The following is a 60,948-nucleotide window of genomic DNA, read 5'->3' on the forward strand; positions in this document are numbered from 1 at the left end:
GGGTATCGGAGACAGTGAGAGCTCTGGGTATTGTAGACAGTGAGAGTACTGGGTATTGGAGACAGTGAGAGCGCTGGTTATTTGAGACAGTGAGAGCGCTGGGCTTTGGAGACAGTGAGGGATCTGGGCATCGGAGACAGTTAAGGGTCCAGTTTTTGGAGGCAGTGAGGGCTCTAGGTAACAGAGTCAGTGAGGGCTCTGCGTATTGGAGGCAGTGAGGGCTTGGGTTTCAGAGACAGTGGCAGCTCTGGGTATTGGAGGCATTGAAGGATCAGGTTATTGGTGACAGTGTGGGCTCTGGATATTGTAGATAGTGAGAGCTCAGGGTATTGGGGATTGTGAGGTCCCCGGGCATCGAGTGATGTCCCCGGATTTGGAGACAGTGAGATCTCTGGGCATTTGAGACAGTGAGGGCTCTGGGCATGAGAGACAGTGAAGACTGCGGATATTGGAGACAGTGAGCGCACTGGTTATTGGAGACAGTGATGACTCTGGGTATAGGAGACAGTGAGAGCTCTGGGTATCGGAGACAGTGAGAGCTCTGGGTATCGGAGACAGTGAGCGCACTGGGTACTGGAGACAGTGAGAGCTCTGGGTATTGGAAAATGTGAGTACTCTGGTTATTGTAGACAGTGAGGACTCTGGGTATCGGAGACAGTGAGAGCTCTGGGTATTGTAGACAGTGAGGACTCTGGGTATTGGAGACAGTGAGAGCTATGGCTATCCGAGACAGTGAGGGTCTGGGCATCGGAGACAGTGAGGGATCTGGGCATCGGAGACAGTTAAGGGTCCAGTTTTTGGAGGCAGTGAGGGCTCTAGGTAACAGAGTCAGTGAGGGCTCTGCGTATTGGAGGCAGTGAGGGCTTGGGTTTCAGAGACAGTGGCAGCTCTGGGTATTGGAGGCATTGAAGGATCAGGTTATTGGTGACAGTGTGGGCTCTGGATATTGTAGATAGTGAGAGCTCAGGGTATCGGGGATTGTGAGGTCCCCGGGCATCGAGTGATGTCCCCGGATTTGGAGACAGTGAGATCTCTGGGCATTTGAGACAGTGAGGGCTCTGGGCATGAGAGACAGTGAAGACTGCGGATATTGGAGACAGTGAGCGCACTGGTTATTGGAGACAGTGATGACTCTGGGTATAGGAGACAGTGAGAGCTCTGGGTATCGGAGACAGTGAGAGCTCTGGGTATCGGAGACAGTGAGCGCACTGGGTACTGGAGACAGTGAGAGCTCTGGGTATTGGAAAATGTGAGTACTCTGGTTATTGTAGACAGTGAGGACTCTGGATATCGGAGACAGTGAGAGCTCTGGGTATTGTAGACAGTGAGGACTCTGGGTATTGGAGACAGTGAGAGCTATGGCTATCCGAGACAGTGAGGGTCTGGACATCGGAGACAGTGAGAGCTCCGGGTATCAGAGACAGCAAGAGATCTCGGTATTGGACACAGTGAGGACACTGGGTATCGGAGACAATGTGGGCTCTGAGTATTGTAGACAATGAGGACTCCGGGTATTGGAGACAGTGAGGGCGCTGGGCTTTGGAGACAGTGAGGGATCTGGGCATCGGTTACAGTTAAGGGTCCAGTTATTGGAGGCATTGAGGGCTCTAGGTAGCAGAGTCAGTGAGGGCTCTGGGTATTGGAGGCAGTGAAGGATCAGGTTATTGGTGACAGTGTGGGCTCTGGATATTGTAGATAGTGAGAGCTCAGGGTATTGGGGACTGTGAGGGCCCTGGGCATCGAGTGATGTCCCCGGGTTTGGAGATAGTGAGAACTCTGGGCATCTGAGACAGTGAAGGCTCCGGATATTGGAGAAAGTGAGCACACTGGTTATCAGAGACAGTGAGAGCTTTGTGTATCGGACACCATGAGGGCTCCGGGTATCGGAGACAGTGAGAGCTCTGGGTATTGTAGACAGTGAGGATTCTGGGCATTGGAGACAGTGAAGGCTCCGGATATTGGAGACAGTGAGCGCACTGGGTATCGGAGACAGTGAGAGCTCTGGGTATTGGAGACAGTGAGAGCTCCGGGTATCGGAGTCATTGAGAGCTCCAGGTAGCGGAGAGAGTGAGGATTCTGGGTGCTGGAGACAGTGGGGGCTCCAGATATTGAATGAGCGCACTGGGTACTGTAGACAGTGAGGACTCTGGGTATCGGAGACATTGAGAGCTCTGGGTATTGGAGACAGTGAGGGTCTGGGCATCAGAGACAGTGAGGGCTCCGGATATCAGAGACAGCAAGAGATCTCGGAATCGGAGACAGTGAGGACACTGGGTATCGGCGACAATGAGGGCTCTGAGTATTGTAGACAATGAGGACTCCAGGTATCGGAGACAGTGAGAGCACTGGGTATTGGAGACAGTGAGGGCTCACGGTATCGGAGACAGTGAGAGAACTGGGTATTCGAGACAGTGAGAGCACTGGTTATTGGAAACAGTGAGAGCACTGGGTATTGGAGACAGTGAGAGCATTCGGTATTGGAGACAGTGAGGGCTCAGCGTATAGGAGACAGTGAGGGCTCTGGGTATTGGAGACAGTGACAGTTCCTGGTATTGGAGACAGTGGGAGCTCCGGGTACTAAGTGAGGGCTCCGGGTATCAGAGACAGTGAGAGCTCTGGGATTTGGAGACAGTGAGGTGTCCAGTTATTGGAGGCAATGAGGGCTCTAGGTATCGGAGGGAGTGAGGATGCTGCGTATTGGAGACAGTGAGGGCTCTGGGTATTGATTCAGTGAGACCTTTGGGCATCAGAGACAGTGAGGGTCTGGGTATTGGAGACAGTGAGGGCTCTCGGTAACAGAGTCAGTGAGGGCTCTGCCTATCGGGGGCAGTGAGTACTCTGGGTATCGGAGAGAGTGAGGATTCTGGTTGCTGGAAACAGTGAGGGCACCAGATATCAAGTGAGGGCTCTGGGTATCGGAGAGTGTGAGGGATCTGGGAATTGGAGACAATGGCAGCTCTGGGTATTGGACGCAGTGAATAATCAGTTTGTGATGACAGTGTGGGCTCTGGATATTGTAGATAGTGAGGTCTCTGGGTATCAGAGACAGTGAAGGCTCTGGGCATGAGAGACAGTTAGGGATATGGGTATCGGAGACATTTAGAGCTTCATGTATCAGACAGTGAGAGCATTGTGTATTGGAGGCTGTGAGAGCTCTGGGTATTGGAGACAGTGAGAGAACTGGGCATCAGAGACAGTGAGGGCTCTGGTTATCAGAGACAGTGAGGGTTCTGGGTATTGGTGACAGTGAGGGATATGGGTATCTGGGAAATTGCGGGTTCCAGGTATCGGAGATGTTTTGGGCTCCGGTATCGGAGGCAGAGAGAGCACTGGGTATTGGGGACAGTGAGATCACTGGGTAGTGGTGACAGTGGGAGCACTGTGTATTGGAGACAGTGAGAGCACTGGGTATTGGAGACAGAGAGAGCTCAGGGTATCGGAGAAAGTGAGGGCTCTGGGCATTGGAGACAGTGAGTGCTCTGCATATCAGAGACAGTGAGGGCTCCGGGTTTCGGAGACAGCGAGGGCTCTGGGTATTGGAGACAGTGAGAGCACTGGGCATCGGAGACATTGAGGGCTCTGGGTATCAGAGACAGTGAGGTTTCTCGGTATCGGAGACAGTGAGGGCTCCGTGTATCGGAGACAGTGAGGGCTCTGGGTATTGAGACAGTGAGAGCACTGGGCATCGGAGACATTGAGGGCTCTGTGTATCAGAGACAGTGAGGTTTCTCGGTATCGGAGACAGTGAGGGCTCTGGGTATCGGAGACAGTGAGGGCTCCGGGTTTTGGAGACAGTGAAGTCTCTGGGCAACAGAGAAAGTGAGTGCTCCGCATATCGGAGACAGTGAGGGATCTGAGTATCGGAGACAGTGAGAGCTCTGGGTATTGGAGACAGTGAGAGCACTGGGTATTGGAAACAGTGAGAGCACTGGGCATCGGAGACATTGAGGGCTCTGGGTATCAGAGACAGTGAGGGTTCTGAGTATTAGCAACAGTGAGGGATATGGGTATCTGGGAAAGTGCGGGTTCCAGGTATCAGAGGCAGAGAGGGCACTGGGTATCGGGGACAGTGAGAGCACTGGGTATTGGAGACAGTGAGGGCTCCGGGTATATGAGACAGTGAGGGCTCTGTGTATAGGAGACAGTGAGGGCTCCGGGTATTGGAGACTGTGAAGGCTCTGGGCAGCAGAGAAAGTGAGTGCTCTGGGCATTGGAAACAGTTAGGGCTTCGGGTATCGGAGACAGTGAAGGCTCTGGGCAACAGAGAAAGTGAGTGCTCTGGGCATTGGAGACAGTTTGGACTCCAGGTATCAGAGACAATGAGGGCTCTGGGTATTGGAGACAGTGAGGGCTCCGAGTATTGGAGACAGTGAGGGCTCTGGGTATTGGAGACAGTGAGGTCTCTGGGTATCAGAGACAGTGCGGACTCTGGATATTGGAGACAGTGAGAGCACGGGGCATTGGAGACAGTGAGGACTCTGGATTCTGGCGACAGTGAGGGATATGGGTATCTGGGACAGTGCGTGTTCCAGGTATCGGAGATGTTGAGGGCTCCGGTATCAGAGGCAGAGAGAGCACTGGGTTTTGGAGACAGTGAGAGCGCTGGGTATTGGAGACAATGATGGATCTGGGCATCAGGAAGAGTGAGGTCTCTGTGTATTGGAGACAGTGAGGGCTCTGGGTATCGGAGACTGTGAGGTCTCTGAGAATTGGAGATAGTGGCAGCTCTGGGTATTGGAGGCAGTGAAGGATCAGGTTATTGGTGACAGTGTGGGCTCTGGATAATGTAGATAGTGAACACTCTGGATATTGGAGACTGTGAGTGCCCCGGGCATCAAGTGATATCCCCTGGTTTGGAGACAGTGAGAGCACTGGGCATCAGAGACAGTGAGAGCTCCAGCAATGTAGACAGTGAGCGCACTGGTTATCGGAGACAGTGAGAGCTCTGGGCATGAGAGACAGTTAGGGATCTGGGTAATGGAGCCATGTAGAGCTTCAGGTATCAGAGACAGTGAGAGAACTGTGTATTGGAGACAGTGAGAGAATTGGGCATCGGAGACAGTGAGGGCTCTGGTTATCAGAGACAGTGAGGGTTCTGGGTATTGGTGACAGTGAGGGATATGGGTATCTGGGAATGTGCGGGTTCCAGGTATCGGAGATGTTTTGAGCTCCGGTATCGGAGGCAGAGAGAGCACTGGGTATCGGGGACAGTGAGAGCACTGGGTATTGGAGACAGTGAGAGCACTGAATATTGGCGAGAGTGAGAGCACTGGGTATTGGAGACAGTGAGAGCACTGGGTATTGGCGAGAGTGAGAGCACTGGGTATTGGAGACAGAGAGAGTTCTGGGTATCAGAGACAGTGAGAGCACTGGGTATTGGCGAGAGTGAGAGCACTGGGTATTGGAGACAGTGAGAGCACTGGGTATTGGCGAGAGTGAGAGCACTGGGTATTGGAGACAGTGAGAGCACTGGGTATTGGCGAGAGTGAGAGCACTGGATATTGGAGACAAAGAGAGTTCTGGGTATCAGAGACAGTGAGGGCTCTGGGTATTGGTGAGAGTGAGGGCTCCGGGTATCGAAGACAGTGAGGGCTTTGCGCATCGGATACAGTGAGGACTCCAGGCATCGGAGACAGTGAGGGCTCTGCGCATCGGAGACAGTGAGGGCTCTGGGTATCAGAGACAGCGAGGGTTCTGGGTATTAGCGACAGTGAGAGATATGGGTATCTGGGACAGTGCGGGTTCCAGGTATCGGATATGTTGTGGGCTCCGGTTTCAGAGGCAGAGAGAGCACTGGGTATCGGAGACAGTGAGAGTTCCAGGCATCAGAGGCAGTGAGGGCTCTGGGTATTGGAGACAGTGAGGACTCTGGGTATCGGAGACAGTGAGGACGCTGGGTATCTGAGACAGTGAGGGCTCTTGGTATCGGAGACAGTGAGAGCTCTGGGTATCGGAGACAGTGAGAGCAATGGGTATCGGAGAGAGCAAGAACTCCGGGTATCAGAGTAACTGATGATTCTGGGTAATGGAGACAGTGAGGGATCAGGTTTTTGGAGACAGTGAGAGCTCCGGGTATTGAGTGAGGTCTCTGGGTATCAGAGACAGTGAGGGCTCTGGGTTTTGGCGACAGTGAGGGATATGGGTATCTGGGACAGTGCGGGTTCGAGGTATCGGAGATGTTGTGGGCTCCGGTATCAGAGGCAGAGAGAGCATTGGGTATCGGAGACAGTGAGAATGCTGGGTATTGGAGACATTGATGGATCTGGGCGTCAGAGAGAGTGAGGTCTCTGCGTATTGGAGGCAGTGAGGGCTCTGGGTATCAGAGACAGCGAGGGTTCTGGGTATTAGCGACAGTGAGAGATATGGGTATCTGGGACAGTGCGGGTTCCAGGTATCGGATATGTTGTGGGCTCCGGTTTCAGAGGCAGAGAGAGCACTGGGTATCGGAGACAGTGAGAGTTCCAGGCATCAGAGGCAGTGAGGGCTCTGGGTATTGGAGACAGTGAGGACTCTGGGTATCGGAGACAGTGAGGACTCTGGGTATCTGAGACAGTGAGGGCTCTTGGTATCGGAGACAGTGAGAGCTCTGGGTATCGGAGACAGTGAGAGCTCTGGGTATCGGAGAGAGCAAGAACTCCGGGTATCAGAGTAACTGATGATTCTGGGTAATGGAGACAGTGAGGGATCAGGTTTTTGGAGACAGTGAGAGCTCCGGGTATTGAGTGAGGTCTCTGGGTATCAGAGACAGTGAGGGCTCTGGGTTTTGGCGACAGTGAGGGATATGGGTATCTGGGACAGTGCGGGTTCGAGGTATCGGAGATGTTGTGGGCTCCGGTATCAGAGGCAGAGAGAGCATTGGGTATCGGAGACAGTGAGAATGCTGGGTATTGGAGACATTGATGGATCTGGGCGTCAGAGAGAGTGAGGTCTCTGCGTATTGGAGGCAGTGAGGGCTCTGGGTATCAGAGAGAGTGAGGAGTCAGGGTGCTGGAGACAGTGAGGGCTTGGGGTATCAGAGACAGTGAGGGCTCTGGGTTTTGGAGACAGTGACAGCTCTGGGTATTGGAGGCAGTGAAGGATCAGGTTATTGGTGACAGTGTGGGCTCTGGATAATGTAAATAGTGAGAGCTCTGGGCATCAGAGACAGTGAGGGCACTGGGCATGAGAGATTGTGAAAGCTCCGGCAATGTAGACAGTGAGCGCACTGGTTATTGGAGAGTGTGAGGGCTCTGGGCATGAGAGACAGTTAGGGATCTGGTATCGGAGACAGTTAGAGCTTCATGTATCAGAGACCATGAGATCACTGGATATTGGAGACAGTGAGAGCACTGGGCATCGGAGACAGTGAGGGTTCTGGTTATCAGAGACAGTGAGGGTTTTGGGTATTGGTGACAGTGAGGGATATGGGTATCTGCGAAAGTGCGGGTTCCAGGTATCGGAGATGTTTTGGGCTCCAGTATCGGAGGCAGAAAGAGCACTGGGTATCAGGGACAGTGAGATCACTGGGTAGTGGAGACAGTGAGAGCACTGGGTATCGGCGGCATTGAGAGCACTGGGTGTTGGAGACAGAGGGAGCTCCGGGTATCGGAGACAGTGAGAATACTGGGTATTGGAGACAGTGAGAGCACTGGGTATTGGAGACAGCGAGAGCACTGGGTATTGGAGACAGTGAGAGCACTGGGCATTCGGAGACAGTGAGAGCATTGGGTATGGGTGACAGTGAGGGCTCTGGGTATTGGAGACAGTGAGAGCACCGGGCATCGGAGACATTGAGGGATCTGAGTGTCAGAAACAGTGAGGTCTCTGGGAATTGGAGACAGTATGGCCTCTGGGCATCGGAGACATTGAGGGCTCTGGGTATCTGGGAGAGTGCGGGTTCCAGGTATCGGAGGCAGAGAGAGCACTGGATATTGGAGACAGTGACGGCTCCGGGTATCGGAGACAGTGAAGGCTCTGGGCAACAGAGAAAGTGAGTGCTCTGGTTATTGGAGACAGTGAGGTCTCTGGGTATCAGAGATAGTGCGGACTCTGGGCATCGGAGACTGTGAGGGCTCTGGGTATTGGCGACAGTGAGGGATATGGGTATCGGGGAGAGTGCGGGTTCCAGGTATCGGAGATGTTTTGGGCTCCGGTATTGGAGGCAGAGAGAGCACTGGGTATCAGAGACAGTGAGAGCGCTGGGTATTGGAGACAGTGATGGATCTGGGCATCAGAGCCAGTGAGGGCTCTGGGTATTGGGGACTGTGAGTGCCCCGGGCATCGAGCGATATCCCCGGGTTTGGAGACAGTGAGAGCACTGGGCATCAGAGACAGTGAGGGCTCTGGGCATCAGAGACAGTGAGGGCACTGGGCATGAGAGACAGTGAAAGCTCCGGCAATGTAGACAGTGAGCGCACTGGTTATCGGAGACAGTGAGGGCTCTGGGCATGAGAGGCAGTTAGGGATCTGGGTAATGGAGACATTTAGAGCTTCGTGTATCAGAGACAGTGAGAGCCCTGGGCATTGGAGACAGTGAGAGCCCTGGGCATTGGAGACAGTGAGGGCTCTGTGTATTGATGACAGTGAGGGATATGGGTCTCGGGGACAGTGCGGGTTCCAGGTATTGGAGATGTTGTGGGCTCTGGTATTGGAGGCAGAGAGAGCACTGGGTATCGGAGACAGTGAGAGCGCTGGGTATCGGAGACAATGATGGATCTGGGCATCAGAGAGAGTGAGGTCACTGGGAATTGGAGACAGTGAGGGCTCTGGGTTTTGGAGACAGTGAGGTCTCTGCGAGTTGGGGACAGTGTGGTCTCTTGGTTTCGGAGACAGTGGCAGCTCTGGGTATTGAAGGCAGTGAAGGATCAGGTTATTGGTGTCAGTGTGGGCTCTAGATAATATAAATAGTGAGAGCTCTGGGTATTGAAGACTGTGAGTGCCCCGGGCATCAAGTGATATCCCCTGGTTTGGAGACAGTGAGAGCTCTGAGCATCAGAGACAGTGAGGGCACTGGGCATGAGAGACAGTGAAAGCTCCAGCAATGTAGACAGTGAGCGCACTGGTTATCGGAGATAGTGAGGGCTCTGGGCATGAGAGACAGTTAGGGATCTGGGTATCGGAGACATTTAGAGCTTCATGTATCAGAGACAGTGAGAGCACTGTGTATTGGAGACAGTGAGAGCACTGGGCATTGGAGACAGTGAGGGCTCTGGTTATCAGAGACAGTGAGGGTTCTTGGTATTGGTGACAGTGAGGGATATGGGTATCTGGGAAAGTGTGGGTTCCAGGTATCAGGGATGTTTTGGGCTCGGGTATAGGAGGCAGAGAGAGCACTGGTTATCGGGGACAGTGAGAGCACTGGTTATCGGAGACAGTGAGAGCACTGGGTATCGGTGATAGTGAGAGCACAGGGTATTGGAGACAGAGAGAGCTCCGGGTATCGGAGACAGTGAGGGCTCTGGGTATTGGAGAGAGTGAGGGGTCTGGGTATCGGAGAAAGTGAGGGGTCAGGGTATCGGAGACAGTGAGGGCTCTGGGTTTCGGAGACAGTGAAGGCTCTGGGCAACAGAGAAAGTGAGTGCACTGCGTATCTGACATAATGAGGGCTCTGGGTATCGGCGACAGTGATGGATCTGGGCATCAGAGACAGTGAGGGCTCTGGGTATTGGGGACTGTGAGTGCCCCAGGCATCGAGTGATATCCCCGGGTTTGGAGACAGTGAGAGCACTTGGCATCAGAGACAGTGAGGGCTCTGGGTATCAGAGACAGTGAGGGCACTGGGCATGAGAGACAGTGAAAGCTCCGGCAATGTAGACAGTGAGCGCACTGGTTATCAGAGACAGTGAGGGCTCTGGGCATGAGAGGCAGTTAGGGATCTGGGTAATGGAGACATTTAGAGCTTTGTGTATCAGAGACAGTGAGAGCCCTGGGCATTGGAGACAGTGAGAGCCCTGGGCATTGGAGACAGTGAGAGCCCTGGGCATTGGAGACAGTGAGGGCTCTGTGTATTGATGACAGTGAGGGATATGGGTATCGGGGACAGTGCGGGTTCCAGGTATTGGAGATGTTGTGGGCTCTGGTATTGGAGGCAGAGAGAGCACTGGGTATCGGAGACAGTGAGAGCGCTGGGTATCGGAGACAGTGATGGATCTGGGCATCAGAGAGAGTGAGGTCACTGGGAATTGGAGACAGTGAGGGCTCTGGGTTTTGGAGACAGTGAGGTCTCTGGGAGTTGGAGACAGTGTGGTCTCTTGGTTTCGGAGACAGTGGCAGCTCTGGGTATTGGAGGCAGTGAAGGATCAGGTTATTGGTGTCAGTGTGGGCTCTAGATAATATAAATAGTGAGAGCTCTGGGTATTGAAGACTGTGAGTGCCCCGGGCATCAAGTGATATCCCCTGGTTTGGAGACAGTGAGAGCTCTGAGCATCAGAGACAGTGAGGGCACTGGGCATGAGAGACAGTGAAAGCTCCGGCAATGTAGACAGTGAGCGCACTGGTTATCGGAGACAGTGAGGGCTCTGGGCATGAGAGACAGTTAGGGATCTGGGTATCGGAGACATTTAGAGCTTCATGTATCAGAGACAGTGAGAGCACTGTGTATTGGAGACAGTGAGAGCATTGGGCACTGGAGACAGTGAGGGCTCTGGTTATCAGAGACAGTGAGGGTTCTTCGTATTGGTGACAGTGAGGAATATGGGTATCTGGGAAAGTGTGGGTTCCAGGTATCAGGGATGTTTTGGGCTCGGGTATAGGAGGCAGAGAGAGCACTGGTTATCGGGGACAGTGAGAGCACTGGGTATCGGCGATAGTGAGAGCACAGGGTATTGGAGACAGAGAGAGCTCCGGGTATCGGAGACAGTGAGGGCTCTGGGTATTGGAGAGAGTGAGGGCTCTGGGTATCGGAGAAAGTGAGGGGTCAGGGTATCGGAGACCGTGAGGGCTCCAGGTATCAGAGACAGTGAGGGCTCTGGGCAACAGAGAAAGTGAGGGCTCTGCATTTCAGAGACAGTGAGGGCTCAGTGTATTGGAGACAGTGAGGGATCTGGGTATCAGAGATAGTGAGGGCTCTGGGTATTGGAGACAGTGAGAGCACTGGGCATCGGGGACATTGAGGGCTCTGGGTATCAGAGACAGTGAAGCCTCTGGGCAACAGAGAAAGTGAGGGCTCTGCATTTCAGAGACAGTGAGGGCTCTGGGTATCAGAGATTGTGAGAGCTCCGTGTATCGGAGACAGTGAGAGCTCTGCGTATCAGAGACATTGAGGGCTCGGGGTATCAGAGACAGTGACGGTTCTGGGTATTAGTGACAGTGAGGGATATGGGTATCTGGGACAGTGCGGGTTCCAGCTATCGGAGATGTTTTGTGCTCCAGTATCAGAGACAGAGAGAGCACTGGGTATCGGGGACAGTGATAGCACTGGATATTGGAGACAGTGAGAGCACTGGGTTTTGGAGACAGTGAGAGAACTGGTTATTGGCAACAGTGAGAGCACTGGGTATTGGAGACAGTGAGAGCACTGGGTATCGGAGACAGAGAGAGCTCCGGGTACCGCAGACAGTGAGAGCACTGGTTACTGGAGACAGTGAGAGCACCGTTTTCCGGAGACAGTGAGGGATCCGAGTATTGGAGACAGTGAGGGATCCAAGTATCGGAGACAGTGAGGGCTCTGAGTAATGGAGACAGTGAGGGATCAGGTTATTGGAGACCGTGGGAGCTCCGGGTTTTGAGTGAGGGCTCCGGGTATCAGAGACACTGAGAGTTCCGGGTATCAGAGAAAGTGAGGGATCAGGTTATTGGAGACAGTGGGGGCTCTGGATATTTTAGTTAGTGAGAGCTCTGGGTGTTGGAGACTGCGAGGTCTCCGGGTAATGAGTGATGTCCCCGGATTTGGAGACAGTGAGAGCTCTGGGTATCAGAGACACTGAGGACACTGGGTTTCAGAGACAGTGAGAGCTCTGGGTATCGGAGACAGAGAGAGCTCTGGGTATCGGAGACAGAGAGAGCTCCATGTAACGGAGACAGAGAGAGCTCCGGGTATCGGAGACTGTGCGCACTCCCGGTTTTGGACACAGTGAGGGATCAGTTTATAGGAGACAGTGAGGGCTCTGGATATTGTAGGTAGTGAGAGCTCTGGTTATCGGAGACAGTGAGGACTCTGGGTATCGGAGACAGTGAGAGCTCTGCGTATCAGAAACAGTTGGTCTCTGGGTATCAGAGACAGTGAGGACTCTGGGTATTATAGGCAGTGAGAGCACTGGGCATCGGAGACAGTGAGGGCTCTGGGTTTTGGCGACAGTGAGGGATCAGTTTATAGGAGACAGTGAGGGCTCTGGATATTGTAGGTCATAGGAACTCTGGGTATCGGACACAGTGAGAGCTCTGGGTATCGGAGACAGTGAGAGCTCTGGGTATCAGAGACAGTTGGTCTCTGGGTATAAGAGACAGTGAGGACTCTGGGTATTGGAGACAGTGAGGGATCAGTTTATTAGAGACAGTGAGGGCTCTGGATATTGTAGGTCATAAGAGCTCTGGATATCGGAGACAGTGAGGTCTCTGGGTATCAGAGACAGTGAGGACTCTGGGTATTGGAGACAGTGAGAGCACTGGGCATCGTAGACAGTGAGGGCTCTGGGTTTTGGCGACCGGGACGGATATGGGTATCTGGGACAGTGCGGGTTCCAGGTATCGGAGATGTTGTGGGCTCCGGTATCAGAGGCAAAGAGAGCACTGGGTATTGGAGACAGTGAGGGCTCTGGTTATCGGAGACTATGAGGTCTCTGGGAATTGGAGACAGTGTGGGCTCTGGGTATCGGAGACAGTGGGGGCTCTGGGTATTGGAGACAGTGAGGACTCCGCATATCATGCACAGTGAGCGCTCCAGGTATCAGAGACAGTGAAGGTTCTGGGCAACAGAGAAAGTGAGGGCTCTGCATTTCAGAGACAGTGAGGGCTCTGGGTATTGGAGACAGTGAGAGTACTGGGTATCGGAGACATTGAGGGCTCTGGGTATCAGAGACAGTGAAGCCTCTGGGCAACAGAGAAAGTGAGGGCTCTGCATTTCAGAGACAGTGAGGGCTCTGGGTATCAGAGATAGTGAGAGCTCCGTGTATCGGAGACAGTGAGAGCTCTGCGTATCAGAGACATTGAGGGCTCGGGGTATCAGAGACAGTGAGGGTTCTGGGTATTAGTGACAGTGAGGGATATGGGTATCTGGGACAGTGCGGGTACCAGGTATCGGAGATGTTTTGTGCTCCAGTATCAGAGACAGAGAGAGCACTGGGTATCGGGGACAGTGATAGCACTGGATATTGGAGACAGTGAGAGCACTGGGTATTGGAGACAGAGAGAGCTCCGGGTACCACAGACAGTGAGAGCACTGGTTACTGGAGACAGTGAGAGCACCAGTTTCCGGAGACAGTGAGGGATCCAAGTATCGGAGACAGTGAGGGATCCAAGTATCAGAGACAGTGAGGGCTCTGAGTAATGGAGACAGTGAGGGATCAGGTTATTGGAGACCGTGGGAGCTCCGGGTATTGAGTGAGGGCTCCGGGTATCAGAGACACTGAGAGTTCCGGGTATCAGAGAAAGTGAGGGATCAGGTTATTGGAGACAGTGGGGGCTCTGGATATTTTAGTTAGTGAGAGCTCTGGATGTTGGAGACTGCGAGGTCTCCGGGTAATGAGTGATGTCCCCGGATTTGGAGACAGTGAGAGCTCTGGGTATCGGAGACAGAGAGAGCTCCAGGTTTCGGAGACAGTGCGCACTCCCGGTTTTGGACACAGTGAGGGATCAGTTTATAGGAGACAGTGAGGGCTCTGGATATTGTAGGTAGTGAGAGCTCTGGTTATCGGAGACAGTGAGGACTCTGGGTATCGGAGACAGTGAGGGCTCTGGGTATTGGCGACAGTGAGGGATATGTGTATCTGGGATAGTGCGGGTTCCAGGTATCGGAGATGTTTTGTGCTCCAGTACCTGAGCAACTGAGAAAGTGAGGGCTCTGTGTTTCAAAGACAGTGAGGGCACTGGGTATTGGAGACAGTGAGGGATCTGGGTATCGGGGACATTGAGAGCACTGGATATTGGAGAAAGTGAGAGCACTGGGTATTGGAGACAGTGAGAGCACTGGGTACCAGCAACAGTGAGAGCACTGGGTGTGGGGACAGTGAGAGCTCTGGGTACCAGCAACAGTGAGAGCACTGGGTATTGGGGACAGTGAGAGCACTGGGTATCGGAGACAGAGAGAGCTCCCGGTACCGGAGACAGTGAGAGCACTGGGTATCGGAGACAGTGAGGGCTCTGGGTATTGGAGACAGTGAGGGCTCTGCGTATCGGACACAGTGAGGGCTCTGGGTATTGGAGACAGTGAGAGCTCTGGGTATTGGAGACAGTGAGAGCTCTGGGTATCAGAGATAGTGAGGGCTCCAGGTATCAGAGACAGTGAGAACTCTGGTTATAGGAGACAGTGAGAACTTTGGTTATCGGAGACAGTGAGGGCTCTGAGTATTGGAGACAGTGAGGTCTCTGGGTAATGGAGACAGTGAGGGATCAGGTTATCGGAGACAGAGGGAGCTCCGGGTATTCGAGACACTGATGACTCTGGGTAATGGAGACAGTGAAGGATCAGGTTATTGGAGACAGTGGCAGCTCCGGGTATTGAGTGAGGGCTCCGGGTATCGGAGACAGTGAGAGATCCCAGTATCAGAGGCAGTGAGGGATCAGGTTATTGGAGACAGTTGGGGCTCTAGATATTGTAGGTAGTGAGAGCACTGGGTATTGGAGACAGTGGGAGCACTGGGTACTGGAGACAATGATAGCACTGGGCATCGGAGACAGTGAGAGCACTGGGTATCGGAGACATTGAGAGCTCGGGGTATCGGAGACAGTGAGAGGTCCGGGTATCAGAGACAGTGAGGGATCAGGTTATTAGAGGTAGTGGGGGCTCTGGATATTGTAGTTATTGAGAGCTCTGCGTGTTGGAGACTGCGAGGTCTCCGGGTATTGAATGATTTGGATACAGTGAGAGCTCTGGGTATCGGAGACAGTGAGAGTTCCGGGAATCGGAGATTGTGAGCACTCTCGGTTTCGGACACATTGAGGGATCAGTGTATAGGAGACAGTGAGGGCTCTGGATATCGTAGGTAGTGAGAGCTCTGGGTATTAGAGACAGTGAGAGCTCTGGTTATCGGAGACAGTGAGGGCTCTGGGCATGAGAGACAGTTAGGGATCTGGGTATCGGAGAAATTTAGAGCTTCGTGTATGAGAGACAGTGAGTGCACTGGGTATTGGAGACAATGAGAGCACTGGGTATTGGAGACAGTGAGAGCAATGGGCATCGGAGACAGTGAGGGCTTTGGTTATCAGAGACAGAGATGTTTCTGGGTACTGGTAACAGTGAGGGCTCTGGGTATCGGAGATAGTGGCAGCTCCCTTTATTGGAGATGGTGAGAGTTCCTGGTATTGGAGACAGTGAGAGTACCGGGTATTGGAGACAGTGAGAGCTCTGGATATTGTAGCTAATGAGAGCTCTGGGTGTTGGAGACTGCAAGGTTTCCAAGTATTGTGTGATGTCGCCGGATTTGGAGACAGTGAGAGTATTGGGCATCAGAGACAGTGAGGCCTCTGGGTATTGGAGACAGTGAGGCCTCTGGGCATCAGAGACAGTGAGGCCTCTGGGTATCGGAGACAGTGAGGCCTCTGGGCATCAGAGACAGTGAGGCCTCTGGGTATCGGAGACAGTGAGGTCTCTGGGTATCGGAGACAGTGAGGTCTCTGGATATCAGAGACAGTGAGGTCTCTGGGTATCGGAGACAGTGAGAGCTCCGGGTATCGGAGACAGTGAGAGCTCTGGTTATTGGAGAAAGTGAGAGCTCCAGGTATCGGAAACAGTTAGAGCTCTGGGTATGGGAGACAGTGAGGGCTCTGGGTATCAGAGACAGTGACGGCCCTGGTTATCGGAGACAATGAGAGCACTGGATATCAGAGACAGTGAGGCCTCTGGGTATCGGAGACTGTGAGGACTCTTGGATTCGGACATAGTGAGGGATCAGGTTATAGGAGACAGTGAGGGCTCTGGGTATTGGAGACAGTGACTGCTCCGGGTATCAGAGACAGTGAGGGATCTTGGTATCGGGGATACTGAGTACTCTGGGTATTGTAGACAGTGAGAACTCTTGGCACCAGAGACAGTGAGGGCTCTGGGTATCGGAGACAGTGGCAGCTCTGGGTATTGGAATCAGTGAAGAATCATTTATTGGTGACAGCGTGAGCTCAGGATATTGTAGATAGTGAGAGCTCTGGGTATTGGAGACTGTGAGGGCCCCGGGCATCGAGTGATGTCCCTGGGTTTGGAGACAATGAGAGCTCTGGGCATCAGAGACAGTGAGGGCACGGGGCATCGAGTGATGTCCCCGGGTTTGGAGACAATGAGAGCTCTGGACATGAGAGACAGTGAAAGCTCTGGGTATCAGAGACAGTGAGGTGTCCGGGTATCGGAGAGACTGAGAGCACTGGGTATCGGAGACATGGAGAGCATTGTGTATCGGAGAAATTGAGAGCACTGGGTATCGGATACAGTGAAAACTTGGTGTTTCGGAGACTGTGAGAGCAGTGGGTATCAGAGACAGTGAGAGTTCCGGGTATTGGAGACAGTGAGGGCTCTGGGTATTGTAGATAGTGAGAGCTCCGGGTATCGGAGACAGTGAGAGCTCTGGGCATGAGAGACAGTGAAAGCTCTGGGTATCAGAGACAGTGAGGTGTCCGGGTATCGGAGAGACTGAGAGCACTGGGTATCGGAGACATGGAGAGCATTGTGTATCGGAGAAATTGAGAGCACTGGGTATCGGATACAGTGAAAACTTGGTGTTTCGGAGACTGTGAGAGCAGTGGGTATCAGAGACAGTGAGAGTTCCGGGTATTGGAGACAGTGAGGGCTCTGGGTATTGTAGATAGTGAGAGCTCCGGGTATCGGAGACAGTGAGAGCTCTGGGTTTGGGAGACAGTGAGAGCTCTGGGGATCAGAGACAGTGAGAGCTCTGGGTTTGGGAGACACTGAGAGCTCTGGATTAGGGAGACAGTGAGGGCTCTGGGAATCAGAGACAATGAGGGCTGTGGGTATCGGAAACAGTGAGAGCACTGGGTATTGCAGACAGTGAGGGTTCAGGGTATCGGAGGCAGTGAGAGTTCCGGGTATTGGAGACAGTGGGAGCTCCGGGTATTGAGTTAGGGCTCCATATACCAGAGACAGTGAGAGCTCCAGGTTTCGGAGAGAGTGAGGGGTCTAGGTATCGGAGAAAGTGAGAGCGCTGGGTATCAGAGACAGTGAGGTCACTGGGTATTGGAGACAGTGAGAGCATGGTGTATTGGAGACAGTGAGAGCATTTGGTATTGGAGACAGTGTGGGCTCAGCGTATCGGAAACAGTGAGGGCTCTGGGTATTGGAGACAGTGAGAGTTCCTGGTATTGGAGACAGTGGGAGCTCCGGGTACTAAGTGAGGGCTCCGGGTAACAGAGACAGTGAGAGCTCAGGGTATCAGAGACAGTGAGAGCACTGGGTATTGGAGACAGTGAGGACTCCGGGTATCAGAGACAGTGAGAGCACTGGGTATTGGAGACAGTGAGAACACTGGGTATCGGAGACAGTGAGGGCTCATGGCATTGGTGACAGTGAGAGCTCTGGGTATCGGAAACAGTGAGAGCACTGGATATTGGAGACAGTGAGAGCACTGGTTATTTGAGACAGTGAGGGCGCTGGGCTTTGGAGACAGTGAGAGCACTGGGCATCTGAGACAGTGAGAGCTCTGGGCATGAGAGACAGAGAAGACTCCGGATATTGGAGACAGTGAGTGCACTGGTTATCGGAGACAGTGATGACTCTGGTTATTGTAGACAGTGAGAGCTATGGCTATCGGAGACAGTGAGGGTCTGGGCATCAGAGACAGTGAGAGCTCCGGGTATCAGAGACAGCAAGAGATCTCGGTATCAGACACAGTGAGGACACTGGGTATCGGAGACAATGAGGGTTCTGAGTAATGTAGACAATACTCCGGGTATTGGAGACAGTGAGGACTCCGGGTATTGGAGACAGTGAGGACTCCGGGTATTGGAGACAGTGAGAGCGCTGGGCTTCGGAGACAGTGAGGGATCTGGGCATCGGAGACAGTTAAGTGTCCAGTTTTTGGAAGCAGTGAGGGCTCTAGGTAACAGAGTCAGTGAGGGCTCTGCGTATCGGAGACAGTGAGGGCTTGGGTTTCAGAGACAGTGGCAGCTCTGGGTATTGGAGGCAGTGAAGGATCAGGTTATTGGTGACAGTGTGGGGTCTGGATATTGTAGATAGTGAGAGCTCAGGGTATTGGGGACTGTGAGTGCCCCGGGCATCGAGTGATGTCCCCTGGTTTGGAGACAGTGAGAGCACTGGGCATCTGAGACAGTGAGGGCTTTGGGTATGAGAGACAGTGAAGGCTCCGGATATTGGAGACAGTGAGCACACTGGTTATTGGAGACAGTGAGAGCTCTGTGTATCGGACACCATGAGGGCTCCAGGTATCGGAGACAGTGAGAGCTCTGGGCATTGTAGACAGTGAGAACTCTGGGTATTGGAGACAGTGAAAGCTCCGTGTATCAGAGACAGTGAGAGCCCTGGGTATTAGAGACAGTGAGAGCGCTGGATATCGGAGAAAGTGAGAGCACTGGGTATCAGAGACAGTGAGGGCACTGGGTATCGGAGAAAGTGAGAGCACTGGGTATCAGAGACAGTGAGAGCACTGGGTATCAGAGACAGTGAGGGCACTGGGTATTGGAGACAGTGATGGCTCACGGTATCGAAGACAGTGAGAGAACTGGGTATTGGAGACAGTGAGAGCACTGGTTATTGGAAACAGTGAGAGCACTGGGTATTGGAGACAGTGAGAGCACTGTGTATTCGAGACAGTGAGAGCATTCGGTATTGGAGACAGTGTGGGCTCATCCTATCGGAGACAGTGAGGGTTCTGGGTATTGGAGACAGTGAGGGCTCATGGTATCGACGACAGTGAGAGAACTGGGTATTGGAGACAGTAAGAGCACTGGTTATTGGAAACAGTGAGAGCACTGGGTATTGGAGACAGTGAGAGCACGGTGTATTCGAGACAGTGAGAGCATTCGGTATTGGAGACAGTGAGGGCTCAGCGTATCGGAGACAGTGAGGGCTCTGGGTATTGGAGACAGTGAGAGTTCCTGGTATTGGAGACAGTGGGAGCTCCGGGTACTAAGTGAGGGCTCCGGGTATCAGAGACAGTGAGAGCTCTGGGTATCGGAGGCGGTGAGAGCTCTGGGTTTCAGAGACCGTGAGAGCAATGGATCTTGGAGACAGTGAGAGCACTGGGTATTGGAGACAGTGAGAGCGCTGGGTATTGAAGACAATGAGGGGTCTGGGCGTTGGTGACAGTGAGGGATATGGGTATTGGCGACAGTGAGAGCTCTGGGTATCGGAAACAGTGAGAGCACTGGATATTGGAGACAGTGAGAGCGCTGGTTATTTGAGACAGTGAGGGTGCTGGGCTTCGGAGACAGTGAGGGATCTGGGCATCGGAGACAGTTAATGGTCAAGATTTTGGAGGCAGTGAGGGCTCTAGGTAACAGAGTCAGTGAGGGCTCTGCATATTGGAGGCAGTGAGGGCTTGGGTTTCAGAGACAGTGGCAGCTCTGGGTATTGGAGGCAGTGAAGGATCAGGTTATTGGTGACAGTGTTGGCTCTGGATATTGTAGATAGTGAGAGCTCTGGGTATTGGGGACTGTGAGTGCCCCGGGCATCAAGTGATGTCCCCGGGTTTGGAGACAGTGAGAGCACTGGGTATCGGAGAAAGTGAGAGCACTGGGTATCAGAGACAGTGAGGGCACTGGGTATTGGAGACAGTGAGGGCTCACGGTATCAAAAACAGTGAGAGAACTGGGTATTGGAGACAGTGAGAGCACTGTGTATTCGAGAAAGTGAGAGCATTCGGTATTGGAGACAGTGTAGGATCAGCGTATCGGAGACAGTGAGGGCTCTGGGTATTGGAGACAGTGACGGCTCACGGTATCGAAGACAGTGAGAGAACTGGGTATTGGAGACAGTGAGAGCACTGGTTATTGGAAACAGTGAGAGCACTGGGTATTGGAGACAGTGAGGGCACTGTGTATTCGAGACAGTGAGAGCATTCGGTATCGGAGACAGTGAGGGCTCTGGGTATTGGAGACAGTGAGAGTTCCTGGTATTGGAGACAGTGGGAGCTCTGGGTACTAAGTGAGGGCTCCGGGTATCAGAGACAGTGAGAGCTCTGGGTATCGGAGGCGGTGAGAGCACTGGGTATCAGAGACAGTGATAGCTCTGGGTATCAGAGACAGTGAGAGCTCTGGGTAGCGGAGGCGGTGAGAGCACTGGGTATCAGAGACAGTGAGAGCACTGGGTTTTGGAGACAGTGAGAGCGCTGGGTATCAGAGACAGTGAGGGCTCTGGGCATTGGCGACAGTGAGGGATATGGGTATTGGTGACAGTGAGAGCTCTGGGTATCGGAAACAGTGAGAGCACTGGATATTGGAGACAGTGAGAGCGCTGGTTATTTGAGACAGTGAGGGCGCTGGGCTTTGGAGACAGTGGCAGCTCTCGGTATCGGAGACAATAAAGTGTCCAGTTTTTGGAGGCATTGAGGGCTCTAGGTAACAGAGTCAGTGAGGGCTCTGCGTATTGGAGGCAATGAGGGCTTGGGTTTCAGAGACAGTGGCAGCTCTGGGTATTGGAGGCAGTGAAGGATCAGGTTATTGGTGACAGTGTTGGCTCTGGATATTGTAGATAGTGAGAGCTCTGGGTATTGGGGACTGTGAGTGCCCCGGGCATCAAGTGATGTCCCCGGGTTTGGAGACAGTGAGAGCTCTGGGCATCTGAGAAAGTGAGGGCTCTGGACATGAGAGACAGTGAAGACTCCGGATATTGGAGACAGTGAGCGCACTGCTTATTGGAGACAGTGATTACTCTGGGTATAGGAGACAGTGAAGGCTCTGGATATTGGAGACGGTGAGCACACTGGTTATCGGAGACAGTGAGGGCTCTGTGTATTGGACACCATGAGGGCTTCTGGTATCGGAGACAGTGAGAGCTCTGGGTATTGTAGACAGTGAGGATTCTGGGTATTGGAGACAGTGAGAGCTCCGGATATTGGAGACAGTGAGCGCACTGGGTATCGGAGACAGTGAGAGCTCTGGGTATTGGAGACAGTGAGAGCTCCGGGTATCGGAGACAGTGAGAGCTCCAGGTAGCGGAGACATGACAAGTCCGGGTATCAGAAAATGTGAGTACTCTGGTTATTGTAGACAGTGAGGGCTCTGGGTATTGGAGACAGTGAGAGTTCCTGGTATTGGAGACAGTGGGAGCTCCGGGTACTAAGTGAGGGCTCCGAGTATCGGAGACAGTGAGAGCTCTGGGTATCGGAGGCAGTGAGGACTCTGGGTTTCAGAGACAGTGAGGAGTCTGGGTATCAGAGACAGTGAGAGCACTGGGTATTGAAGACAGTGAGAGCGCTGGTTATTGGAGACAGTGATGACTCTGGGTATAGGAGACAGTGAGAGCTCTGGGTATCGGAGACAGTGAGAGCTCTGGGTATCGGAGACAGTGAGCGCACTGGGTACTGGAGACAGTGAGAGCTCTGGGTATTGGAAAATGTGAGTACTCTGGTTATTGTAGACAGTGAGGACTCTGGGTATCGGAGACAGTGAGAGCTCTGGGTATTGTAGACAGTGAGGACTCTGGGTATTGGAGACAGTGAGAGCTATGGCTATCCGAGACAGTGAGGGTCTGGGCATCGGAGACAGTGAGAGCTCCGGGTATCAGAGACAGCAAGAGATCTCGGTATTGGACACAGTGAGGACACTGGGTATCGGAGACAATGTGGGCTCTGAGTATTGTAGACAATGAGGACTCCGGGTATTGGAGACAGTGAGGGCGCTGGGCTTCGGAGACAGTGAGGGATCTGGGCATCGGAGACAGTTAAGGGTCCAGTTATTGGAGGCAGTGAGGGCTCTAGGTAACAGAGTCAGTGAGGGCTCTGGGTATTGGAGGCAGTGAAGGATCAGGTTATTGGTGACAGTGTGGGCTCTGGATATTGTAGATAGTGAGAGCTCAGGGTATTGGGGACTGTGAGGGCCCCGGGCATCGAGTGATGTTCCCGGGTTTGGAGATAGTGAGAACTCTGGGCATCTGAGACAGTGAAGGCTCCGGATATTGGAGACAGTGAGCACACTGGTTATCGGAGACAGTGAGAGCATTGTGTATCGGACACCATGAGGGCTCCGGGTATCGGAGACAGTGAGAGCTCTGGGTATTGTAGACAGTGAGGATTCTGGGCATTGGAGACAGTGAAGGCTCCGGATATTGGAGACAGTGAGCGCACTGGGTATCGGAGACAGTGAGAGCTCTGGGTATTGGAGACAGTGAGAGCTCCGGGTATCGGAGTCATTGAGAGCTCCAGGTAGCGGAGAGAGTGAGGATTCTGGGTGCTGGAGACAGTGGGGGCTCCAGATATTGAATGAGCGCACTGGGTACTGTAGACAGTGAGGACTCTGGGTATCAGAGACATTGAGAGCTCTGGGTATTGGAGACAGTGAGGGTCTGGGCATCAGAGACAGTGAGGGCTCCAGATATCAGAGACAGCAAGAGATCTCGGAATCGGACACAGTGAGGACATTGGGTATCGGCGACAATGAGGGCTCTGAGTATTGTAGACAATGAGGACTCCAGGTATCGGAGACAGTGAGGACTCCGGGTAACAGACACTCAGGGCTCTGCGTATCGGAGACAGTGAGAGCACTGGGTATTGGAGACAGTGTGGGCTCACGGTATCGGAGACAGTGAGAGAACTGGGTATTCGAGACAGTGAGAGCACTGGTGATTGGAAACAGTGAGAGCACTGGGTATTGGAGACAGTGAGAGCATTCGGTATTGGAGACAGTGAGGGCTCAGCGTATCGGAGACAGTGAGGGCTCTGGGTATTGGAGACAGTGAGAGTTCCTGGTATTGGAGACAGTGGGAGCTCCGGGTACTAAGTGAGGGCTCCGGGTATCAGAGACAGTGAGAGCTCTGGGATTTGGAGCCAGTGAGAGCTCCGGGTATCGGAGACAGTGAGGGATCTGGGCATTGGAGACAGTGAGGTGTCCAGTTATTGGAGGCAATGAGGGCTCTAGGTATCGGAGGGAGTGAGGATGCTGCGTATTGGAGACAGTGAGGGCTCTGGGTATTGATTCAGTGAGACCTTTGGGCATCAGAGACAGTGAGGGGTCTGGGTATTGGAGACAGCGAGGGCTCTCGGTAACAGAGTCAGTGAGGGCTCTGCCTATCGGGGGCAGTGAATACTCTGGGTATCGGAGAGAGTGAGGATTCTGGTTGCTGGAAACAGTGAGGGCACCAGATATCAAGTGAGGGCTCTGGGTATCGGAGAGTGTGAGGGATCTGGGTTTTGGAGACAGTGGCAGCTCTGGGTATTGGAGGCAGTGAAGAATCAGTTTGTGGTGACAGTGTGGGCTCTGGATATTGTAGATAGTGAGGTCTCTGGGTATCAGAGACAGTGAGGGCTCTGGGTGTTGGAGACAGTGTGGGCTCTGGATATTGGAGGCAGTGAAGGTTCAGGTTATTGGAGACAATGTGGGCTCTGGATATTGTAGATAGTGAGAGCTCTGGGTATTGGAGACTGTGAGGGCCCCAGGCATTGAGTGATGTCCCCGGGTTTGGAGACAGTGAGGCCTCTGGGCATGATAGACAGGGAAGGCTCCGTGTATCGGAGACAGTGAGCACATTGGTTATCAGAGACAGTGAGAGCTCTGGGCATCTGAGACAGTGAGGGCTCTGGGCTTGAGAGACAGTGAGAGCTCCAGTTATTGAAGACAGTGAGAGCATTGGGTATCAGAGACAGTGAGAGCTCTGGGTATCAGAGACAGTGAGGGCTCCGGGTATTGGTGACAGTGAGGGATATGGGTATCTGGGACAGTGCGGGTTCCAGGTATCGGAGATGTTGTGGGTTCCGGTATCGGAGGCAGAGAGAGCACTGGGTATCGGAGACAGTGAGAGCACTGGGTATCGGAGACAGTGAGAGCACAGGGTATTGGAGACTTTGACTGCTCTGGTTATTGGAGACAGTGAGGGATCTTGGCATCGGAGACAGTGGGGGTTCTGGGAATTGGAGACAGTGTGAGCTCCGGGTATCGGAGACAGTGAGGAGTCTGGGTATTAGCGACAGTGAGGGATATGGGTATCGGAGACAGTGAGGGATATGTGTATCTGGGTCAGTGCGGGTTCCAGGTATCGGAGATGTTGTGGGCTCCGGTATTGGAGTCAGAGAGAGCACTGGGTATCGGAGACAGTGATAGCGCTGGGTATTGGAGACAGTGATGGATCTGGGCATCGGAGACAGTGAGGGCTCCACTCATTGGAGGCATTGAGGGCTCTACGTATCGGGGAGAGTGAGGACGCTGGGTACTGGAGACAGTGAGGTCTCTGGGTATCGGAGACAGTGAGAATGCTGGGTAACAGAGAAACTCAGGGCTCTGCGTATCGGAGAGAGTGAAGACACCGCGTATCAGAGACAGAGACCACTGTATTGGAGACAGTGAGAGCTCCCGGTAGCGGAGACAGTGAGAGCTCTGGGCGTCAGAGACAGTGAGGGCTCTGGGTATCGGAGACGTTGAGTGCTCTGGGTATCAGAGATAGTAAGGGATCTTGGTATTGGGGAAACTGATTACTCTGGGTATTGTAGATTGTGAGGACTCTGGGTGTCGGAGACAGTGAGGGCTCTGGGTATCGGAGACAGTGAAAGCTCGGGGTATTGGAGACAGTGAGGGCTCTGGGCTTGAGAGAGTGAGAGCTCCGGTTTTCGGAGACAGTGAAAGCTCCGGGTATTGGCGACAGTGAGGGATATGGGTATCTGGGACAGTGCGGGTTCCAGGTATCGGAGATGATGTGGGCTCCGGTATCAGAGGCAGAGAGAGCACTGTGTATCGGGGACAGTAAGAGCGCTGGGTATTGGAGACATTGAGTGCTCTGGATATTGGGGACAGTGAGGGATCTGGGCATTGGAGACAGTGAGGGATCTGGGCATCGGAGACAGTGAGGGCTCCATTTATTGGAGGCAGTGAGGGCTCTAGGTATCGGGGAGAGTGAGGACGCTTGGTACTGCAGACAGTGAGGGCTCTGAGTATTGTAGACAATGAGGACTCTGGGTATCGGAGACTGTGAGATCTCCAGGTATCGGAGACTGTGAGTGCTCTGGGTATCGGAGACAGTGAGAGCTCTGGGTAGCGGAGACAGTGAGAGCTCCGGGTATTGGAGAGTGTGAGGACTCTGGGTATCAGAGACAGTGAGAGTTCTGGATATTGGAGACAGTGAGGGCTCTGGGTATTGTAGATAGTGAGAGCTCCGGGTATCGGAGACAGTGAGAGTGCTGGGTTTGAGAGACAGTGAGAGAGCTGGGTATCGGAGAAATTGAGAGCTCCGGGAATTGGAGACAGTGAGGGCTCTGGGTATCGGAAACATTGAGAGCACTGGGTATCAGAGACAGTGAGGTCACTGAGTATTGGAGACAGTGAGGGCTCAGGGTATCGGAGACAGTGAGAGTTCCTGGTATTGGAGACAGTGAGAGTTCCGGGTATTGAGTGAGGGCTCCGGGTATCGGAGACAGTGAGAGTTCCTGGGATTGGAGGCAGTGAGAGTTCCGGGTATTGGAGACAGTGGGAACTCCGGGTATTGAGTGAGGGCTCCAGGTATCAGAGACAGTGAGAGTTCCAGGTATCAGAGACAGTGAGGTATCAGGTTATCAGAGACAGTGAGGGCTCCGGGTATCAGAGACAGAGAGATCTCCAGGTATCGGAGACAGTGAGATCTCCAGGTATCGGAGACAGTGAGATCTCCAGGTATCGGAGACAGTGAGATCTCCAGGTATCGGAGACAGTGAGAGCTCCGGGTATCGGAGACAGTCTGGGCTCTGGGTATGGAGACAGTGAGAGCTCTGGGTATCGGAGACAGTGAGAGCTCTGGGTACGGAGACAGTGAGAGCTCTGGGTAGCGGAGACAGTGTGAGCTCCCTGTATTGGAGACAGTGAGGGCTCTGGGTATCGGAGACAGTGAGAGCTCTGGGTACGGAGACAGTGTGAGCTCCCTGTATTGGAGACAGTGAGGGCTCTGGGTATCGGAGAGTGTTAAGACTTTGGGTATCGGAGACAGTGAGAGCTCCGAGTATCGGAGACATTGAGAGCACTGGGTATCGGAGACAGTGCGAGCTTTGTGTATCGGAGACAGTGAGGGCTCTGGGCATCAGAGACAGTGAGAGCTCTGGGTATCGGAGACAGTGAAAGCTCCGGGTATCGGAGACAGTGAGGGCTCTGGGTATTGGGGACAGTGAGGGATCTGGATATCGGAGGCGGCGATAGCTCTGGGTATTGGAGATGCTGAGGTCTCTGGGCATCGAGTGATTTCTGTGGATTTTGGAGGCAGTGAGGGCTCTGGTATCGGAAACAGTGACAGCTCTGGGTATTGGAGACTGTGAGAATACTGGGTATCGGAGACAGTGAGGACACAGGTATCGGAGGCAGTGAGCGTTCTGGGTATTGAGTCTGGGCCTTTACGGGTACATTAAGAAGATTTTTTTTAATCAAATCTAAGAATGAAACCAAATTTTCAATATAAGAGTTATGCACCAGCCCAGTGGGGAGCCACACCTTCTATCCAGGTATATAGGAAATCCAGTTCTAATCATTAATTCAAAGGTCAAAAACTCATGCACCAAGTTTCTGAGATGTGTTTCCCCACTGTCTGAGGATAATGGGATGCTATAATCTGCAATTTTGAGAACCCGCCCTTTGAAATAACAGTGATGTTCTGGAAAAATAAAATGCTGTGGATGCTGGAAATCTGAAATAAAAACAGAAAATGCTGAAAATACTCAGCAGGTCTGGCAGCATCTGCGGAGAGAAACAGGGATAATGTTTCAGGTCAATGACCTTTTATCAAAACTGGAAAAAGTAGCAGATGTAACAGGTTGAAAGCAAGTTCAGAGGCAGGGAAAGGAGGAAGAAATGAAAGGGATGGGGTTTCAGGTAGACATATTAAGAGAGTAGTTGACAATACATAGGGGATTTTGGGCTTCAATAGAGGTATCGAGTTCAAAATCAAGGACATGATGCTGAACCTGTATAAAGTTTTGTGTTAGAATTGGAGTCAATTAACCCTTTAATCCCCTATTCTCAAGTTCCAAAATGATTCAGAGTAATAATCTTTATTGGTGACAATAGTTACATTTTATGCAGTGTAAGACTCAACACATGCTAATATATGAGCAGTGGTACCAAAATGCAACAGCATTACCATTACACTCACGGTAGAAGTGCAACCTGCATGTAACCACTCCCCCTGTCAACTACGTTGTGGGGGATCCTCGGTTGAGGAGAAAGGGAGACGTGGGAAGTGCTGTTGTTGAGGATGCATCATCGGAACAGATGTGACGGAGATGGAAAAACTGGGGGAATGGAATGAGTTTGCACGCCAGCACCACTCACAAGCACAACGTCAGCTCTTCAGCTGCACCGAGCAGAACACTCCAAAGGGTTACTTTTTCCTCCAACGGCCCACAGCATGGAATCACCAACCTTACACTGCGCTTTCAGATCTTCAGGGCTTCTCCCAAAGTCCTCACTCATTGAAACTTGCCAACTGCAGCCCTATTACTGTTTGAAGCCTCTTCCTCTGCTCCTCTCCGAGGGTTCCTACCCGTGGTCCCCTTCATCCGGGTGGCTCCTTCCCTGCTTCTTGCTTGCTCTCTGGGGCCTCTCTCTGTCAGCTGTCCCTGTGTTCCCTCTCTGGCTTCCCTCTTTTGGGGCCTCTCCCCATAACCTCTCCGTCTGGGACTCTTCTCCAGTATGGCAGCCCAACCCTAGGTCACTTGATCCAGCTTTTGTGCCATTTTCCCTTTAGCACAGGCGCACTGGGCTCTTCACTTTGGCCTGAAGAACTCCAAATGTGCTGTGCGTGCACAGCCTGCTCCTGATCAGCGCATGCACGGAAACTCCTGGTGCCTGTTGGGACTCAGTGTCCAACCTCCGCCTAATGACAAGGTCAGCTGGAATTCTTAACACCTTACCCCCCTGGAGAAAGATAGCTTCCCCATAGTGAAGGCTTCTTTACAAGAAGTGCTTAACATCATAAACTTCTAACAAATAGCTTATTACACACTATACAATTAACCTTTTCACTTTCCCCACCAGGGGAGGTGATGGCGTAGTGGTATTTATTACTAGCTGGACTAGTAATCCACAGACCCAGAATAATGCTCTGAGGACCTGGGTTCGGGTCCCCAGAGCATTATTTCTATTTGAATTTGAATAAAATCTGGAATTAAAAGTCCAATGATGACCACGAAACCATTGTCGATTGTTGTAAAATCCCATCTGGTTCACTAATGCCCTTTAGGGAAGGAAATCTGCAGTCCTGGTCTGGTCTACATGTGACTCCAGACCAACAGCAATGTGATTGACTCTGAAATTGCCTAGCAAGCCACTCGGTTGTATCAAACTGCTACAAAGCCTCAAAAATGGAATGAAACCAGGCGGACCACTCAGCATTGACCTCGGCACTGGAAACGGCAATGGTGAACTCAGCCCTGTCGACCCTGCAAAGTCCTCCTTACTAACATCTGGGGGCTAGTGCCAGAATTGGGAGGGCTGTTCACAGACTAGTTAAGCAACAGCCTGACATAGTTATCCTCATGGAACCATACCTTACAGATAACGTCCCTGGGTGGTGGTGTTAGACCCAGCAGAGGTGGCTGTACAGTGGTATACAGTATAAAGACTCATGGTATCAGGTCAAACATGACCAAGGAAACCTGCTGATGACCACATACTACCCTCCCTCAGTGGATGAATCAGTGCTACTCCAAGTTGAACATCACTTAGAGGAAGTACTGAAGGTGGCAAGGGCACAGAATGTACTCTGGAGTGGCTCGTAACACCACTACTGATCAAGCTGACCGAGTCCTAAAGGACATAGCTGTGAGACTGGGTCTGCGGCAGGTGGTGAGGGAGCCAACAAGAGGGAAAAACATACTTGACCTCATCCTCACCAACCTGCCTGCTGCAGATGCATCTGTTCACCTCCTCCTCCCAAGGTCCCCAGCATCACAGATGCCAGTCTGCAGCCAATTTGATTCACTCCACGTGATAACAAGAAACAGCTGAAGGCACTGGATACTGCAAAGACTATGGGCCCTGACAATATTCAGGCAGTAGTACTGAAGACTTGAGCTCCAGAACTTGCCACGCTCCTAGCCAAGCTGTTCCAGTACAGCTACAACACTGGCATCTACCTAGCTATGTGGAAAATTGCCCAGGTATGTCCTGTACACAAAAAGCAGGACAACTCCAATCTGGCCAAATACCGCCATATCACTCTACTCTCGATCATCGGTAATGGTTGGGATCATCAACAGTGCTATCAAGTGGCACTTGCTTAGCAATAACCTGCTCAATGACGCTCAGTTTGGGTTCCACCAGGACCACTCAGCTCCTGGCCTCATTACAGCCTTGGTTCAAACATGGACAAGAGAGCTGAACTCATGAGGCGAGGTGAGAGTAATTGCTCTTGACATCAAGACTGCACTTGCCCAAGTGTGGCATCAAGGAGCCCTAGCAAAACTGGAGTCAATGGGAATCGGGGAAAAAATCTCCACTGGTTGGAGTCATACCTAGCACAAAGGAAGATAGTTGTGGTTGTTGGAGGTCAGTCATCTCAGCTCCAGGACATCGCTGCAGGAGTTCCTCAGGGTGGTGTCCTCGGACAAACCATCTTCACCTGTTTCATCAATGACCTTCCTTCCATCATAAGGTCAGAAGTGTGGATGTTCGCTAATGATTGCACAATGTTCAGCACCATTCGCAACTCCTCAGATACTGAAGGAGTCCATGTCCAAATGCAGCAAGACCTGGACAATATCCAGGTTGGGCTGACAAGTGGCAAGTAACAATTGCGCCACTCAAGTGTCAGGCACTGACCATCTCCAAAACAGGATCCAACCATCGCCTCTTGATAATCAATGGCATTGCCATTACTGAATCCCCCACCATCAACATCCTAGGGGTTACCTTTGACCAGAAACTGAACTGGATGAGCCATATAAATACTATGTTAGAGGCTAGGGATCGTGCGATGAGTAACTCACCTCCTGACTCCTCAAAGCCTGTCCACCATCAATAAGACACAAGTCAGGAGTGTGATGGAACACACCCCACCTTCCTGGATGATGGCAGCTCCCACAACACACAATCTTGACACTGTCCAGGACAAAGCAGCCTGCTTGATTGGCGCCACATCTATATTCATTCTCTCCACCACCTATGCACAGTGGCAGCAATATGTACCATCTAGAAGATGCACTGCAGGAATTCACCAAGGCTCCTTCGACAGCAGCTTCCAAACCCATGACCACTACCATCAGGAAGGATAGGGGCAGCAAATACTTGGGACCACCACCACCTGGAAGTTCTCCTCCAAATCACTCACCATCCTGACTTGGAAATATATTGTCGTTCCTTCACTGTCACTGGGTCAAAATCCTGTATCTCCCTTCCTAACAGCACTGTGGGTGTACCTACAACACATGGATATAGCGGTTCAAGAAGGCAGTTCACCACCACCTTCTTAAGGGCCACAAGGATGGGCATAAATGCTGGCCCAGCCAGTGAAGCCCACAGTTCATGAATGAATTTAAAAAAAGTATCAATAGGAGTGACCACCGCACAGTCGTTGTGGAGACGATGTCCTGTCTGAACATTGAGGATACCCTCCAGTGCGTTGTGTGGCACTACTGACTACTGCCATGCTAAATGGGATAGATTTCAAGCAGATGCAGCAACTCAAGACTGGGTATCCATGAGGTGCTATGGGCCATCAGCAGCAACAGAATTGTACTCAAACTCAATCTGTAACCTCATGGCCCAGCATATCCCCCACTCTACCATTACAACCAAGCCAGGGAATCAACCCTGGTTCAATGAAGAGTGCAGGAGGGCATGCCAGGAGCAGCACCAGGCATACCTAAAAATGAGGTGTCAACCTGGTGAAGCTCTAACACAGGACTACTTGCATGCCAAACAGCATAAGTAGCAAATGATAGACAGAGCTAAGCGAGTCCACAACCAATGAATCAGATCTAAGCTCTGAGGTCCTGCCACATCCAGTCGTGAGTGGTGGTGGACAATTAAACAACTCTCTGGAAGAGGAGGCTCCACAAATATCCCCATCCTCAATGATGGGGGAGCCCAGCACATCAGTGCAAAAGATAAGGCTGAAGAAGTGTCATACAGACTTGAAACGTTATCTTTGTTTTTCTCTCTCCACAGATGCTGAATTTTTCCAGCATTTTCTGTTTTTGTTTCAGACTTCCAGCATCCACAGTTCTTTGCTTTTATATAAGGCTGAAGCATTTGCTATAATCTTCAACCAGAAGTGCCGAGTGGATGATCCATCTCGGCCTCCTCCGGAGATCCCCAGCATCATGGATGCCAGTCATCAGCCAATTCGATTCACTCCATGTGATAACAAGAAACAGCTGAAGGCACTGGATACTGCAAAGGCTGTGGGCCCTGACAATATTCTGGCAATAGTACTGAACACTTGTGCTCCAGAACTTGCTGTGCCCTCAGACAAACTCTTCCAGTACAGCTACAATAGTGGCATCTACCCGGCTATGTGAAAACTGTCCAGGTATGTCATTTACACAAAAAGCAGGACAAATCCAACCCGGCCAATTACCGCCCCATCAGTCCACTCTCAATCATCAGTAAAGTAATGGAAGGGATCATCAACAGTGCTATCAAGCGGCACTTGTTTAGCAATAACCTGCTCACTGATGCCCAGTTTGGGTTCTGCCAGGGCCACTCAGTTCCTGACCTCATTACAGCCTTGGTTCAAACGTGAACAAAAGAGCAGGAATTCCTCAGGGTAGTGTCCTCGGCCCTACCACCTTCAGCTGCTTTATCAATGGCCTTCCTTCCATTATAAGGTCAGAAGTGGGGATGTTCACTGATGATTGCACAATATTCAGCACCATTCGCAACTCCTCAGATACTGATGCAGCCCGTGTCCAAATGCAGCAAGACCTGGACAATATCCAGGCTTGAGCTGGCAAGTAGCAACATTCGCACCACACATGTGCCAGGAAATGACCAACTCCAACATGAGAGAATCTAACCATTGCCCCTTGATGTTCAATGGCATTACCATCACTGACTGAAACCCTCACTATCAACATCCTGGAGGTTACCATTGACAATGAACTGAACTGGACTAGCCAGAGACTAGGAATCGTGTGGTGAGTAACTCACCTCTTGACTCCCCAAAGCCTGTCCACCATCCACAAGGCACAAGTCAGGAGTGTGATAGGATACTCTCCACTTGCCTGGATGAGTGCATCTCCCACAACACTCAAGAAGCTTGATACCGTCCAGGACAGAGCAGCCCACTTGATTGGTATCCTATCCGCAAACATTCACTCCCTCTACCACCGATGCACACTAGAACCCGTGTGTACCATCTACAAGATGCACTGCAGGAATTCATCTTAGACAGCACCCTCCAAATCCATGACCACTATCATCTAGAAGGACAAGGGTAGCAGATAAATGGGAATACCACCACCTGGAAGTTCCTCTTCAAGTCACTCAACAGCCTTTCTTGTAAATATATCGACGCTCCTTCACTGTCGCTGGGTCAAAATCCTGGAAGACCCTTCTTAACAGCACTGTGGGTGTACCTACACCACAGGGACTGCAGCAGTTCAAGAAGGCTGCTCACCACCAACTTCTCAAGGGCAACTAGATATGGGCAATAAATGCTGGCACAGCCAGCGAAGCCCACATCCCTTGAATAAATTTTAAAAAATGATGCAGGTCAATGAACACATGGGGTAATAGGGGAACAGGATTTGGTACAAGTAAGGACATGGGCAGCAGAGTTTTGGATTACCTCAACTTTATAGCAATTAGAATGTTGGAGGCTGGCAAAGAGTAGATTGTATTAGTTAACGCACATTCACCTTGACATTTACCCTGAAATTTGGGGACTGATTACTGATATGGATATAAAATTAAGGAACATTAAAAAAAAACACAAATTATTAAAAAAACCTTTTTATTAAACTGATCAAACCCATCATTTAGTTATTCACAGTTGCAGTGATCGGTTTATTGAATTAGGTGCTGCTGCTGTTGCCGTTCAATGTTCTTTCTGCCCGACATGCTTTGCGTTGCCCACTGCTTGATAAATCTCAAACAGCTTTGTCACATCAGGACTGGAGAGCAAAAATTATACATTTTTTATTAAAACCATTACTGAGTCTCATACCCTGAAGACAAAGCATAATCGGCTGTATTACCTGGCCAACTAACAAAACTCTACAAAGTGGCAGCTTGTTTCACTTCAACATGGCACTGAAACAAACAGCATGCCATATTTCAGGGAATGGATCAGGGAGGTCAGGATTTCTGCTGCCGACCTTTCTGTAACTGGCAAACCTAGAACATGGAACGACAGACAGATAGAGAGGGAGAGGGATGCAGAGGCACCAGGCAGTGATCGAGCTTTCCTCTAGCCAGTGTGTGGAACAGACTCCAGAACGAAACAGTCAATTTAGCAGCTGGATAAACATACGGCCAGGAATAGGCTAAAGTCAGGGGGGTGGTGGAATGGTGCGAGGAACACAATAGCTCCAGCTCCCGCCAGTATCGGGAATGTCGCTTCAAAGACGAGGACGAATAATGAAGATCTGTAGAAGATTCTCGTGAGCTTGCATCCATTTACACTGCATTGGAAAATCTCAAATGGACTCTGCTTCACTGGATTAAATGCAGGATGTTGAGTTCATGACTAAAGAGATCATACATGTTTTGTGCAAGACTTTTTGTTCCTTCTTTCTGATAGCCTTCTGGATAATACCATGTCCCTGGAATTTAAATCAGATGGAGGGGTGAAGCCTTAAATGGGTGGAACCCTGTGCAAGATAGGATGGACTCAGATTGCCCCCAGTTACAAATTCTAATCAAATGGGAATGAGAATGTTATCCATTTCAGCAAACTGGGTCGACTCTGTTGGAATTTTCACAAGGAATGTGTAATACATGTCTTTCAAAGGGACCCTGTAGTTTCTGAATGTCTCCATGTCCAGCAGGCCCTGGGAGTTACAGTTCACTTCGCCTGTGCATGGAAAAGATCTGGTTGTATTTCTTCTGTTTCTTCGGTTTATACAGCAGTAGCTTGGAATATCTCACCAGCAGCTGCTTCCAGTAGCAGGAAATATCGTCCATCTTCAGGTGATCCAGGATAAACTGGCGGCCCCTGTGAAGGTAAATATAACCATCGGGAACTGAGTGACTGGAGTACCCATCTTTAAAAAGACTAGAAACCTGAACGGGGAAACAATTAGATCCAGTATCTCAGCACTAATAACAGGTTAAATATTGGAAACTATACAAATGTGATAGACTGGAGTACATCTTGCCAGCCATGGCTCAGTGGGTAACACTTTCCCCTGGAGGCCAGAAGGTCGTGGGTTCGACTCCCAGTGCAGAGACTTGAGCACAAAGTTCAGTGTAGTGCTGAGGGAATGCTGTACTGTCAGAGATGTTTCAGATGAGACGTTTGCCCTAAAATCCTACGGCACTGTTTCAAAGATCAGGGGGCTTCCAGTTTCCTTATCAATATTTATCCAATAATCAACATCACTAAGATTATATGGTCATCATCACAATGCTGCTTGTGGGAGCTTGCTACGCAAAAATTGGCTGCTACATTTCGAACATTTCAATGGTGACCCCACACTTCAAAGGTACCTCATTAGCTGTAGAGCACTTTGGGACATCCCAAGATTGTGAAAGGCACTATATAAATGCAAACATTTTTCTTTAATATGAAGTGTCCATGTATCCTGAATAACAATCTCATTCAGGTGAGCAGTGTGATACAGAACAGAACGTCACAGTGCTATTGAGGTTATTCTCCTGAGACTGAGGGTGGGGAAGTGAGGGTGACAAGGAACGCCACTGGACAACAACACTGCAGTGAGCTCTCATGGCCTGAACTTAACAAGGAACAAATGTGGAAAAATATATAACCCAGTCATAAAGAACATTGAGTAAAACTATAGTAACAGGCAAAAGGTTTGAGGGAGTATGGGGTTAGAATGAGTGCTGGGTTCCATTAGTGATTTTCTTTTGGTATTATTCAAACTGCAGCGACAGGATTTATACTCACCTCTCTGCGATCTCTCTGGCAAGTCGGTCATTATCCTTAACAAATTGTAACAATTCCCTAAAGCAACAGAGAAACAAGTAAGATAAGCTCATGTGTACAGATTAGGAACAGAAGGGAACTTTTCTGATCACTGAGCCAAAGGTGGAGGATGCACCATTCAATAAAAAGGACCAGCAATTGATGACATTGAAATGTTTCTCTCTGCTCAGTCAAACAAATCTTAGCGGTCCTGTACCTGCATGATTACTGCCTCTGTCCATACTGTGGCTGCACGATTACTGGTCCCTGTATACACTGTACCTGCATGATTACTGCCTCTGTCCACATTGTAGCTGCACGATTACTCTCCCTGTATACACTGTAGCTGCACGATTACTCTCCCTGTATACACTGTACCTGCATAATTACTGCCTCTGTCCACATTGTAGCTGCACGATTACTCCCCCTGTACACCCTGTAGCTGCACGATTACTCTCCCTGTACACACTGTAGCTGCACGATTACTCTCCCTGTACACACTGTAGCTGCACGATTACTCCCCCGTACACCCTGTAGCTGCACGATTACTCTCCCTGTACACACTGTAGCTGCACGATTACTCTCCCTGTACACATTGTAGCTGCATTACTTCCCCTGTACACACTGTAGCTGCACGATTACTCCCCCTGTACACACTGTAGCTGCACGATTATTCTCCCTGTACACACTGTAGCTGCATTACTCCCCCTGTACACACTGTAGCTGCACGATTACTCCCCCTGTACACACTGTAGCTGCACGATTACTCCCCCTGTACACACTGTAGCTGCACGATTACTCCCCCTGTACACACTGTAGCTGCACGATTACTCTCCCTGTACACACTGTAGCTGCATTACTCCCCCTGTACACACTGTAGCTGCACGATTACTCCCCCTGTACACACTGTAGCTGGACGATTACTCTCCCTGTACACACTGTAGCTGCATTACTCCCCCTGTACACACTGTAGCTGCACGATTACTCCCCCTGTACACACTGTAGCTGCACGATTACTCCCCCTGTACACACTGTAGCTGCACGATTACTCCCCCTGTACACACTGTAGCTGCACGATTACTCCCCCTGTACACAGTAGCTGCACGATTAATCCCCCTGTACACCCTGTAGCTGCATTACTTCCCCTGTACACACTGTATCTGCATTACTCCCCCTGTACACACTGTAGCTGCACGATTACTCTCCCTGTACACACTGTAGCTGCATGATTACTCCCACTGTACACACTGTAGCTGCACGATTACTGCATGATTACTCCCGCTGTGCACATGATAGAATTGTTTTATAGATTTTGCTAAAACTGCCCTATTAAAACACCCAAGGGGACAGATTAGAGGGAAAGAGGAATTACTCTGCTGATACATTCCTTTTCCTTCCACAGAAGAGGGGAGTCAGTGTTATTTAATTGCCCTCTTTAAAAATCCATCATGACTCCTAGCCAATTAACAACAGTGTAGTCTGCAGGAGACGGGCCAATGATCTGCCACTGAAGTTGTTGTCCAACGGAGAGTCTTACCGTACATTGGAGAGGTCCTGATTGACAGGGATGTAATGTACCCACGGTTTCAGCTGTGGGTAAAAGAATTCCAGCCATTCATTCCCAACATGGAAAACCAGCGAGCCACACAGAAAGAGGTGCTTAAATCGGAAACTCGCTGCAACACCCCGGAAATTAAATAAATACCTGGGGGAAGGAATAGACTGCTTGTTATTCCCATTAACTGAAAGCAGTAAATTTAATATGTGCACGTAGATTGATTGAAGGTCACAGGCTGGTTTCTCTATGATCTTCTCAGCCTGCTCTCTCAGGTCTCCCTCATTAGCAAAGGCCATTTCCGAGATGCTGGACTGGAGGGATGTGGGGGTGAGATTTGAAATCCAGAACTAAGCGTTCTGTAGAAGCAGCAGCATCACCCCTGCACCCCCTCCCCACGACTGACCCAGGCCAGTAAGTTGGCTGGAGCTCAGTGCCTAAGGAAGGCTGCCAGCTGTCGGAAGATCTCGACCAGCAGAAGAGAAGGGTTCCTTTCCCAGGGATGTATCTGGCCGTGATCACAAGTAAAATCTGGCAAGCTCCCAGGTACAAGAATCCCAGCCAGCCTCTTTGAGAAAGCGTAGGAAATAGGAGCAGGAGTAGGCCACATGGTCCCTTGAGCCTGCTACGCTAGTTAATACGATCAAGGCTGATCTTTTGCCTCAACTCCACCTTCCCACCATATCCCCAAATCCTTTCACTTCCTTAGAATCTAAAAATCCATCGGTCTCAGTCTTGAATGCACTCAACAACTGAGCACCCGCAACTCTCTTGGGTAGAGAATTCCAAAGATTCACAAACCCCTGAGTGAAGAAATTTCTCTTCATCGCAGTCCTAAATGACTGAGCCCTTATCCTGAAACTAGGACCCTTAGTTTTACATTCACCAACCAAGGGAACACAACCTCTTTGCACCTATCCTGTCAAGCCCTCTAAGAACGAAACCACCTCTCATTCTTCTAAATGCCAGAGAATACAGGCTTATTCTATTCAGAAGACAATATATAGCAAATTAATTTCAACATAGATTAGTGTGAGGCGCCACCTTTTTAGGAAGAATAGGAGCTGCAGGCAGCTTGGATAATAAGTCTAAATGAGGATAGAGCAGCAAAGGGATCTAGGAGTACAGGTACACAGATCCATTAAAGTAGCAACACAGTTTATTAAGGTCATAAGAAAAGCAAACAAAACACCAAGGTTCCTTTCCAGACGGATGGAATTGAAAAGCAGTGTATTATGTTAAACTAGTAGAGAACCTTGGTTAGACCATAACTGACTGCTGTGCTCAGTTCTGCTCTCCATATTACAAAAAGAATATAAAGATGTTGGAAAAGGTGCAAACAAGATTCACAAGGATGATATCGGAACTGAGATAGCTATCAGAAAAGGGTTGAACAGACTGGACTCTCGTCTCTTGAAAAGAGAAGGCTGAGGGTGATGCAATTGGACATTTTGGCCTAAGGCAAATACCAACTGGACCATAAGCTTCTGACAGTCTGATATCTTGTTCCTCCTTGAAATAAAGGTATAAGAAGCACTCTTAAAAGAAACTTCAATTTTGCAACCGGAAGGGACAAGTGGCTCGGTCAGTCATACAGGAGACTACAATCAATGTGAAGTTGATCGCTAGTGGGTAACTGAATGTATTTTGGGGATACTTAATTGTCACAGTAGGATAGAAGTAGCTGAGTAACGGATGAACCTAATAAAATTTGATAACTGACCCAGTGCTTTGAGTGTATTCCATTGCTCTTGTAATTCACCTGTCTGAGCCAGAATATCTACAGTCACCAATAAATTCAATAAGAATTTCAGGCCTTTAACATGGGGAAACATGAAACGATCTTAATCAGAAAAATTTTTAACGTCAAACCAGTGAAGGAGCTATTAGGAGAGGTGAAGCTTGTTTAAAGAGGCAGGCTTTACAAGCATCTTAAAGGAAAAATGTTAATGCTTATGGACAGAATTCCACACCTTACGCACGTTAAAACACTGTAGTCGATAGTCAAATCATGCATAAGGACGGGTATCATACAGGGATTTGAACACAAGGATGAAAATTTTAAAATTGAGACATTTAGGCTTCAAAAACAAACGTAGGCCAACGTGAACAGGGGTTGATGGATGAACAGGTTTCACACACAGAATGAAGCATAAAACAAACCCCTGCAATGGAATTTATAGCAGAGAGCATCATGCCAATCACAACCAATCTTGACCATAACACGCCGTGATCCTGACACACTCCTTGAGCAGTGTTAATTACACGAGTAGAACTCTTTCCCTTTAGGGGTTTATCTTTAAATGTCTCTTTCCTTCCCCCACCTACAATCTGAGCTCAATTTCACAGCAAGTAGGCTGCTGAATTAAAGACAAGAATTTCCAGAAATACACAACACAGCCTGTACCACCTGAAAGAAAGATGATAGGCTAATGATTCACACTCATTGGGGTTTGATGAAGTGACTCATGTCAAATGTTAACCTGTCCTTTCTTCTTCAGATGTGGGCTGGCTGGCTGGCTGGCTGTGTACTCCTTGATTCTATTATTAGCCCAATGCTAAGGGAGAGGGTGTGGGAGCAGGAAGGCATAGGATGCACTAGTGAGAAGGTTTTCAATAACGTACTTGTATTTGCAATGGTCCACCAATGAAATTTCTTTAGCAGGAGGTTTTCCTAGCGTATCCTGCAAATAAATCAAATTAATATATCAACGTGTATTTAGATAGTACCTTTAACATAGTGAAACATCGCAGTTTGAGACTGAGCCACATAACAAGGTATTAGGACAAATTACCAAATGCTTGGTCAAAGAGGTAGGTTTTATGAGCACCTTCAAGGAAGAGAGAAGCGGAGAGGTTTAGGGAGGGGATTCCAGAGCTTGGGATTTAAGCGGATGAAGGCAGGGCTGCCAGTGGTGGGGAGATGAAAATGGGGGACATGCAACAGGCACTGGAATTAACACAAGAACGTAAGAAATAGGTGCAGAAGTAGACAATACAGCCTTTCGAGCCGACTCCACCATTCAATACGTTTATAGCTGATCATCAACCTCAACTCCACTATCCTGCTCACTCCCCATCTCCCTTGATTCTGAAAGATCAAAAATTGATCTCAGTCTTGAATGAACTCAATGACAGATCATCCACAACCCTCTGTAGTAGAGAATTACAAAGATTCAGTGAAGATATTTCTCAGTCCTAAATGCTAGACCCCTGAACATGTGGCTTTTTAAAAATTTATTTACAGGATGTGGGTGTCGCTGGCTGGGCCAGCATTTATTGCCCATCCCTAACTGCTCTCGAGAAGGTGGTATTGAGCTACCTCTTTGAACCGCTGCAGTCCCCGTGGTGTAGGTACATCCACAGTGCTGTTAGGGAGGGAGTTCCAGGATTTTGACCCAGCGATAGTGAAGGAACGGTGATATATTTCCAAGTCAGAATGGTGAGTGGCTTGGAGGGGAACTTCCAGGTGGTGGAAGTTCCCATCTATCTGCTGCCCTTGTCCTTCTAGATGGTAGCGGTCATGGATTTAAAAGGTGCTGCCTAAGGAGCCTTGGTGAATTCCTGCAGTGCATCTTGTAGATGGTACACACACTGTTGCTACTGTGCGTCGGTGGTAGAGGGAGTGAATGTTTGTGGATGTGGTGCCAATCAAGCAGCTGCTTTGTCCTGAATGGTGTCAAGCTTCTTGAGTGTTGTGGGAGCTGCACTCACCCAGGCAAGTGGGGAGTATTCCATCACACTCTTGACTTGTGCCTAGTAGATGGTGGACAGACTTTGAGGAGTTAGGAGGTGAGTTACTCACCGCAGAATTCCTAGCCTCTGACCTGCTTCTGTAGCCACAGCATTTATATGGCCGGTCCTGTTCAGTTTCTGGCTTAATAGGAACCCCCGGGTGTTGAGAGTGGGGGATTCAACAATGGCAATGCCATTGAATGTCAAAGGGCGATGGTTAGATTCTCGCTTGTTGGAGATAATCATTGCCTGGCACTTGTTACTTGCTACTTGCCAGCCCAAGCCTGGATATTGTCTGGGTCTTGCTGCATTTCGGCATGGACTGCTTCAGTACCTGAGGAGTCGCAAATGGTGCGAAACATTATGCAATCATCAATGAACATCCGACCTTATGATGAAAGGAAGGTCATTGATGAAACAGCTGAAGGTGGTTGGGCCTAGGACACTACCCTGAGGAACTCCTGCAGTGATGTCCTGGAGCTGAGATGATTGATCTCCAACAACCACAACCACCTTCCTTTGTGTTAGGTATGACTGTCCATGTTCTAGGTTCCCAAAGCAGGGGAAACAACCTCTCAGTGTTTACCCTGTCAAGCCACTTCAGAATCTTGTAGGTTTCCAGGAGATCACCTCTCATTATTTTAAACTCCAAAGTGAATAGGTCCCCTTTACTCAGCTTTTCATCTTAGAACAACCCTCTTATCCAGGGAGCAATATAGTGAAGCTTTGCTGTGCTACCTCCAAGGCAAATATTTCCCTCCTTAGATAGGGAGACCAGAACAGCACACAGTGCTCCAGGTTTGCTTGCTGTACCTACATACTAACTTTCTGTGTTCTTTGTACAAGTACATCCAAGGCTCTCTGAACATCGACATTTGAAAAACTCATGCCTTTTAAAAATATTGGGCCATAACTTCCTAGCTCCCCAGTGTCTGATTTGGGGGCTACCCCAAAGATGTGCTGAGGAATCCCTCTCAGAGGTTTCCAGGTAAGGGTTTGCACGACAATTGCCCAGAATTGCTACTATCCTCCGGACAATTGCGCTGGGATCCATCTGAAAATGCACTTAAATCACAAACTTCGGATGGTTCCACCAGCATTACACCAATAGCTACTCAGAAAAAGTTAGAAGAATTAAAACCTCTTCTAATTTCTGGGTAACTATTGGAAACACCCAGACCTACCCCCATGGGACTCTTCAACACCTCCGGCCCTCCCACCTCTGACCCCACCAACCCCCGGACCTCTGACACCCACCCCACCCGCCAACCCCCTATAGTACAACAATGACTATACTTCAGAAGTTCTACATGGCCCCTGCTGAACTTTTATTTCAATTAACTCACAGAATGTGGGTGTCACTGGCAAGCCTGCATTTATTGTCCACTCCTAAAGTGAATAACCTGCTAGGTCATTTCAGGCAGCAGTTAAGAGGCAACCACTTTTCTGTGGGTATAGGTGGCAGGTTTCCTTCTGTAAAGGGCATTAGTGAACAAATGAGTTTTTACAATAATCTGATAGTTATGTGGTCATCATTACTGATACTAGCTTTTTAATTCCATATTTATTGAATTAACTGAATTTAAATTCTTCAGTTGCAACAGTGGGATTTGAACTCACGTCTCTAGATAATCAGTCCTGCCCTCTGGATTACTAGTCTAGTAAAATAGCCAATAACGTATTTGCTATTCCACACTATCTGCCCTTGTGGCCTCATTGCAAAAACAATATTGCATTTCCACAGCACCTCTAATGTTGTAATATAACCCACAGGTCTGTAATCAGACAAAACAATTTTGACATATAGCCAAAGGATGAAACATAAGGGCAGGTAAACAAAAGCTTGGTTAAAGAGGTTGGTTTTAAGGAGGAGGAGAAAAAGATGGAGAGGCTGAGAGTTTAAGATGAGGGTTTCCAAGCGTACGGTCTAGATGGCTGATGGCAAGCGTACGGTCTAGACGGCTGATGGCAAGCGTACGGTCTAGACGGCTGATGGCAAGGCCGCCAATGGCTTGGTGAAGGAAATCGGGAATGAGAAAGATGCACATTAAGTAAGGTTCCTCATGTAAAGCCAGTTTATTCTAATTAGAAGCATTCTCATACAGCGACTCCATACACCATCAACTGGGTTGAGACTGCCCAATCACATTTCACATGGGAGTTCAATTCAGCCAACTAACTCCAGGATTTTACCTTCTCGGACTTCCAGGCTTGATTTTTAGTGTATTCTGCATCTACCAACGAAGGTTCTTCCCGAGAAAGCAGAATAAGAGGATCTCGTTCAGAGCTCGTCCTGAAAGTGAAACAAGGTAATTTAATTCCATCAGTACAGCTGAACATACATGCACACATCAGAGAGAGTGAATGAGAGACAGAGGGTGAGAGATTATTCATTACATTATGTGTGAGCATGTGTGTGAGAATGATAGGAAGCTGTAAGTTGTTTTATTCATTCATAAGATGGAATGTGGAATGAAGCTTTAGTCAGCTAAATTGTCTAATGGGTTAAATGGTCTAAAAGTGATTATATTGCAGTAAGGAATGGTGTAAACTAATCAAGCAGTGTAAAACTAATTATGCAGAGTATCTTTGAAAAGTTTGTGGTTACAACTGCATCCTGTTATGTGCTAAATGAAACAATAGTGCCAAACGAAACAGAGGTGCCCTGATTAAATCTGCTGATATGGTAATTTATGTAATCTTTATCTAACATAGTTGTAGTTAAACTGTCAAAACAAAAACAAAAATACCTGGAAAAACTCAGCAGGTCTGGCAGCATCTGCGGAGGGGAACACAGTTAACGTTGCGAGTCCGATTGACCCTTCAACAGAACTAAGTAAAAATAGAAGAGAGGTGAAATATAAGCTGGTTTAAGGGGGGGTGGGACAAGTAGAGCTGGATAAAGGGCCAGTGATAGGTGGAGATAACCAAAAGATGTCACAGACAAAAGGACAAAGAGGTGTTGAAGGTGGTGGTATTATCTAAGGAATGTGCTAATTAAGGGTAGAAAGCAGGACAAGCAAGGTACAGATAGCCCTAGTGGGGGTGGGGTGGGGTGAAGGAGTTGAAAAAGGCTAAAAGGTAGAGATAAAACAATGGATGGAAATACATTTAAAAATAATGGAAATAGATGGGAAAAGAAAAATCTACATACATTATTGCGAACAAAGTGGGGGAAAGGGGGTGAGGATGGAGGAGAGAGTTCATGGTCTGAAGTAGTTGAACTCAATATTCAGTCCGGAAGGCTGTAAAGTGCCTAGTCGGAAGATGAGATGCTGTTCCTCCAGTTTGTGTTGAGCTTCACTGGAACAATGCAGCAGGCCAAGGACAGACATGTGGGCAAGAGAGCAGGGTGGAGTGTTGAAATGGCAAGCGACAGGGAGGTCTGGGTAATGCTTGCGGACAGACCGAAGGTGTTCTGCAAAGCGGTCACCTAGTCTGCGTTTGGTCTCTCCAATGTAGAGGAAACCGCATTGGGAGCAGCGAGTGCAGTAGACTAAATTGAGGGAAGGGCAAGTGAAATGCTGCTTCACTTGAAAGGAGTGTTTGGGCCCTTGGTCGATGAGGAGAGGGGAAGTAAAGGGGCAGGTGTTACACCTTCTGCAGTTGCATGGGAAGGTGCCGTGGGAGGGGGTTGAGGTGTAGGGGTTGATGGAGGAGTGGACCAGGGTGTCCCGGAGGGAACAATCCCTGTGGAATGCCCCCGGGGGGGGTGAAGGGAAGACGTGTTTGGTGGTGGCATCATGCTGGAGTTGGCGGAAATGGCGGAGGATGATCCTTTGAATGCGGAGGCTGGTGGTGTGATAAGTGAGGACAAGGGGGACCCTATCATGTTTCAGGGAGGGAGGAGAAGGCGTGAGGGCGGATGCGTGGGAGATGGGCTGGACACGGTTGAGGGCCCTGTCATCGACCGTGGGTGGAAAACCTCGGTTAAGGAAGAAGGAAGACATGTCAGAGGAACTGTTTTTGAAAATGGCATCATCAGAACAGATGCAACGGAGGCAAAGGAACTGAGAGAATGGGATGGAGTCCTTACAGGAAGCGGGGTGTGAGGAGCTGTAGTCGAAGTAGATGTGGGAGTCGGTAGGCTTGTAATGGATATTGGTGGACAGTCTATCACCAGAATTTAAGACTGAGAGGTCAAGGAAGGGAAGGGAAGTGTCAGAGATGGACCATGTGAAAATGATGGAGGGGTGGAAAATGGAAGCAAAATTAATACATTTTTCCAGGTTCAGACGAGAGCATGAAGCAGCACCAAAGTAATCGATGTACCAGAGAAAGAGTTGTGGAAGGAGGCCGGAGTAGGACTGGAACAAGGAATGTTCCACATACCCCATAAGGAGACAGACATAGCTGGGGCCCATGCGGGTACCCATAGCCACACCTTTTATTTGGAGGAAGTGAGAGGAGTTTAAGGAGAAATTGTTCAGTGAGAGAACAAGTTCAGCCAGACGGAGGAGAGTAGTGGTGGATGGGGATTGTTCGGGCCTATGTTTGAGGAAGAAGCGGAGAGCCCTCAGACCATCCTGGTGGGGGAATGGGTTTTTGTTCTCTAATTCTATGTTTATTGTCTCACCTATTCCTTCTGTTTACCTTCTCCCTTACCATCCTCTTTCAATATATTTGTAAAAACTTCTACTGCTCTGACAATACTTGCAAGTTTTTAGTTTGCTCTCCCTTCTTGTACCTCTTACTCTCTCTGCGCTGGATCACTTTGTTGCTTTTAATAGTTCTTGCAGTTCAGAGAAGAAATGTTGGAAGTGCAGCAGGATTGGGTTAACTGGGCACTGGAAGGATTATTGCCTAATGAGTAAGCAAAATATAACGCATATCTTATCATTTGATTGAGGTAAATGTAGTCATTTTGTTCTGCAGAGTAGTGGTGGATGGGAATTGTTCAGGCCTCTGTTTGAGGAAGAAATGGAGAGCCATCAGACCATCTCGGTGGGAGATGGAGGTGTAGAGGGATTGGACGGCCATGGTGAAGAGGAGGCGGTTGGGGCCAGGGAACTGGAAATTGTTGATATGATGTAGGGTGTCAGAGGAATCACAGAGGTAGGTGGGAAGGGATTGGACAAGAGGAGAGAGAATGGAGTCAAGATAGCAAGAAATGAGTTCCGTGGGGCAGGAACAGGCTGACACAATCGGTCTGCCAGGACAGTCCTGTTTGTGGATTTTGGGTAGGAGGTAGAAGCGGGCGGTCCGAGGTTGGGAGACTATCAGGTTGGAAGCTGTGGAAGGAAGATCTCCAGAGGAGGTGAGGTCAGTGACAGTCCTGGAAACAATGGCTTGATGTTCAGTGGTGGAGTCATGGTCCGGGGGAGGTAGGAGGAAGTGTCTGCGAGTTGACGCTCAGCCTCTGCGAGGTAGAGGTCAGTGCCCCAGACAGTAGTTAAACTGTCTCCTGTCTTATTGTGAAATGTACCATTAGCCTGTAATTGTATTACTGTGTTGTCCCTTTGATCGTGCTAACCATGAAATAACTGTGATTTCTTGATGTACGAACCTTATATGGTATGAATTTCCTGTTAGGAGTATAAAGGACGCTGGATTCTCTGTTCAGGGTAGTAAGACTGACTAAGAACCACGTGTGGTGTCCTGAACAGCCGACTCCCCTGCATGCTTGAATAAATATAGTTTTGCTTCTACCAAGTCTTTGTTCTTGTAGTTGTGTCGTGATTCGCCAGTATCACTGTCACGGTCAGCATGTATTGACCATCCATAATTGCCCTAGACAAGATGGTGGTCAGCCACTATTCTGAATACAACTGAGTGGCTAGGTGGGCCACTTCAGCAGGCAGTTAAGAGTCAACCACATTTGCTACGGGTTTGGAGGCACATTTAGGTGCTTCCCTAACAGCAATCCTCAGCCCAAATCTCACAACACTGCACTCTACCGTACAAGTGCTTCCAGAACAGTCATTCTGTGAATCTCTCCTGCGTTGATCTAACTTATTTTCACTGCAGCTTTTACATAGGAAAACTGTGGGATCAACCCTTGTGCTGTGAATGGCAAGAAGCACGCAAGGGGTTCAGGGAGATTTAGTAATCTAATTTTACAATAATTCCCAGCCACCATGCACTGCGTTGTAAGTTATAATTATTACCTTACCTTGATCCTCTAAAGAAACCTTTTGAGACTTTCTTCTCCCAAGGCCACTTTTCAGCAGATCTAGCGGAGGGAACAAAAAAGGGCCAGTTAAATTTGAAGTGATAGGTGCTAAGTGCTCATTGTGATAAGTGTTCATTGTGGACACTTAGCCCTCATGTTGCAAACTCAGGATTGCATTACTACTCTACAGGCTGTTCTATTTGTAGCATTTAGAAAGGGAAAAGAAGAAGAGTTTGTCTTTGTGCCCATTCTCTCCACATGCACACTTTACCTTGACAAAGATACTGCCTCACCAATTCAATTTCATGTGAGAGACAGTCACAGGTAAATCTTCAAGAAAGAAAGAAAGACTTGCTTTCCAAGGCACCTTTCATAACCTCAGGACACACTGCCAGTGACTACACTTCACAAGTGTTTCATTGGTGGTATAATATGTAGGCATGTTCTGAGGTTGTGAAAGGCATTACAGAAATGCAAGTTCTTTCTCTCTTTGTAGTGGATAAATGTGGTGTGGTTTGTAAGCACCAAGACTAAGGAATAAATCAAATTCCACATTTCCTATCCGTTCAATGCGTACTTTCTTTGTGATTATTGAAGATTCTAATTATATCATAGACCAACACAAACATGTTGAGCCATGGATCTCATTATCAGCCACAGCAGTGACATGACTCAGTGAGACCAGTCTGCCTGCTTTCCTTGGGTCATCCAGGCACTATCCCAATCACCGGATCCGATAGGCATAAAACAACCTGGTGAATGGCAGAGCCAGGGCTGCTAGCCAAATGCTCCCACTATTCATATAGTCAGACTCTCTATAAGAGAGTTCTCTTCACACCGATTCTAGTCAGCAAATTTGACTCACACTTTTAACTCCATTCTCATTAGATCCCAGCGTCCAAGTCCTGTGGGGTAAATGGGCCAAACTGCTGGACCTCCCTCCCAGAAGGTCCATGCGGGGTACATGATGTCATAGTATTCTGATGTCTGTAAGAGAGAAATAAGTTACTGCATTGTTTTAAATGCACTGTAAAGGCCAATTTGAAAGTTGGACATTGTTCAAAGCTTCCTTTAATGCTAAGATAAAAGCAAAATACTGCGGATGCTGGAAATCTATAACAAAAACAAAAATACCTGGGAAAACTCAGCAGGTCTGACAACATCTGCAGAGAGGGAGACAGTTAATGTTTTGAGTCCGGATGACTCTTCATCAGAATTAAGACATATAGAAATGTGATGAAATATAAGCTGGTGGTGGTGGGGGGGGGGGGAGGGGGAGTGTGTGTGTGTGTGCGTGCGTGTGTGTGTGTGCACCCTCCCACCACCCCCCCTCCTCTACCAGCTTATACCTCATCTCATTTCCATATGTCTTAGTTCTAAAGAAGAGTCATACGGACTCGAAACGTCAACTGTGTCCCTCTCCGCAGATGCTGTCAGACCTGCTGAGTTTTTCCAGGTATTTTTGTTTTTTGCTCCTTTAATGCTTACCTTGCTGAAGGAGAAAACAGGCCTAACGGGCTTCATCCAGTGTGGAACCTGAGGATAGTCTCGGACATTGAGCACAAATTCCATGTCAGGGAGTTTGTCAATTATTTCCAGTATAAAATGCTCTACCCCACTGCACCTAAACTCAAAACAAAAAGGAGTAAGAAAGTGATCTGCTGGCTGAGTGACTTGTCAGAAACTAACAAGTGTTTAAGCTACAAATGGAGAGACATAAAGAGAAGCAGAGAAAAAAAATTGTATGTGCTGCATTAATAGTATCCCACAACATATTGCCACAGAGTGGTGAGATCAGTGTGCCTTTGGCTTCATGTTCTCATTCAACATTCCCTCATTAGTTTGGGCTTGTTTCAATTTTATCTTTGTGGTTTCTTTCAGCTCATTACTCGCTTCATTCCCCTGAATGAAAATCTCTCTGCGCAAGATGCTGATTCCAGCCCAAATGCACAGGACCCCACCTGAGGAGCTGTCACAGGCCAGCCCCATCAGACGTGCATCTTGGATGCACAGAGACAAACTGATTGATAAAAAACTAATTGAAATGACAGGCACATGCTTTACGAGGAAAAGTGCTGAATTCGAGTTGAAGCAAAGTGAAGGACCTTTCCTCATTCTCACATTCACATGGTCTTGTGTCTGAAGCTATTGCTTTGTCTGTACAATAGCAGACACATTAATTATTAATTAAAAGATGCTCATACATCCAGGCAATAACTTTCACAAAGATTATTGAAAATCTAATCCAGCAGAGTTCCTGGCAGACAGCTGGTTTGACCCAAGTTAAATTTTCAGTAATTGTTTTTGGTTTTAATTTCTTACTAGATCTTGAACACTTTATTTTAACAGCAACCACACTCCAATCAAGGCCGGCCTCAATGTTACAAAAACAGAAAATGCTGGAAAAACTCAGCAGGTCTAACAGCCTGTTATGATCAACGCAGTTGGTAAAGTGGATTTATTTAAAAATCCCAGAGGGAAACTTTAAACAACTTTCATAACCTATAATTGTAAGTGTTATGTTTGAGGTGCGACTCTAAATTCAGGAATCAGACCACCAGCTCTCAAGGTTTTACATTAAACTAAATGAAACATTTTATTAATTTACACAGGTAAAATATACATACACATGGTTCCAAATTACCACTATCATAACTTTTAACAAATCCCCAAACTAATCTCCATTAAGGCAACAGCAACCCATAGACTTAACCAAACACCAGGCATAGCATTTTCACCTTATGAATTCAAAATGAGTTTCTTTTCACTTTGGTTCCTGTGGAGCCAGTTGGAGGCTTACAGCTGCCTTTTGATCTCACATTGCCTCTGCCCTGCGCACCCAAATTGTTGTCTTGTTATACCTACCACTGCCCCTTGAATGTAAGTTCTCATTGTATCACCAGTCTCTTCTAACAATAAAACCCCCTTCATAGTACCAATGTTATTAGTAATATAAACATATTGTTTGGTAGCTGCTAGATAGGCGTCAGTTTTCATCCCACCTCTTGAATGCTCTATTCAAAAAATGCAAATGCACGCTATCTCCCTCACATATCAAAACTAGTACACATCAAAGCACCCAGACTAGCTGGCTTTAATCCAATTAAGACACACCCACTGACTAAGCCTCTATTTAAAAAGAAAAATATTTTCCAAAATATTATATACATTTATAGCTTCATGACACAGCATCTGTGGAGAGAGAAATGGTGTTAATGTTGAGTCCGTATGAGCCTTCTTCAAAGCTCTGAAGAAAGGTCAGATGGACTCAAAACATTAACTCTGTTTCTCTCTCCACAGATGCTGTCAGACCTGCTGAGTTTTTCCAGCATTTTCTATGTTTGTTTCAGATTTGCAGCATCCGCAGTATTTTGCTTTTATCTTAGGCCTCAATGTTATCCTGATTTCACTCATACAGAACTTTATGGTTTAAAACAAGAAACAGCTGCAACATTTAATTCACTCCCTCCAAAGTCTGACTGTAGCTTGCCCTGAAATGAACCGTCTCCAAATTACTGAATCTTCTTAGGGGACTGACTGCATTATACCAGGGAGAGAAACACTTGAAATTTCTCCTCAACAAATTCCCCAGCTAGTTAGCAAGGGTTATCAGGTTGACATTGCCCTACTTTACTCTATCCTTACAAACTGGATGATAGTCCAATGGTCCCAGTGGGGTTGCCACCATTGTAGTCGATAGAATAATTATTTGGGTCCATACTTATCTGGCTTCCACGTAATCTATTTCTAAATCTATTTCTAAACTTTAAAAGGATTTGAAGTAGATAAACAGAGCAATATTATTTTCAATGTTCAGTGAATTGATAACAAGGGGACCATAAATGCAGTTTTAGCAGTGGAATATAAACAAGAGGTTGGGAGAATCTTTTGGGCCTAAGAATTCTTGGGCTATACAATTCATAACTCCAAGTGTCTACTGAAATGTCTGAAATCACGGTATTTAACAGGAAATTGTAATAACACCCAAAGTAGAGAGAAAATATTAAATGCTGTAGGAAAAGAGCAGGAAATAGATAGTTCCAAAAACATTCAAGTACGAGAGACACAAAAATTAGTAAAATTAATTATAACTTTTTCATCCAAAGGGTGATCGAAACCATTCAAAAATAGAAATGCCTGTTTAGGGGACTGGTCATGAACTACTTCAAAAAATTATTTTCCTTAACAACATCTCCTAAAAGTTAGCTCCTTGAAAATGAACCTGGTTTTGTATATTATTGAACAATATGCACAGATATCATTGTCCAACTCATACTTTAAATACCCAACTGATAGGGAATCATAGAATGGTTACAGCACAAGAGGCCATTTGGCCCCTCAAGTCTGTGCCAACGTTCTGCAAGAGTAATTTAGCTATTTCCACTCTCCTGCCCTTTCCCTGTACCTTGCAAAGCTTTTCTCTTCAGATGTCTATCCAATTCCCTTTCGAAAGCCAAGACTGAATCTGCCTCCAGCACACACAGACAGTGTATTCCAGATTCTAATCACTTGCTACGTAAAAAAGATTTCCTCAGGTCACAATTGCTTCTTTTGCTGATTACCATAACACTGTGTCCTCCGGTTTTGACCCTTCCTCCAATGGGAAATTTTCTCTATATCTATTCTTTCATGATTTTGAACGCAGCTCCCAAATCTTGCATCATTTTATCATATGTTGAAAAGTTTAAATTGTGCTAACTACCCACACCAGGATTTGAAATAGTTTGGGTGCTCTATAAACTGTAGGTATTTATGTAGTGCTCATGTAAAAAGACAGCTCAGAATGCTCGTACAACCAAGAGGTGGACAAGAGGGATCAAGAGAGGCACTCTGAAATAAGAACATAAGAAAGAGGAGCAGGAGTGGGAGTAGGTCATTCAGCCCTTCAAGCCTGCTCTGCCATTCGATGAGATCATGGCTGATCTTCTATTTCAACACTTTTTTCCTGCACTATTCCTGTATCCTTTGATGTTTTTAATGTGTAGAAATCTCAGTCTTGAACATACTCAATGAATGAGTCTCCACAGCCAGCTGGGACAGATAATTCCAAAGATCCGCCACCCTCTGAGTGAAGAAATTCCTCATCTCAGTCCTAAATGACCTGCCCCTTATTCAGAGACTGTGTCCTCTGGTTCTAGACCCCCAGCCAAGGGAAACACCCTTCCTGCATCTACCCTGTCAAGCCCTGTAAGAATTTTGTATGGTTGAATAACATTATCTCTCATTCTTCTAAATTCGAGAATAAAGGCCCAGTGTATTTAATCTTTCCTCATAGGACAATCCCTTCACACCCCCAGGAGTTAATTTAGTTCCTGGTTAAGGTCTGGAACCTTCGTTGCAGGTGAGGTTATTGGTGGTTTGGGAAGGCAGGGAAAGGGGCAGTTAGACAAACTTGTTTTTTGGAACCTAGAGAGCTCCAGAAGGCTGGGGCAGAATGATCAAAGGATTGACCTCCACTAGCGCAGCAGCGATCAAACAGCAACCCAGAGTCTAAGCATCACACAGTGTGGGCTTAGCACTTGTGGTTTGAAGAGATCACTGAAATTGGCCATGGAGGGATTTACAAGGGGACAGGGTGAGAGTACTGAAGTGAATTCACTGGGGCAAAGGCGAGACTTGCATGGAGGAGTTTGGGTTGGGAGGACTTGGGTCGTAGAATTCTGCATTAACCAATATTTGAGGACAGTAGTGGCTGGAGAAGCAACATGGAAGCCATTTGAGAAATTAACTTTAGAGATGAATGGATTAGTGTTACAGCAGTAGAGTGGGAGAGATAGAATGTTGGGGGCAATTTTCCAGGTGTGTAAGGAGGCAGAACTGGCAAGAAACTGGATGTCAGGTATAAAAAGTTCAGCTTGGGACCAAAGACCAGGGAATGAGCTCAAAGGTGTTTTCTGGTTTTTTGACTGTAATCTTTCCTTATCCTATTGTGTGACTCACATCTAGTATATCCTACCGAAGGTTCTACTCATTCTTCGCTGCATGTTAGGGTGTCTGTTTGAACAAGCTGCACCATGTATACTGGGAGTCAGGCTTCCTGTGGTTAACTGATGTTGGGCCAATTTCATGGTCAGAAACCTCTCAAGGAAAAGACTCTACCTCTTTGTTCATTTCAGTCCCATATTACAAATGCACCAAATCCCAGCAGGCCTGGCTGTTCCCCCACCTGGCAGGAAACATGCAGTCGTCTTGGCGATACAGCTTGCCCTTTATTATCTGGTAGTGAGTCCCTACATTTTGACTGACAGTCTCTGCCATCATGACATCGGAGATTCCTTGCTTGAAGTGTGAAAGGTCATCTTCTAGGACACTGAATAAAAAGTGAAAAAAGATCCTTACAAAAGGCTCACTGGCCAAAGACGTACATTTAGATTTTTCCAGTCCACGTTACTATTTTCACAGGGGGAAAGAAAGTCTATTAATGTATCCGTACCCTGTGGAATCTGAGTTAATAATGAGGGTCTGCACCAACTTTTGAGGGGTATGAAACACACACAATTCACAAACCATCACACAGGTGAGGGTATTTATACAAACAAAGGAACACTAGTAATTCAAGAATGCTGAAACATTCAATTCATTGCAGAGATGAAGTTAGACTGGCTGTAAAGCAGTTGAAGAATAGTGAGACAATGTGACGATATGTCAGACATGTCATATTTAGTGGGAGATGGTGGTGTAATGGTAACGTCACTGGGCTCATGACCTCAAGGCCCAGGCTAATGCCCTGGGGACAGGGGCTCCACCATGGCAGCCGATGGAATTTAAATTCAATTCATACATTTAATTTTTAAAAAATCTGGAATTGCAAGATCTTCTCAGTAACGGTAACCATGAAACTATCATTGATTGTCGTAAAAACCCATCTGATTCACCAATGACTTTTAGAGAAAGCAATCTGTCAGTCTTACCTGGTCTGGCCTACATGTGACTCCAGGCTAGCAGCAATGTGGTTGACTCTCAACTGCTCTCAAGGGCAATTAGGGATGGACAACAAATGCTGGCCTTGCCAGAGGTCCCATTTCTCATGAACAAATTTTTAAAAATTCTCTTCAGGTTAGCTTCTGGGAGTATCTCACAGCCAGCTAAAGTTTTTGTGTGTGTGTCGGCGGGGGGTCGCAGGCTCACTGTGGTTTTCCATCCACGATTTTCCAGAGTGTGCTCATGACTTGCAAGTACAAGAACTCCAAAACAATTGCCTTTAAAGTTTCACTAGTTTTAAAATCTATCACCAGGAACGAAGCACTCCCATTTGCCGTAGGGAGATTTACTGTTCATCACCTAAGGTGGCATGGGGAAGATTTGATTTTTCTACATTATTTCTTAGGGATGTAAGCATTTATTGCCCAAGAAAACGATGGTGGTGAGAAACCTTCTTGAGAATCTGTTTTTACAACAGAGTCAATTCTTAGCCTGCTTCAGAGTGGGGGGGCATCAAGAAACAACCATGCTGTGCACTAGAGTCACACATTGGCCAAAACAAGTGAGCACAGCGGGTTCCATTCCTTTATAAGAACATCAGTGAATCTTTCAACGGCAGCTTCCACAAACATAACTCCTGGTGCCAGCCCACCCATCACCAGGCTTAACAAATTCAATTTCATGACATGCCCTGGTGGCATTTGAACTCCTGATGTCTGATCGCTGCCCAGTACTAGCTAAAAAAGGTGGAGATAGCAGCAAGGGATGTGCTAACTTCTATGTTGCAAAGGAAGTCATTTCCACCAATGATTTGGTGAAGTGCTATCTGTCTGTCAAGAGACACCCTTGCCCCTGTTGGAGAGTTACAGCACCATAAGGTTGTGCGTTTGGCTGCTCCAATCTCTACCCCATGCATGTGTGACCTCAATCTGATATTGCCACCAGAGGTTTTATGGCCAGGTGAAGGGAATGACAGCTGAAGCCACTGGCGATCACAGCTACAGGAAAGTGATAATATTAAGTCACAATTCAAAATCCATAATATACTTTAAAAAGATTTAAAATTCTAAAGGTAAGGCCGTACCTTTGGTGACAGCTGCAGTTATGCTGGGTGCAGGGTTGGTAAGATCTTATAGCTGCTGATATCTTGTCCTTGTACTTGTGCCAACTTTCATCTAAAAAAATATAAGGGTCACACTGTTAGAAGTAGAGTCATAATCAACAAATGTTGAGTGGATTTAACAGCTTGATTGTGGCTGAATTGAGAGAGGTGCCAGTAATGCCATTCTGTCCCCTCAGTGCTGTGTTACAGCAAGTGGGCCTGTTTCCTAGTAGGTCAAATACATCAAATTTGCAAACCACCTGTGTAAAAGTTTAATAAATATGTTATTTAAAAAATAACAAATTTATAGATTTTTTTGGAAACTCCACATTCCAAAAGCAACATCAGACAAGGATGCTTATCTAACAAGCTTATCGGTCACACCATAAGGCTGGTTGCAAAATGACATTCACAGTGAGATTTGGATCAGTGAAAGGGAAGAGGGAGCTTCACTCTGCGTTACGTGTTCTGTGCCTCAGCTGGAAGCCGGTGGTACTAACACTCGGTGGAAAATGTTGTATTTCTAAGGAAGGACTGACATCCCTAATTTCAAAAACACAAAAATTAACAGGTGACCTTGGGCTGTGTAGCAGGAAGAATTTAGGAGGTCAGAGTTACATAGTTAACTCTGAGCAACGAGTTACCTTCATTTTACTAGGTAACTCTCCAGTCCAACAAGTTACATTTGTAGTTTTCTCAAAATGACCAGTGCACAAGAGATAGGAGCAGGAACAGACCATATGGCCCATCGAGCCTACCCCACCATTAATACAATCATGCCTGATGCTCAGCTTCAACTCCACTTTCCCAACTGCTTCCCATGTCCCTTGATTCCCAGAGACACCAAAAATCTGTCTATCCCAGTCTTAAATATAATCTATGATGGGGCATCCTCACCCTGTGGGGTAGAGAATTCCAAAGATTCACAACCCTTTGAGTCAAGAACTTTCTCATCTCAGTCCTAAATGAATCAACCCCTCATTCTGAGACTGCCCTTGTGTTCTAGATTCTGCAGTCAGGGGAAACGATCTCAGTGTCTCCTCCGTCAAGGCCCTTCAGGATCTTGTACGTGTCAATGAGATCACTTCTCACCCTTCTAAATTCGAAAGCATAGGCCCAATTTACTCAGCATCTCATCATAGGACCACCCTCTCACCCCAGCAACCAATCTAGTGAAACTTCACTGTGCCACTTCCAGTACAACTATATCCTACCTTAAATACAGATATCAAAACTTATACACTATTCCAGGTGCGCTCTCATCAAAGCTCTGTACAATTGTAGCATGACTTCTTTATTCCTGTACTCCAATGCCCTTGCAATAAAGGCTAACATGCCATTTGCCTTCCCAATTGCTTGATGCACCTGCATGTTAACTTTCTGTTTCATATATGAGCACATCCAAGTCTCTCTGAATATCAATATTTACAAGTTTCACGCTTTTTAAAAATAATCCTGCTTTTCTATTCTTACAAACAAAGTGAACAGCTTCACACTTCCCCACTTAATACTCCAACTGCCATACTGTTGCTAACTCACTGAACCTCATCTGTCTCTTTGAAGCCTATGTCCTCCTCATAGCTTACATTTCTACCTAGCTTTGCATCATCGGCAAACTTACATTATTCTTTGTTGCTTTGTCTAAGTCATGAATATAGATTGTAAACAGCTGAGGCCCCAGATCTGATCCTTGCAACACTCCACTAGTCACTGCCTGCCAACTTGAAATTGCCCCATTTATGCTCACTCTTTGTTTCCTGTCTGTTAACTAATCCTCTGCCCATTCTGATATATTACCCCAACTCCATGAGCCTTTATTTTGCCTATTAACCTTTAGCATGGAACCTCATCAAATGCCATTTGGAAACCCAGGTACACTACCGAAACCCCTTTATAAAGCCTATTAGTTACATCCTCAAAAAACTCTAACACGTTTGTCAAGTGCGATTTTCCTTTCGTAAAACCATGTTGTCTTTGTCTGATCATAATATGATTTTCTAAGTGAATTGTTCAGACTTCCTTAATAAGATTCCAGCATTTTCCTAGTGATTATTGTCAAGCTAACTGGCCTGTAGTTGTTCCCTGATTTTTTCTCTCTCATCTTTCTTGAATAGCGGTGTTACATTTGCTAACTTCCAATCTGCTAGGATCGTTCCAGAATCTGGGGAGTTTGGGATCATTCCAGTGCATCCCCCATCTCTGCAGCTATCTCTGCAATGTAATTTCACCAGATTACCAGAGCCTAGAGGGTTAAATTATGATGACAGGTTACATAAAAATTGCCTTGTATTCCATTGAATTTCGAAGTTAATTTACTTAAAAAGTTAAAAGGATTTGATAGGGTAGAATCAAAAGGTCGTCTCCCCCAATAGGAAAATCAAGAAGACAGCAAAATAGGAACCAGGCTATTCAGGAGTGATATCAGAAAACATTTTTCCAAAGGAGAATGGAAATCTGGAACTCTCTCCCCTCAAAAGGGGAAACCAGGGGTTAATTAGCGCTTGCAATGCTGCGGTAGACTTTTGTTGGGTAAGGTTGTCAATCTATTTGGAGCAAAGACAGGTAAATGGAGTGAAGGTACAAATCAGCCATCCTCTATCTGAACGGCAGGGAGATGCTTGGTCTACTCCCATTCTTAATGCTCAATCATGGAAATGACAACAACTTGAATGATTTCTACAAATTAATAGCAGTGTTTCTCACTCACTTTTGTAATTCTCCACCAAGCAGTTTACAACAGCATTGATCAGTGGTGCAACAGTGCCACCATCAGGCAATTCTCATATCAGTTAAATCTGACTCAATAAGTCTCACTGATAAAGGAGTCTGCCTCTCATCAACCAAACTATTAGCATGTGTAATATTACTTAACATGGAGGTGCCCCCACCACCCCCCACCCGCCCACCCCCATGTTCTACCCCTGGTGCACCTCCCCCGCCATGCTCTAGCCCCTGGATTCATCCCTCCTCCATGCTGTACCCCCTGGTCTCCACCGCCCCCCCCCCTAATATTGTACTCCCTGATATCCCCTCTCTCCGACACCGTAGTCCTGACTTTCCCCCTACTCCATGCTATAGTCCGGATTCCACTCCCCCAACCCCGTGTTGTATCTCCTGGTTTCCCTTCATGCATGCTGTATTTCCCCCTTCCCCTACCCTGTACCCCCTCCGCTTCCTGTATCCCCGATCCCCCCACCTCCTCCACCCTGTATCCCCGATCTCCGCCCCACCTCCCCCTGTATCGCCCCTCCTCTCCCCCCGTATCCCTGATCCCCCACCTCCTCCCCCCTGTATCCCTGATCCCCCCCACCTCCCCCCTGTATCCCTGATCCCCCCCACCTCCCCCCTGTATCCCTGATCCCCCCCACCCCCCCCCCCACCCCCCCATATCCCTGATCCCCCACCTACCCCCTGTATCCCTGATCCCCCCAACCTCCCCCTGTATCCCTGATCCCCCCCCACCTCCCTGTATCCCTGATCCCCCCACCTCCCCCCGTATCCTTGATTCCCCCCGCCACTTCCCCCCTGTATCCCTGATCCCACCCCCCACCTCCCCCTGTATCCCTGATCCCCCCCACCTCCTCCCTGTATCCCTGATCCACCTCCCCCCTGTATCCCTGATCCCACCCCACCTCCCCCCTGTATCCCTGATCCCACCCCCACCTCCTCCCTGTATCCCTGATCCACCTCCCCCCTGTATCCCTGATCCCACCCCACCTCCCCCCTGTATCCCTGATCCCCCCCACCTCCCCCCTGTATCCCTGATCCCCCCCACCTCCCCCCTGTATCCCTGATCCACCTCCCCCCTGTATCCCTGATCCCACCCCCCCCCCTGTATCCCTGACCACCCCCCCACCTGTATCCCTGATCCCACCCCCCCACCTCCCCCCTGTATCCCTGATCCCCCCCACCTCCCCTCTGTATCCCTGATCCCACCCCCCCCCCGTATCCATGACCACCCCCCCACCTGTATCCCTGATCCCCCTCCACCTCCCTGATCCCACCCCCCCACCTCCCCACTGTATCCCTGATGCCCCCACCTCCCCCCTGTATCCTTGATTCCCCCCGCCACCTCCTCCTTGTATCCCTGATCCCCTCCACCTCCCCACTGTATCCAATTCCCCCCCACCTCCCCCCTGTATCCCTGATCCCCCCCACCTCCCCCCTGTATCCCTGATCCCCCCCCACCTCCCCCCTGTATCCCTGATCCCCCCCCACCTCCCCCCTGTATCCCTGATGCCCCCCCACCTCCCCCCGTATCCCTGATCCCACCCCCCCCACCTCCCCCCCCTGTATCCCTGATCCCCCCCCACCTCCCCCCTGTATCCCTGATGCCCCCCCACCTCCCCCCGTATCCCTGATCCCCCCCGCCTGTATCCCTGATCCCCCCACCTCCCCCCCGTATCCCTGACCCCCCCCCCGCCTGTATCCCTGATCCCCCCCACCTCCCCCCCCCGTATCCCTGACACCCCCCACCTGCATCCCTGATCCCCCCCCACCTGTATCCCTGATCCCCCCCACCTCCCCCCCTGTATCCCTGATCCCACCCCCCCCACCTCCCCCCCCTGTATTCCTGATCCCCCCCCACCTCCCCCCTGTATCCCTGATCCACCTCCCCCCCGTATCCCTGATCCCACCCCCCCCACCTCCCCCCCCGTATCCCTGACCCCCCCCCCCCCGCTTGTATCCCTGATCCCCCCCACCTCCCCCCCCGTATCCCTGACCCCCCCCGCCTGTATCCCTGATCCCCCCCACCTCCCCCCCGTATCCCTGACCCCCCCCCCCCGCCTGTATCCCTGATCCCCCCCACCTCCCCCCCGTATCCCTGACCCCCCCCCCCCGCCTGTATCCCTGATCCCCCCCACCTCCCCCCCGTATCCCTGACACCCCCCCCGCCTGTATCCCTGATCCCCCCCACCTCCCCCCCGTATCCCTGACACCCCCACCCCCCCGCCTGTATCCCTGATCCCACCCCCCCCACCTCCCCCCCCCGTATCCCTGACCCCCCTCCCACCTCCCCCCCTGTATCCCTGATCCCCCTCCCACCTCCCCCCCTGTATCCCTGATCCCCCCCCACCTCCCCCCCTGTATCCCTGACACCCCCCCCACCTGTATCCCTGATCCCCCCCACCTCCCCCCTGTATCCCTGATCCCCCCCACCTCCCCCATGTATCCCTGACACCCCCCCACCTGTATCCCTGATCCCACCCCCCCCCCACCTCCCCCATGTATCCCTGTTCCCCCCCCCACCCCCGTATCCCGGGTTTGTGTAAACACCCGGCTCTGAGGACCCCCCTGCCAGTCTCGGTCTCCGCTCCTGGTGAGATTGAGCAGCTTGTGCGTCTCGCCCGGGGCCCGGCAGCCGCTTTACCTGCTGGGGAGCTGCTGGCGGCCGCCCACAGGCTCTGACTGCAGAGAGCCGCCGCCAACAGCCGCCATCTTACCGCCATAGCGCACTGCGCCTGCGCACACCCACCGCCCCGCACTCCATTGGTCGGCCTGGCCGCCGCGCACTGCGCCGGCGCACACCCACCGCTCCGCACTCCATTGGTCGGCCTGGCCGCCGCGCACTGCGCCTGCGCACATCCACCGCTCCGCATTCCATTGATCGTCCTGGCCGCCCGTTCCCATGGAGACCAAGCAGGGGCCTAGGTACAAACTCCCAGGGCAAAGCCTATCTCACACTGACTTACTCCACTGGGGTTAGAAACGTTCCTCATTCCTTTTGTCCCTTAAAATACAATTAGTTAGAAAATGCCTGGTTTATAATTAAATTCCCCCAGGGGTTGCCAACCCTCCAGGATTGGCCTGGAGTCTCCAGGAATTGAAAGTCAATCTCCAGTTTGCAACTCTGGACAAAAATCATCAGCATGATAAAAATTTTTTTTTTTTTTTTGTCATTTTCTTTGAACATTTCGCTTTACCAGATTTAAAAATATTGAGTGGGGGGGAGGGGGTGGGTGGGGTGCGGAAATGGCCGTTTGGCTGACGAATAAGCATTATCCAATTGGGTAACGAGTCTTTTTACTTTCCAGTTGGTATTGGAAATCGGTACTTCACAAGGATGGAGGCGTCGACCGACTAACGGCCGGAGGGTGCGACAAGTCACGTGATGAAACCTCGAGGAATACGTTTAATCACAGTTGGCAACTCTACTCGTCCTACCGTTGGTAGCCAAATATGTCCATCTACATCCACATTCCCACCTTCAGTCAACCAACATTTCATTGAGATGA

General features: G+C 49.1%; 1 protein-coding gene across 4 annotated transcripts; it reads right to left on the minus strand.

The window, feature by feature from the left end:
- Nucleotides 1–33,137: 33,137 nt before the first annotated feature.
- poglut1 (protein O-glucosyltransferase 1) lies at nucleotides 33,138–60,228 on the minus strand. Of its 4 annotated transcripts, none has more exons than XM_041205317.1 (11): nucleotides 60,084–60,228; nucleotides 54,695–54,785; nucleotides 52,856–52,999; nucleotides 48,178–48,313; nucleotides 47,555–47,676; nucleotides 46,690–46,749; nucleotides 42,771–42,870; nucleotides 39,468–39,526; nucleotides 36,825–36,992; nucleotides 35,270–35,326; nucleotides 33,138–33,311 (listed from the first exon to the last, which is right to left on the minus strand). In XM_041205317.1, exons 1-11 carry the CDS (start codon nucleotides 60,160–60,162, stop codon nucleotides 33,236–33,238), a joined length of 1,092 nt encoding a protein of 363 aa, XP_041061251.1. In that variant the 5' UTR covers nucleotides 60,163–60,228; the 3' UTR covers nucleotides 33,138–33,235. The 4 variants fall into 4 exon arrangements, with proteins under 4 accessions (XP_041061251.1, XP_041061250.1, XP_041061253.1 ...); XM_041205316.1 differs by having other exon boundaries at nucleotides 33,138–34,354; XM_041205319.1 differs by lacking the exon at nucleotides 60,084–60,228 and adding an exon at nucleotides 57,420–57,545 and having other exon boundaries at nucleotides 33,138–34,354.
- Between the last annotated feature and the right edge of the window lie 720 nt (nucleotides 60,229–60,948).

Source organism: Carcharodon carcharias, chromosome 14 (genome assembly GCF_017639515.1).
Source record: "Carcharodon carcharias isolate sCarCar2 chromosome 14, sCarCar2.pri, whole genome shotgun sequence".
Taxonomy (NCBI): domain Eukaryota; kingdom Metazoa; phylum Chordata; class Chondrichthyes; order Lamniformes; family Lamnidae; genus Carcharodon; species Carcharodon carcharias.

Bases quoted from the DNA above. Each gene is read 5' to 3' on its own strand.
- poglut1 (XM_041205316.1), bottom strand. From the start codon at position 60,162: ATGGCGGTAAGATGGCGGCTGTTGGCGGCGGCTCTCTGCAGTCAGAGC. The intron at 39,527-42,770 runs GTAAAATCCTGG...ATTTATTTGCAG, and splicing joins AAGCCTGGAAGTCCGAGAAG to GATACGCTAGGAAAACCTCC. The intron at 36,993-39,467 runs GTACGTTATTGA...TCCTTCCCCCAG, and splicing joins GTGGACCATTGCAAATACAA to GTATTTATTTAATTTCCGGG.